Source organism: Wolffia australiana, chromosome 6, assembly GCF_029677425.1.
Source record: "Wolffia australiana isolate 7733 chromosome 6, ASM2967742v1".
NCBI lineage: Eukaryota > Viridiplantae > Streptophyta > Magnoliopsida > Alismatales > Araceae > Wolffia > Wolffia australiana.
This window is the reverse complement of record NC_135840.1, coordinates 3,660,715-3,732,803: the sequence shown is the minus strand read 5'-3', so window position 1 is coordinate 3,732,803 and position 72,089 is coordinate 3,660,715. Positions and strand designations below refer to the sequence as shown.

At 38.1% G+C, this 72,089-nt stretch overlaps 4 protein-coding genes and 1 long non-coding RNA gene across 7 annotated transcripts; 2 read left to right on the top strand and 3 right to left on the bottom strand.

Moving 5' to 3' along the window:
• Positions 1–3,125: 3,125 nt before the first annotated feature.
• On the bottom strand, positions 3,126–4,243 carry LOC144704479 (uncharacterized). Its single transcript, XM_078576921.1, has 2 exons — positions 3,537–4,243; positions 3,126–3,429 (listed from the first exon to the last, which is right to left on the bottom strand). Exons 1-2 carry the CDS (start codon positions 4,006–4,008, stop codon positions 3,251–3,253), a joined length of 651 nt encoding a protein of 216 aa, XP_078433047.1. The 5' UTR covers positions 4,009–4,243; the 3' UTR covers positions 3,126–3,250.
• A 30,377-nt stretch (positions 4,244–34,620) lies between these two features.
• LOC144704862 (putative methyltransferase At1g78140, chloroplastic) lies at positions 34,621–38,452 on the bottom strand. Its single transcript, XM_078577426.1, has 8 exons — positions 38,248–38,452; positions 37,879–37,961; positions 37,638–37,778; positions 36,955–37,036; positions 36,424–36,464; positions 36,210–36,321; positions 35,851–35,958; positions 34,621–34,827 (listed from the first exon to the last, which is right to left on the bottom strand). The coding sequence occupies exons 1-8, from the start codon at positions 38,404–38,406 to the stop codon at positions 34,687–34,689; spliced, it is 867 nt and encodes a 288-aa protein (XP_078433552.1). The 5' UTR covers positions 38,407–38,452; the 3' UTR covers positions 34,621–34,686.
• A 2,079-nt stretch (positions 38,453–40,531) lies between these two features.
• Positions 40,532–53,235, top strand: EMB2730 (Ribonuclease II/R family protein). The gene is made up of 15 exons (XM_078576695.1): positions 40,532–40,941; positions 41,058–41,214; positions 41,290–41,403; positions 41,470–41,547; positions 41,878–42,009; positions 47,802–48,023; positions 48,474–48,656; positions 48,722–48,784; positions 49,865–49,971; positions 50,044–50,193; positions 50,292–50,451; positions 50,800–51,195; positions 52,073–52,297; positions 52,374–52,528; positions 52,906–53,235. The coding sequence occupies exons 1-14, from the start codon at positions 40,673–40,675 to the stop codon at positions 52,500–52,502; spliced, it is 2,385 nt and encodes a 794-aa protein (XP_078432821.1). The 5' UTR covers positions 40,532–40,672; the 3' UTR covers positions 52,503–52,528; positions 52,906–53,235.
• Positions 53,236–58,683: 5,448 nt separating this feature from the next.
• Positions 58,684–62,241, bottom strand: LOC144704760 (protein SOSEKI 2-like). The gene is made up of 5 exons (XM_078577285.1): positions 61,901–62,241; positions 61,272–61,341; positions 61,069–61,184; positions 59,708–60,263; positions 58,684–59,035 (listed from the first exon to the last, which is right to left on the bottom strand). Exons 1-5 carry the CDS (start codon positions 62,109–62,111, stop codon positions 58,903–58,905), a joined length of 1,086 nt encoding a protein of 361 aa, XP_078433411.1. The 5' UTR covers positions 62,112–62,241; the 3' UTR covers positions 58,684–58,902.
• Positions 62,242–64,673: 2,432 nt separating this feature from the next.
• Positions 64,674–71,244, top strand: LOC144704560 (uncharacterized). Of its 3 annotated transcripts, none has more exons than XR_013581846.1 (5): positions 64,691–64,931; positions 65,018–65,202; positions 65,764–65,881; positions 67,503–68,231; positions 68,301–70,476. It is a non-coding gene; the product is annotated as an uncharacterized LOC144704560 (long non-coding RNA). The 3 variants fall into 3 exon arrangements; XR_013581845.1 differs by adding an exon at positions 70,993–71,244 and having other exon boundaries at positions 64,708–64,931; positions 67,503–70,340; XR_013581844.1 differs by having other exon boundaries at positions 64,674–64,931; positions 67,503–70,476.
• The last annotated feature ends 845 nt before the right edge of the window (positions 71,245–72,089 follow it).

Genomic DNA, 72,089 nt, shown 5'->3' with positions numbered 1-72,089 from the left:
CTCTCTCCCTCTCTCTCTCACACACGCTCTATCTCTCTCCCTCTCTCTCACACACACATTCTCACTCTCTATCACACTCTCACTATCTCTCACACATACACTCTCACTCACTATCTCTCTCTCACACACACACACATACACTCTCACACTCTTTCTCTCCCTCTCTCTCACACACTCTCACTCTCTCGCCCAAACTCTTCTTTCCATCACACCATTACAAAGGTATCTCACTTCAACACTTACGCCGCTCATTAAAACGCACGCTCTTTCTGAAAGACTGAAACATAACACAAACGCCTGTACCGCGCTCTCGTACGAGATTTACTCTACCAACCGCTGTTCTAACTTGTCTCTCTCTCTCTCACTCTCACTCACGCACTATTCTCTCCATCCTTTCCAGTGTGTCTATCCTCCCGGTATCTTTCTCTCTTCCTTACTCTGAGCAAAGACAATCACACTCTAGTCTGTCTTCCCTCCAATTCCTTCCTATATTCATCCGTCTTCTATCTCTCCCTCTCTCTCTCTCTCTCAAGCATACACGGTCCAACTCTATCTCTCTTTCCATCTCTCAATGTTACTCTCTCTCTCTCTCTCTCTCTCTCTCTCTCTCTCTCTCTCTCTCTCTCTCTCTCTCTCTCTCTCTCTCTCCACACTCCCTGTTACTCTGCGTTACTTTCCATGTGTGTTACTCTTTCTCCCTCTCTCTCCGTTACTCTCTATCGTCCCCTCTCATTAAACTATCCTCTAGCCCGTATCTGGCGTCTTACCTCACTCCATCTCTCCCATCGACCTTTGCCATGATGAACACGGCAACGTCGCGCGCACATTCCAAGAGAATTCATTCACTGCCCCCGTAGGCAGGTCTTCCGCCGGGACCGTCAGATGCATGCAGCATCTGGCTTCATACGGCCGGCCCACGGCCAATATCCCTTCTTCCCCTCCCTCGCGCGTGCCTTCGCCCTCCACAGTGCCGCCGTCCTCTCGCCCATATCAACTTCCTCCAGAATGTCTCAGACAGCAACAGTGAAGCCCACGGCCGTCGAGAAGATAAAGGTTGGCACGATGAACAATGACAGTTCTCTTCCTGCCCTCTGGCCAGTCAATGCCTCTTTAATTCCATCAACTCTGGCCGTTGCACCTCATTTATGACAGAATCCTAAGTGTTCTCTCGTTATATTTATCCTGTCGCGTTTGGGGGAGCGTGCGAGAAATCCTAATTTCGTTCATTGGGGAAAAGATTGGAGAGAAATCCCGGTCAAATGCTGTAGACGAATGGCTATGATTCCCATGACTCGTTGAAAAGAGAGATGGACAGATGTATGATTGAAAGAAATCTTCCTGCAATATTTTGGGCACTGGGTCGGGTTTTAAAAAAGTCTTATCATGTTATTTAGAGAAAGATTGATGGGTCAGATTTGTAAGAGGACTAGGTTATGAGGGTAAAGAGGGGGAGAGATGATTGAAACAGTAGGATTTAAAGATGGCAGAGAAGATTTAGTAGCCTTCTCAATTCTCATGATATTTTGAGTTAGATTAATGAGCCTGATTGTCAGGGGTGCTAGGTTATGACAAAGAAATATTGCTTTTGGGGTTTCCCATAATCGTAGAGCCTGAAAGACAAAGAGCAGTGCAATTCTTTGACATTTTGAGATTATCTATGTCGGGCTACGCCTGGACCAGTCTCTGAGTTCGAAGTACTGACATCGAAGTTCTGGCCTAGGGACAAGCATGTTTGCTCTCTATTAAAGGGTACTGATGTGATGCATACCCTTAAAAACTTATTATAATGCGCGCGTATCCTATGCTGGGCCGACTCAAAGCACGACGATGAAGTCGGCAATTGATCAATCGAGCAAAAACATATTAAATAGCGCTTTGAACGAACAAGAAATAAAATCGTAATTTTATCACGCTGTCGGAAAACCCGAAAACGAACGACAGCAAGGCTCCAAATTTCGAAGTTTCATAGTAGAGTAAGAATATTTTGATGTTTTGCTTTTTAAATTTGACATCGTGACCTGCTCCGATAAAGATTATGAACTTTGAATTGTTACACGGGGAGTAAATAAATGGAAATTGAAGATATCGACAATCTACCTTCTGTTTCCCAACTAAAAATAAAGAAATAAACGTATTGATCCATCTTTGTTTACTGCGAATCTATCAAACGACCTCTTGAATATCATCTTTAATCCTTTTAATGCATCAGTGAAATAGCTCAAGATTTCTATTTATGTTAGACAAACCTATCTGGGGCATCTACTCTTTCTACTTATCCGACGTTCTAGGCCATCCGAAAAGGAAAAAAAATACAAACGGATTAAGAAACGGCTGAAAATCGGATAGTGGAATCCAAGATGGGACCGCCAAACTATTTTATCTATTATTATTCCTTTGTCGTAAAAACTACTTGATTCGGTCAAAACATACGGCGGTTCTCAGTCGGCCATCCCCAGGAATGATACCTATACCGACGCTTCCTTCAACAGAAACTTGAACGCAGTACGCCATAAGCTTCGAATAATCTTTTTGTCTGAAAAGCAGACACCCAGGATTCTCTCGTGACTATTTTCTCGTTCGTAGTTTATACACCGGAAATGAATCATTTAATTAGAGATTTAACATTTTCTCCATATATTCTCGAGCAGAAATCGAACCGGAAAAAATTAGAGAAATCTCCAACTTCAAACTTGGATTCTTTTCATAGAGGAAATACGACCCAACTGCTGGTCCTCTCAATTCCATTAAATTTGCGAGGACCCTTGTGCCATCATGGTTTTCGTGGAATAGTTGGAACTTTGAAAATGTTTTTGGAGAATTCGCGTTCTGTGCGACTGAACATGAATAGAAGAATATCATAAGTTCTAAGCAATGGGACGTGATCGTCATTAAAAATAGCACCTTACACTATCGCCGCGTTTGCTTTCAACTGCTGAATAATTGCCGAGAAGGAAACTTCACTCGGCCTGTGCACAAAGTTGTGACATACTATTGGGTTTTCAATGTCAACCGCCGTGAGAATTGTGTAGAGATGATAACATATTAACTAGGGAAGAGTGTTTGAATATTAGCTTATTCGCACAAACAACCGATCTAGCGTTGGGTTTTAAGTGTCAATACACCAGTTAAAAGCGAGAGCAGCCTTATGAACAGAACCAAAAAAACGATAACTGGTGGTTTTTTCCTGTCCAAGAAGAACATTTAACGTCACAAAACTGCATGTAAAACATTTCCCACAGGAACATGACGGTCACTGAAACATCATGGCGTTGGAGAAGATAAACTTCGATGGGTTATTCTCTATTCCAGAGATTATCCCCTCCCCGCTCGGCATGAGAAGAGTTGACAGCGCCGGAAAGCGCGTATCAAAGTCTTCAGAGAACCATGAAGACGAGCCCAGAACGTCATGAAATACACCTAGCTGAGAACCTGGTTATCAAAAATATCAAAAATTAACATACATAAAAACGTAGTTATCGGTTAAAACTTGGGCTTATCGTATTCATTTGGGTTAAAAAAAAATCATTCTTTAATACCAGGTAATGGGGGGGCTGCGAAGTGAGTTGAAGGCACGCCGGTGAATTCTTGCACCATGGCTCTGAAGTTGCACCGATTGGTGACCAGTACCGTCGTCGGTGCGCGCTGCGATGATCTCGCCCGTTTTCTACCACCGCGTTTCCTGGAAGAGGAGTTTGCAGCGGGGCCGCCTGCGAAGGCCTGAGAACACGGCGGAGAGAGAGAATGAAGTTTAGGGTTGCTTGGGACGGGAGAGGAAGACGTAGGCAGCGCCATGAGAGGTCCTTGCATGGATTCAGGAAGAAAGGAACAAGCGGGAAGAGGATTAGGGTTAGGGTTTGGGTTAGAGCTTGGGTTTGGGTACAGGATGAAAGGGAGGTCAAGGAAACCGAAGACGTCGTGGGGTGCGGCCATGGAAGAGGATGGAGAAGAAGGAATGGTCTGAGATGATGGCAGAGAAGGGTTAACGTTGGGATGAAACAGGCTCTCCATTTCTAACTGTGAAAACTGCAGAGAACATTCGAAAGAAGAGAGTGCGAGATCTGCTACAAGAGTTGTGAGTTGCGAAGGATTTATAGGACAATTGTTAGAGAGAGAGAGAGAGAGTGCGTACTGTGCTATTGTTCTACACACGATGTCTATCTGTCTCCCTATATGTTTCTCTCTCTTTCGCGCTTCAATGTTCTATCATTAGTCGCGCATTCTCCCCTAGTCCGTACCTCTCTCTCTGTCTCTGCTCTGTCTGTCTGTCTATCTATAATTCTATATATCCATATATCTATAAATCTATCTATCTTTCTATCGGTCTATATATCTGTATATCTATCTCGTTTAGGTTTGTATCTCTCTCTCCCTCTTTACGCTCTCTCTGCCAGTCTATTCCCCTCAGTCGCAGTCTTTGCCGCTTTCTTGAAACATCTCTCTCTCTCTCGCTCTCTTTCTCACGTTCTCTCTCTTCCTCTTATTCTCTCTCTCTCTCTTCTGTCTATTCCTCTCATTTGCTCTCTCTTCTTCTCTCTATTCCTCTCATTTCTCTCTCTCTCTCTCTCTCTCTGTTTCTCTCATTTCTCTTTCTCTCTTTCTCACATTCTCGCTCTTCCTCTTATTCTCTCTCTTCTTCTCTCTATTCCTCTCATTTGCTCTCTTCTTCTCTCTATTCCTCTCATTTCTCTCTCTCTTTCTCTCTCTCTCGCTCTCTTTCTCGCTCTCTTTCTCTCATTCTTTCTCTCTCTCGCTCTCTTCCTCTCCTCTCTCTCTTTCTCTCATTTTCTCTTTCCTTCTCATTCTTTCTCTCTCTTTCTCTCTCTCTCCCCTTCTCATTCTTTCTCTCTCTCCCCCCTTCTCATTCTTTCTCTCTCTCTCTCTCCCCCCTTCTCATTCTTTCTCTCTCTCTCTCCCCTTCTCCTTCTTTCTCTCTCTCTCTCTCCCCCCTTCTCATTCTTTCTCTCTCTCTCTCTCCCCTTCTCATTCTTTCTCTCTCTCTCTCTCCCCCCTTCTCATTCTTTCTCTCTCTCTCTCCCCTTCTCCTTCTTTCTCTCTCCCCTTCTCATTTTTTCTCTCTCTTTCTCTCTCTCCCTTCTCATTCTTTCTCTCTCTTTCTCTCTCCTCCCTTCTCATTCTTTCTCTCTCTTTCTCTCTCCTCCCTTCTCATTCTTTCTCTCTCTTTCTCTCTTTCTCCCCTTCTCATTCTTTCTCTCTCTTTCTCTCTCTCTCCCCTTCTCATTCATTCTCTCTCTTTCTCTCTCTCTCCCCTTCTCATTCTTTCTCTCTCTTTCTCATTCTTTATCTCTCTTTCTCTCTCTCTCCTCATTCTCTCTCTCTTTCTCGCATTCTCTCCCTCTCATTCTTTCTCTCTCTCCGCTGTCTCTCCCTCTCTTTCTATCTCTCCCTTCTCTTTCTCGATCTCTTTCTCGCGTTCTCTCTCCCTTTAATTCTTTCTCTCTCTCTATTTCACTCCTTTCGCTCTCCCTCTCTTTTTATCTCTCTTCTCTTTCTCGCATTCTTCTCTCCCTCTCATTTTTTCTCTCTCTCCCTCTACTTCTCTCTATCTCTCATCCTCTCTCTATTTTACTTTCTTTCTCTTCTCTCTTTCTCTACTTCTCTCTCTTAGTCTCTTTCTATCTCCTTTCTCTCTCTTTCAAAGCTTAGTTTCGCTATCCCTATCTATTCTAAAAGAGTCAAAAGGATAACTCATTAAATGGGTCAATGGTCTTGGCCTTGGACTAACGGCATTTAATAATTCAACGATTTATTGTCTGAGCAGCATGAGCTTAGAAGGGCTTGCAACCTCTCAATCAACAATAAAATGAGATTTAGTGGGTCAACGGTCAAAGTCTAGGCAAAGCCGCGTGTTGAAAATACACTTTTGTGACCTGAGAGTCAACATTGGGTGACGTGGTTAAAAGTTGATCAAGAATACCGAATCGCGTGATGTTGATCACCAGGATATCGATGAGAAATATTTCAATTTTCAAGTGGCTAACCTTTCAAAATAAAACCAAAGACTGTTTAAGTGTAATAATATCAACCCTCAGGGTTTTATTATAAAATATTTGGAACATTACATTTATTTCAGTCAACAACTGGGCCTACATAAAACTTTAAATTTTCTTGGGTCGCCTAGAGTAGGATATGACTGTATACTTTTACATTCAGCCTTTCATTGTTTTAGGCTATTCCCCTGAACTACTGATAAGTAGAGGTAAATATGGATAGAGACAGAGTGCTGAGACAATCATAAAGATGAAATGAGAAGAAAAATAATGGAGGGCAGGAAGGAGATGCGAGAATAATAAAGTGACCCGAAGGTAAAGAGATAGGATCTAGATATGATGTGTATGTGTGTGTGAGAGAGAGGTCAGAGGTCAGATCATATTATCATTAGTAATCATATTATCATTCGCATGTATAATGTCCTCATTGAGAATGAGGTCTTATAATCGTGTTTATGATATTAAAGTATATTGATACATTAAGCTGTAATAAAACTGAAATAATAATCAACCATGTAATGTTTTGCCTTCTTAAATTCTGAAATTCCAAACACATTCAGACAGACATCATGCCTTTTTGCTTTTCTGATCCATTTCTGTTTCATAAATGGGATACCATACCAAGGATCAAATTTCTGGAGATTTAAATATATAGTGATGTCAGGGATAATCCCTTTCCGGGAAATTTTAGGATCCATTAATCATTCTTAGACGATGTACTAGAAATGCATCTTCGATGTAGTCATCAATTTTCCCGATCACCCACAATTAATATGAGCAAATTATACTGGGGAACGCTTGGCTATGCTTCTATTGAACTTGTTCTGCTATTGTGTCCAAGCCTGGATGATGAAGAGTGATGTAAACATAATTAAACTGATTTGAACCGTTCATTATATTTCAATTCACGATAAAAAAGTAAGACCATCTTATTTCAACAAAGGACGCATACACAAGTTCCATATCTTTACCGCCATTCTCATGATCATTTAATAGAGATACTTATTTACATGTTTACAAGTTCATTGAATTTAGCAAAGCTTTAAGATGAAAAGTCTAAATGAATATATTCTCTTTGATGAGCTGTGCTAATAATTTTCTTGAATATCACTCAACACCATAAAAGGAAAAGTTTAAAGAATATATCATGGGATACATACCCGTTCATTTAATATCATTTATTACATTACTTTTTACTTTCTTATTTTTTTATAAATATTCCTCATTGATGTGAAATGACGGGTTGGGAATCGAGCGTCGTATCGGCATCAATTAGGTGAGTGAATGCACTGGGATGCAAAATGTGAAATCCAATGAGAGAAGACAATGAGACGCACAATCCTATCATCGACAAACGCCAACGACCACCAACTCACGGTAAATGGGACTTGGGAATGCCACGAGGCTCCCAACTACCCTTAGGGCGTGCGCCCTCAACTTGTTCAACCAGAGACGTGCCGACAGAAATCCTATCCCTCAGAATGATAATCCTATCTATCCTATCCTATTCGCGGAGGTGGAGACGCGCTCGAAAGGTACTGAAAACAAAGGAATGTGTGATGAGGGAGAAGTGAACTGGATGTCCGGAGTGCAGGCGTCGACGGTGCGTGCAGAATGAGAGGCGCGTAGGCAAACACGCACAACAATGAAGACTGCACAACTAGCATGCGCGACAAATCAAGCAACTTCGGCGTTCTCAGCCCAGACTGGTGCGGGACAGCACAACGCGTGGGGAGGGCCAGCATGTAGGCATCGCGGTGGTGCGGATTGGCGATTGTGTGGGGTGGAGCTGGAAGGACATGGGGGCGTGAAGTGGGAGGGCAGGTTGGGATGGCTACCCATGGCGTCACAAGACAACGGCGCTGTGAACGATGACCCATGGTATCATGTGATGACTATGTTTAGGTAGACGTCTAGCGGCGAGGGGGACGGCAGCCTTGTGAGTGTCAGCGTTGATGATGTGGGGCCGACTGGCGTTCAGGACAACGACGTTGGTGGCAGTATGGGCAGGCACGCGGTAGCAACGTTGACATTAGTGATGGCAGCATCATCACCTAAAGGCAACAGAGGCGGCAGTAGCTAAAGGTGGTAGCAGCGGCAACGGTGGCAGGTAGGGTTTCACAAGAACTACCCAATTCACCGTGGCATTTTTTTAAAATATGTCAAACCAAAAATAATATAAAACATTATTTTTTCCTTCTTTTTCTTTTCTTTTTTTTCACAACAAGGGGCACCCCCCCCCCTTTCATAGGGGTCGAATATGGGCCTATCCCATAGAAATAAAAGGGAAAGGCCCACATGTAGGGTCCTATGGGCTCATTTAGAAAGGAGAGGCCCACACATAGGCCCACACACACACAAAAACACATGGGGTCAGACACAAAGGCCCAAACATACAAACACGTAGGCCCACATACAGCCTTCAAAACAAAAAATAAGCCATAAAAGCACAAACGACAATAATTTCAACCTCTGACGCTCATTGACTAGGCCGAATACTTGAAGGCCAGTTCGTTCATGTCTGCCCATGCTCCTGACCTGGCTGAGACCGGTATTCTGTGCTAGATGATTTTACCTTAATCTTACGCTTCTCTCTCTCTCATGATTTTACCTTAATCTTAGGCATTCCACAATATTTTATCTCTAATAGCAAATACTAAGGAAAATGCTTTATCACAGATTTTCCTTCAATTCATTATTTAAGCATGACATATGAACCCCAAATTATTAACTTTTCATAACACTATTATGACGCTCATCTATCTAATCTTGATTGTCGTCATAATAAAGTTTTTCCCGCATGTCACTTATACAAATGATGAAATTAATACATATAATTAAAAAATAAAAACAACATGATTTATTATTTGCAAAATTTATCCTCTAATTATTTATGTAATAATATAATTTTTGCCAAGTGCATATTTTGGAAAAAAAAATTGTATATATTGAGTGCATTTAATGTAATTTTCAATTCATGTAATTAAACTCAATTGAATTAAACATATTTTTATTGTGGAATATTTACACCATGACTCATGGGTATTTGGTATACTATTAAATAAAACATCTTTATCTCACTGTATTTTATGGTCACTTGTTTCTCATCATCCTTCATAATATTTTTTTATGTTTAAAAATTTTGTTATCTCTAAGCACGATTCATTGCATAAAACCATATGTAATAAAAATTTATCAATATTTAATAAGGAACTTAGATTTTCAATAAATTCATACTTTAATTTAAATTTCATGCACTCTTATTTTTACAAGTATTAATCATATGGCACTTCAAAAAAGTTATAAATTTAAAACTTTTGTATCATTACTGTTTATTCATTTTCTAATTTTTAAATTTATAAATGATGTCTATTTTCATCACCCAAAATTATTTCCCAGATTTATAAAAACTATATTGATACGTTGTGTATAATAATTTACTTGTATAAGATATCCTGGGTTTTATATCTAGGAAAGACCCAAGTGGGCATCATATTTTGAAGATCAATGGATCCTAAGTGGATCATAAGTGAAGAAATATATGGATCTACAGACTATGAGATATGATATAGAAAATGCATTAAATTTTGCTGTGAATGCTCTTATCTTGGATAAACACAACTTTTACCTTTACAGAATACAATTCTCATCAATGGGCACTATTGTCTCACAAAACAAAAAGGGTATCTAAGTATCACGTAAAATCATAGTTACTAGATAAAATGGAATCATATTTATCATCCAACATGAATACTAATTCATGCTCCAATTTACTGTATTCATTATCCTCATTCTCAAATTCCCTATGTCAGTCTTAAGTAGTCCTCAAAATTGAACCGAAATTCAAATAATTCTTATTTTAACTACAAGTACTTCATACAAGTGTAAAGATTTTAATTTCATCTATAATGATGATACAATTATAACTCAAACACATTTCAATATGGAAAAATAAAGTTATTTTCAATTCAAGTTATCTTCAGCCCGAGTGTACCAATTCAAACTCAAATTGAAATAAACAATACAAATGTGAATCATTTTTAATGATTCAATGTATTACATTTTTCATAATTTCAATTATGATTCATTTTATAAAAATTAAATCATTAACAATTTCATTTGTTGATTTCAAGTTCAATCCAAATTTCATTTCAATCCGCATTATTTTTATACTATATTTATCCTAAAATATTAAATATCTAAAAATAAATTCTGACTCTTAGTTCTAAGTTGTTTATCTCGATGATGTAATCTTTTCATCCAATATTATTCAAAATCAAAAATCTATTTCCAGTATATTCAGAGATCACCAAAAATAATCTACAATGATGTTTATCAATTTTCTGAAAAACGAGTTTTTCTTTTAAAATTATAAATCTAATATTTTAAATTTTTATATCTTGATGGAATTTCAGCTATTGGGGTCATCCCTGAAAAATAAAGTAAAAGGCAAAGTGAGAAAATTGTTTTTTTATCTTCATTCCATGATTTCCTCATCGATTGTTTGGTTGGATTTTCTGAAAGGTAAATTCATGTGGAATGTGATATCGATAGATATTTGTATTGGATGTTATCATTTTAAGAAAATTAATTTTGATTGATAGAGATCTGAGATCTGAATTTAAATAATATAAAGAAGAATTTTCTATTGATAAAGACATGGGGATTGGGATAGATACAAATAGAAACACAATTGAAGAGAGATAAAATATAAAGATCTATTCAATAACAATATTCTTATTCTTGAAGGAAAATTAATTTACTAAATATATTTAAATTGTAATTTTGATTATCAAAAGATCAATGCAATACTAATATGATTTGGCTTTGTGCTTAATTTCATCATGTATATTCCATTATGCTGATTATAAGTCACCACTTATGGATAGTTTATTACACTTTTGAATTAATTTGAAAGCCCCATTTTGAATCTTTATTGATTTATGGGACTAAACCCACTTGAGTACTCTGAGTCAGAGGGAATAATTTTCCCATTTTCTTGAGGTCATTAGAAATATAGGAACTAACTATATATTTTGACTTAAGAAGGCACTTTCCTATTGGAAGATGGATGAGAACATGCATTGAGGCTAAATTCAAGACATCTTGGCCCTCGAACTCAGATTACATCCAAGTGCTTGAAACATTAGTGGTTTTCTATTTAAGCTTATGTTTTCCATCCTTATGTGTGATCCTTGAATACAGTCCAGATCTCTGTCAGAGGCCTGATTTCATCATTTTTATGTGTTCCCTTCTTTTTGGGGTAAATCTATTAAGAGAAAACCATTTATCTGGAGAAAAAAGAGAGAAACAACTGAGGTTAGCATGTTTTATAAAATTCTCATTATTTTCTCTCATATTCATGGATATATTATGCTTTAAAAACTAACTAGGAGCCACAACTTTCCAACGCTACCACACCATGACCAGAAATTTCTCATGCACAAAATGTTATAATGTTTTTATCCACCGCATTCCAACACCTGGTAAAATAGAAATTGAGGTTAATTTATGTTATTTAAGCCTTCTTAGTTATGATGAAATATGTATGATTTTCCTTGCGACAACCGACAATCAAATTCATGAGTAGCAAATAATGAATAAGTGAATAAATGAATAAATTTATTTTATTTTTATAGATTTTTGTATACATGTGTAAGAATTAAATCTAATAATAAAATCCAACCAGTGAATAAATTCAAAATCTTTTGAAACAATGAAAAATTATTTTCCAGTGCCTAATTTATTCAAGAATTATAAATTATTCTGGGAATTTTACTGGGATTTATAGTTATAAAATCTAGTTAATCCTAATTAAATATCTTAGTCGATGCTTTGATAGAGTGAGGTGATAGTTGATGGTGGTCATGTGGATGGAGTGAACGAATTATCAAAATACAACCGCTGACTGCAACATGCATGGTAGAGGATACATGCCGATGAGAGATACAATGGGCTAATGATATGGATTACCATCTCTAGTGGTGACCGAGATGGAGGGAGATACATGCCAGTGAGTGGCGGAGACAGTTGTGCCGCGCATGATGGTGAAAACCTAGGCTATCCTTGAAACCTATTAAAGGATGACGATGTGAGTATAAAAATATTAAAATCACATAACATTTTTGTCACATGCCCAATGAACTAAGTTGCCCTTTTCTTCATGAGTGTTGATCAGAATGTTTCTCCTTCAATCGTTTGCTCTCCAGACTCGAGAACATGCACAAACAAAATTTTGAATGAGAAAATCACTATACTAATCATAATTAGACAAGTGTGTCTTCTTGTACATAGATCGGGGTATAGGGGAGAGAGATGACACCACCCTCTAACTTGCAGCCTGAACTCCTCTATTGCGATTAGGCAGTGACATGCCCCAGACATGCGTTCGGGGTTGACGGGATGGAAGACAGTTGTGACAAATGAAACTGACATATATCTCATCATGTCTCTTGTCCTCGGACACGTCCCTAGGTTTTGACAAAATTCATCACGCCTGTGTCATATGTCATGGGCCCTCATATCCCATCACACATGATGTACGGTTGTATGAAAAAAATAAATTTACAGGTATTTCTTGGTCTCTCTCTCTTGCTCTCCCTTGGTCTGTCTCTTTCTCTCCTCTCTCTTGGTCTCTCTTTATCTCCTCTCTCTCCCTCTTCTCTATCTCTCTCTGTCTCTTTCTCCCTTTCAGTCTATCTCCCCCGTCTCTCAAAATTTCAATGTCTGTGGCGCAAAAATTAATTTGAATAGTAATTTAATACTATTCCCTAGTTTTCTTTCATTTGATTTGTATTAAATTTTTGGAAAAATTGGTATTAACTTCTATATATACTATATAGAAGATTATATTTTTCACAATATTTACTCATTTGATACCTGCTCCTCTATGTAGCGAGCAAAAATATATTAGAATTATTCTGAAATAAAATAATATCCCTGAGGGAACTATTTTAATCATCATTTTTATTTATCATATTATAAGTGATTTAATTAATTTTTATAATATCATATTGCAATTTTAATGCTAATGTTTTTTAGGACATTAAGATTCAAAAACAATTAGGAAGCTAATCTGTTAGATTAAAGGACCTCAATGATAAATTGGGATTTTAGTTTTCATAATTATTCATTTATCAATATCATTCATTATAAAACAGTATAAAAAAAATTTCATCTATATAAATTTAGAAGTTAGGGAATTTTCATCATACGCATAAATAAATCTTAAAACATGTATCTTAATGCATATGAATGAATGGATTTATTTGATGATAATTTTATTGAATTTCTTGATAAAAAATTTAAGAGTCAGTTAAATATTTTGCTGTGTTCCCTCAAGATATACATATATTTAAGATGCCACATGGATGCATTATCATTTTATTAAATTATATTTCAATTTTTGTAATTTTCTTGACAACTGAATAAAAAAGGTTCATCTCTTGAGGCTATCCAAGATGTCAAGCATACTACATCAATAACCAGATCTACAGCCATCATGCTGAGTATGCGATGGAGTTGGAGGATGGCAGGCCTAGCAAGCTTGATATCTCTTAGAGGAGGGGTCCCTAAGCAATGGCAAACAGTTTAAACCCAAGGACGCAGGGAGCGTAGACCATTTAAGAGTCTTCTGTGGCCACAAGACTCAAACCTAATGAGTTTTTCTCATATTATATGGCCTCTTAGTCACAGACCAATTGTCCTAAACGTTTCTCACAGTTTTTACGGACTACATCTATGTTGTACATCCCTCTCTGAATTCCATTTTCTAAAAAAACTACATCATTTATTAAATACTTGTGATGAACCAGATTTTAGGTCTACGGATGTCTCTGATTTCTGGTGTAATCAAAAAAAATATAAGTTTCCTCACCTCATGGATGGAATGGGTCAAATCCCCAGGGAGTAGTGGTATTAAAATAATAAAATAATATGCAAGAAATAAATATATTTTGAGGATTAAGACATGCTTTTTAACTTTTTACATATATTCCTAATTTATTTTGTGAAAAACTCAAAAGTAGAGGTGAAAACATATTTTTATGGATTTTTTATATTTGACTTAATCCAAATCAGGGGTACAAACTTTGACCTATGCTTGACCATGCTGGGCAAGACATTGGTAGTGCTTACTAGCAGTCTGGTGTATGATGTGTGATGACAAAATCAATAGTGACAGTCGTAGAAGTATCTGGTGTGTGGTCAACAATTGTGTATAATTTGTGGTGCAGTCCTTGTGATATGGTTGTTGTGGAGGCAACATGCAAACAGTTAAATGTTGTACATTATTTTCATGAAGATGTTGAGGGATTTGGCTCTTGCTTTTGCTATGTATGTGATTATAGTTGTGGCTGCTGGATATGGCTCTAGATGAAAATGGTGAGGATGGTAAGTGGCATAGAACATGTGATTGACTAACTATAGTTTCAGAAGGCAAAATTTTAGTATGTGATTCAAATTTAAACTAAGTCCTTGAATTAAAATTAAATAAATAAAATAAGATAATATAACTTGAGCTTTAAGGAATTTAAGCGGGTAATCTAAAAATCATAATACATAAAAATATCCATTTTAGGACTCAGCTTGTACTTCAGGACGTCCAAGACATGCTTCAAAAGAAGCTCGTGTGGCGTATGTGTACCACGCACTCCCTATTGAGGAGTTTCATCTCAGCCAAGTATGTCGAGTGGGCTCGTAGAGAGATGGATATCCGGGGCCATTGTAGACGGAGGACTTGGCAGCGACATTGCCTAGAGATAGCTCAGGTCACACGTTGGCATCTCGGCCGAGGTGCAGTTAGCACCTGGTATGACACATGGCTTGCAGACAAGCCCTTAGCCCATCATCCCCACTTTGTACCACATCACCTACGACTGACCGTGGCGCAGTTGCTCATAGGCAACACGTGCCACCTTTGGGAGCAGCATGGCCTCCCAATAGACATGTTATCCCAGGCTCAGCGTACTCCCATTGGTACCACTCACGACCGTGCTATTTGGACGCTTACCCTCGATGGGTCCTACTCTTGTAGATCTTCTTGGGAGCATTTCTGTGACAAATCCCCCATCCAACCCTGGGGTCACCGCATCTGGCATCCGGCGATCATTACTCGCGTCTCCTTCTTTCTATGGAGACTCCTGCATCATGGCCTCCCAACTAATGATCGAGTGAACCGTATCGGTCATTCCCTCAGTTCGCGTTGTCATTTTTTTCCCACATCTCCCCAGGTTGAGACTACGGAGCAAATTTTCTTCCATAGTGAAACAACCCTATTGTTGGTGCCAAATCACACACCATTGGCGTCCACTCCTCGGTACATCCTCTACTTTGACACCATTAGAGTGTTTTGGCAAGATGTATCTCTCGCCAACACGCTCTAAACAGAGCCCCTTCTTCCACATCATCATAGCTTACTTTGGGAGATATGGAAAGGGCAAATTTCTTCTTGTTTTGCAGGAACTCCCATGTGCGCCTTGGATATCATGCAACGAGTCAAGCAATGGATACGGCGCACCCAACATCTTCTACCACTTTGTGCCCACACCTCAGCCCTCGCATGCAACCTCTTTTGCTGTTGGGGCATTTTGGTGACCCTCGCCTCCATTCACATTTGGCTATATGTTGTTCATTGGCATCCACCGCTAATCAACACCCTCAAACTGAATGTGGATGGTGCTGCCAAAGGGAACCGGGGGCCAGCCGGGGGAGGTTGTATCCTCCATGACCATGTAGGGAGTATTATCTTTGTGTTTTATTTTTTTATGGCATTCAGACTAATACAATAGCTAAGGATATGGCGATACATGATGGTTTACTCCTCTGCGATGAACGAAACCTTCACAATGTCATCGTAGAATCATACTCACATGTATTAGTTAACATGCTTCGTGCAGGCAAATGCTCCTAGTGGCGGCTTAAGCACGTATGGCAGGACATCATGCGGTACCGTCCTCTCACAACTAGTGTTCATCACCAGCTATGCGAGGGAAATCAGACGACAGATGCCCTTGTCAATCACGCGATACACATACAACCCCTACCTCCTTTTTCCTTTCTTGGTAGTAACTCCCTCCGATAGCTCGTGGATGCTATCGCGTTGAACACCTTGGCTTGCCGACTCTTCGCACACGTCACATACTGTCAAAGGAGGGGCCGAGGGGTGGCGGATTGCATGGAGTGCTAGAGGCCGGAGAGCTATTCCTCTCGCCTGATAGTCCAACTTGCCGCGCATCTCAATGCTGATCATCAGTGGACGGCGGGTTGGACTGTGCACACTCCAAGCATCGCATCTGCTACGCCGACTCCACACACTCATGCTGGCATGAATGATCATCTCTCGAGGATTGGCCCCCACAATTGGCGTATTGCATGAAGCACGGGAGGAGAGAGTGCTTGCTCTCTCGCCTGACTGATGTCCTTGTCACGCACCTCATCGATGCCACTTGTCGATGGCGGGGAGGTCTCCGCACACTCTATGCATCATCACCGCTGCGTGGGGATCTGGAGAGACGTCGACAAGAGCGACCTTCTTTGAGCACCTATCAGGTATCACTTATGTATCTTCTCTTTTTCTTGCAGATGGGCGTGGGCGAGTGGGATCCGAGTGTAATTGGGATATTTATGCTCCCTCACGCCTATAAACACTGATAAATAATCTACTTATCTATAAAATCCCCCTGGGTGGCATCCAGGGCACGGCTGGATCGATCTAGGGGCACAACCGCAAGGTTGGACGTACCCGGCACCATGTTTTTTGCCAATAAAATAAAACAAAATAAAAAAGGACACAGGTTGTAAATCATATTAAAATTATTTTTCTCAAATAATTCTTGAAAATGTAGGTTCATTATAATTTCACGAATAGAGACGCTAAGTGTGGACTAATGCATATTATGATTTGTGATTACCAGCTCGAAATGATATCCAATGTGCCAATTATCATGCTTCATAAATGGACAAGGATAGAGACAATGATATGATTTAATCACGGGCTTTTCCTTTAATAAGTTATATCCTTTCCCTGAGATTGGAATTTCACTTTGTTTTTTGAATCATTCAGGATATGCACCACCATGTACCTTATGACATGGATCACTTTCATGTACACTTTCAATAAACATTGTGTTTTTCAACACTACTACCGTGTGCACTACCACATATCTCTTTCTTGGCTATTGATTGATATTGCCCATATCGCCTACGTTGCATAATGTTGCATAATTGCATGTCAACATTCCAAATCCCATTAAGAATTTAATAATATAATTCAGATTTATTATTGTTCATGTGAAACACTTATGATTAACTCCATAAGCAATGATGAATGAATTATGATGAAATCATGATATGATTTACTTATCTTTAAACATATATCCTAATCATTACTATATGTAGGATGTTTATGAAAAATCTAATATTTAATGAGAGTGATGGCATCGACTCGTATGAAGAGAATGGTTGACCCCCAAACCATTTGAGTGGAAAACCTATAGGGAGATAGTAGGTGATATTTATTAAAAGAGCACTGAAATTTATCCATAGAAATATGTAGATGATATTATGAATATGTACCATAATCATTCAAGCCATAGTTGTCCATGCAATATTTAGACTAGACACACCAAGGACATTTTTTAGATGGAGAGTTGTATTTTGATTATGACCTAAGATCCACAAGTGATTACATTGTATCTAAATAAGGGCCACAAATGTGATTTTGTATTCAAGTTGAGATTGTCAGCCCCTAGTATTAATAACATTATGCGGCCTATAAGACGTTCACACTCCTATGTCCAATTTAAATTCACGGAAAAAATACGATTATTATTACTTCACGTGTCATGTAATGATTGTAAGACAGTCACATCGATAGTTATAATAATTTACAATGATATATCAACTCAATAGTGTAAACTTAAGATATCATAATGAAATTATCACTTATCTTTAAACTTATATCCTAAACATTTCAATTAATATGATTAAAAAGAGGACATTTAACTATCTAGATAGAATAAAACTATGCAATGAGGTCATGCGATGAATATGTTGATCACATAACAGTAAAGGATCTCCATTGATGGAAATATATGTGGCAGGCAAGCCAATCACACATTCCACATCTCGTTCCATGTTCATTAATAGAACATATTCATTATAGTGCATGTGTGATGCGTATAATGAAGTCCATGAATACATGATCAGACTTAGTGAATTATGATGAGATCGTAATACGGAGATCACTAGTCTTTAAGCATGTGTTCCAAATATTCCTATTCGAACGATACGCAAGATGGACATCGAAGTATTCGGATAGAATAACACTATCTAGCCTCACTCATATGATGAGTATGGCCGTTCCCGTAGCCATTAGTGTGGAGACTAAGGATAGATAGTGGGTGTTATTTAGTGGAAAGAGTTCACTGAATTGATCCGTAAAAATCATTGAATTGTATTATACCAAACTGTCAATCAGGTTGATTCATGTCACGATTGTGTAACTGCTCCTTAGACCTGAGACACCAAAGACATCTTGTGGACGGACGGTTGTACTTTAGCTATCGCCAACGAGTCTCTAATCATGGGATTCTAAACAGTCTTAGTTTGGGTACATCAAGAAGTTCACGAAGATGATTGAGTGGTCAAGATGGGATCATCCACCCTCGGTATAAGAGGTGACATCTCAAGGAAGATGATGTGATGAAGTCCTTGGCCAAGGTAGTGAAATATCGCACAAGAGTTCTCCGATGATTTTTGAATGCATCAGTACTAACTCGGATGATCGATTAGGGTTTGACAGTTGACCATACCCTAAGTCATCCAAGGAGTGTCAAGTGGATGAGGGATTATACATACGCGATAACCGATGACAAACAGGTTTTATGAGTGAGTTGATACACACTCCTTTGTATCTTCTAGGACAGGAGGTGTAGCTTGGCACCCCACGTGTCGGAGTCTCGATCTATCGATTGAGTTAAATCGATCCGACATTAATTAATCTATATGATGATACAGTTAATTAATTTGGAATGCCAATAAAGGTTATTGGGCCGCTGGATTTGTTAACTAGACTGATACATGGGCCTAGAGGGTCACACGCAAGTGGTCTTTTGGACGTCAAAAGATATACTTAAGTTTCGAGGGTTTTATGAAAAATGCTCACTTAGTATAAATAGGGGAAGGCCCTGAACAAAATTCACCCAGGCCAGAATTGTTCAAGGGCCTTTCCCCTTCTTCTTCCATCTCCCAATACCCCCTCTCCCTCCCCGATATGATCAGAACCGCGTAACGACGTCGATAGAGAAAGAACAGGGCTCGTCAACTAGAAGGAGGAGATCCAATGTGCCGAGGACAGTGTGGATACGTCTAGAGGCTGCACACGTGAGCAGCTCGACTAAGCTCACTCCGGGATCCAAGAAATTACGGATGCGATCTGTGGAAAGATACTTCGTTTAATGTTTTTGATGACGTCGTTGGATTCGTTCAAGTCTTCCACTGCAAATCTTTTTCATTTATTCATCCATGTAAAGGCCTCTAGAACCCAACATCCATTTGAGTAGAGAAGATATGGATAGATAGTTGATACTTATTAGAGAATGAATTCAATTAATTTGTATGAATCTCTAGATCATTTTATAGCTAACTGTGAATGATGTTGATTTGTATCATCATTATAGCGATGGTCATTGAACCATATAAAACAATAAAGTCTTGTGAGTAGAGGATCATCTTTCCATAGTGACTAACAAATCCCTGCTTTTGGGATTCCATACACTCAGCCCAGATGCATCAAGTCCATGAGGATGATCATGACCAATGTGGGAATGTCAGCCCTTGGTATAATAAGATATAGGTTGTAAGAAGATGATGCAATGAACCTTGGTTGAAGTAGTGTAAATATCATATGAGTTCTTCAATGATTTTCTAATGCATTATTTCAAAAAAAAAATCTGATTAGGTTTTAATAATTGTATATACCATAGGTTGTTCTAAGAGTCTCACGTAGATAAATAATTATAAGAACTTGGTAACTAATGACAGTTGGTTCCATCAAAGTGTTAGGATAAAAATCAGTTGTAGCATCAAGAACACATGATGTAAGTTGGCACCCCATATGCTGAAAACTCAACCAATCAATTGGATTAAATTGACCCAATATTTTATATGGTGGATATAGTTAATTGATTTAGTTAGCCAACAAATAGTTACTAGTCTTACAATATACATTAACATGATCAGGAGATACAACATTCAAAGGCAAGATTATTGTGCGGACTGCATAGATTCATGTAGAGGCTTGATGACTATGTTGCTTGAAGAGTCTCATTCAAGGAATCATTTGAGTGTAGCTTTGACTATGTACAAGGTGATTTAATCATCAACATTTTTTTTTTTACAAGGCATATTGTTATTCCATTAAATTTATTTTTCATAACCCAAAAATTAAGGTTTAAAATTTCATTTAAAGGTTTTTAATTATAAATCATATTTTATAATAATTTACTTACTCATCTAATTAAATCCATTGAGAGGCCATACAAAAAGCAATTCACATAACATATTTACAAATCAATACAATGCAAAAGGTTTTTTCTCAATATGTGATATAATTGAAAAAATGTGGATTTCAAGCCAACATAATATAGATATCCCACATCTCATTCAATATTCATTATAATGCATATCGTATACTTATACATGAATTCCATGAGCACATGCAATGACTAACGGAAATTATCATGAGATTATAACACAATTATTACTTTTGTTCAAAAATTTTCTTGATAAACATCAGAATATTCAAAAATAATAATAGCGTATTCTCCCACCTATTATGAGTATGACATATCATGTAATCATTTGTGTTGAGACATTAAGAAAAGATAGTGTGTGCTCTTTGGGGAAAGATGTCATTGATTTTTTGTATGAACCCTTGAATAGCATTATACCAAATTTTTATTCAGGTTGATTTATGTCACGGTTGTGTAAGTGGTCATTTGACCTTAGACACAAAAGAAGTCTTATGGATGGAAAATTTTGCTTTGACTATCACCTACTAGTTCCTAATCATGGCAGTCTAAACAGTCTTAGTTCATGTGCAGGAAGAAGTTTGTAAAGATTATTGAGTGTTCAATATGGAACACCCCACCCTAATTATAAATGAGGACAACTCAAGGAATTGTATGAAAGGAGTCATTGGCCGAGGTAGTGGGATATCAAAGAAGTGTTCCCTAAGGATTTTCAAATGCATCAATACTAACTCGGATGAGAGATTAGGGTTTTACAGTTGCCCATACCCTAAATCATCTTAGTAAGGACTATACATACATGGTAACTGATGAGATTGATGTTCCATGAGTGAGTAGATACACTGTTTTTTATCTTCTCGAGCACAAGGTACAACTTGACACCCCTCATATTGGAAAATCGACCTATTGATTTGGTTAAATTGATACGTGATTAATTACTCTACATTATAATATAGTTAATTAATTTTGAAGGCCAAAAAAATTTTTAGGCTTCTTGAGTTGTTAACTAGACAGATACATGGCCTTAGAGGTTCACATAGAAATGGTATTTTGGACGTTGGAAGATATACTTAAAGTTTAAGGGTTTTTATGAAAAATTCCCATAATATAAAAGTTACCTGAAAGAAATTCACTAATTCCATAATTATTCAAGGCCCTACCCTTCTTCCCTTTGCTCATTTTCATTCATGATGCAATTAGAATGACATAACAATGATACTGGAATAGAAAATAGGGATCATCAAAGTGAAATAGGAGATTCAATGTCGCAGGGTTTACATGTATACATCTATAGGTTGGACACACAAACAACTCAATATGCTTTCCTGTAGGAATAAAGAAATATTGTATTCAATCAATGCACAAATGATTTGATCACCATTTTTTAAATGAAATTATGATTATGTTCATAGTCTAACACAGCATGAACCACTTTAGTTTCATCTCAATCAAAGTCATAGACCCAAACAAAAAATACATCTATTGATGTATCAAATTTATTCACAATTAGTAAACCTATAAAAATGTTCTGGGGTCATCAGAGTTAGGTGATAGACTGACACATGGACATGGAGGGTAACACACACAAGCTTTTTGATGTTGGCGAAATACTAAAATTCTATGGAGTTTTGTGAAAAATTACAATAATGTAAAAATTGGGGAAGGCACTCATTTTTAGGTGGGTATGCAAGCAATAACTAGGAGCTCTTTTTTTCTTATCATTATCTCTCAAACGCTTGTCTTCTAGTAGGAATGGATGGTTAGAATATTCTCTAACATTTAAAGCAGTTCTGGTTGATAGAAAGATTATATGATCCCAAAATTTAAACACTACATGTATATGTCTAGAGGCAGGGCACGTGAATAGTTCAGAGAGACTCATCCAAGGAATCCAATGGCAGTGGAATCTGTTTTGCGCAAGGTAATAAGGACATCTACTGACTTGGTTTGAATTTATTTGATTCATTTCATTTCTTATGCATGAAGACATCGAATGTGATTATCAAATAAAATTCAACTTTTATTTAATTTTTTATGATAACAACATCTCCATAATGCCTCAATTCACTAATCACAAAGATATTTCCAATAATAATCAATAATCAATACCTTAGTACAATTGGTGAGTGATAACATCCAAACATCAAGTTACGACAAAAGGTGCTTCTATATTTGAATTTTGCCGCTTACTAATTAATGTTAACATGAAAAAGTCTAATATATTTTATTAAATTATGTGCTTTTTATTTTATTGATTTGTGAGACTAGTCCCCCTCGAATTAGAGTTTCATGGAATCTTCTCACATCTTCATGGAGTTTTATTTGAAATAATGGATTTTGGTAACTAAATTAGCGCATTTTGGATGCAAATGGGAGAAAATAAGAAGCCCAAACCACATCTCAGAGCAGAACAATAAAGCAACCCCATGAGCCAGATCATAAAAGAGGCCCAACGCAATAAAAGTTCATTTTTGGAGCCTATTTAAGGTCTATCAAGAACTACGTCAAATTAAGACAAGAAGTATGGAACTAGCCCACAGGTTAGGGTTTTTAAGGAATGTTTTTGAATTTTAATCATCATGTACATGGATCAAGGATGGAGAAAAAGATGCTTTGAACCTTGGGATTGAATCGAAGAACTTGGACAGTTAGGATGCATGTATCTTAATGCTTTCCCCATCTCTTTGTATCCCATCTTGGATTTCTGATCTCAATTTTTCTTTTGTGGCATTGTGCACCATATTTCTTTGATACAGTCTTAGTACACAAGATCTTGGTAGAGAGGGTTCAGGTTTGATCAATATTGTTTAAGAAACAAGAAGCACTTTCCCATTGGGGGAGGTGAAAATGAGCTTTGTCTGATCTCCTAAAATTTTCATTAGACTTTTCGTTGCAATTTATCTAGGAAATAATTACAGAGGCTAACCCTAAAGTTCAAGCTTTCCAATGCCACAAACCGTGTCCCAAAAATCAATTATTAGCCCAAGTTGCAAACATTTTAAGGTACCACACATCACCACAGCCACCCACCACCAACTATTGCCCACATCTGACCTAATCATAGGCCAAACTGACCCAAATGATTTTAATGTAAAACTGAATTTTTCATTTTTATTTGTTTTTACGTGTATAAAACTCTTAAACATGCCCAAAATATCCTAAAAACATATGAAATTTGGAATATATATAAAAAGTAAAATATAATTTGATTTATTTCTAAAAATAATTTAACGATTTTGGTCTTAGTTTTTTTACTGAAATTAATACTATAAAATTCTTTAAAAACCAAAAAATATGAAACACATAAAATGTAAAAAAATGCATCCAAAAAAACTGAATTTTCAATACCTTATCCTTGTGGATTTTGACCCTTTCTTACCTTGTAATAGAAAGAAAATGTTTGTTTATAGTGCCGTATAAACTAGAGCCCTAAATGGCACATTTTAATTTTCAATCCTGGCTTTTCATAAAATCCTGGCACATTTTATTCTTAACCAATGTAATATCCCAAATGATAATCTCAAAATATGATAAATCATCTAAAATCCATTTCTATCTCTACTCACAGAATCCATATCATGAACTCTAATGTCCTTCAGATTTATCAAAGTAATCAGTTAAATGAGGAATTTTCTAAATTTTATTTTTCAGTTGTCAAAAAATTATTCCAATCTATAATAATAGAAACCAAATATGACAGGGGAACATAAATGTTCTCAATTATTGATATTTGATGCTTCAATTATAAATTAAGAATAAATTGAAATAAGAACAAATCAGTTAACTAATCAAATTATACTCTGACCAAATCATTTTATCATTTTATAGCACATAATATATCCAAGATTTAACACCAGTGATGATATCACATGTTTGGTTTATTTTAACTACATTAAAATTAAGGATACATATCATTACTAGCTCAATCAAATATGATGTGAAAATATTCTTAAACTATGCCTCTCATAAAACTTCTGATGAAGCAGGTATAATACATTTACATTTCTGCACTTTTTCTGCTAAATCAATTTCAGATAATTCAAAATTTGATTTAAAATAATTTTAAAAGATCAATTTTTTAAAATATTTTTTTATAAAATAATCTAATTAAAATAGTTCTGAAAAAACCTCAAATTAAATTTTGAATTGATGTTTCAGAAAAAATAGAAAATTTATATCTCACCAAAACAACCAATGGAGAAATTTCAGAGTTTGATAATAGCTCTACTTGCACATAGTAAGGCTCCAAAATATTAATATTTTCTATGTATTTAAAATCCTTTAATTATAAGTGTATTTATAAACTATCATGAGAATATTCATTTTAAATTAAAATATACTTCAAATTAAAGTTTAATGTTAATTTAATAATATAAATTTCATTTTAGGAATTGAATGCATATTTCGATGAGTTATAGGTGATACAATTCTATTAATAGTATTATTTAAAAGGATAAAAATTAGATTCTAGAAATGAACTTATATCAGAAAATAAATTTAAATTTTCTGATAATCATTTGATGAAGCTTCTGAAAAATTAAGAAAAGGAAAAAACGCATTATCTGAACATGATATTTCTGGGAAATATTTAAAATTATAATAATATTTTTGAAGATTGCGATGCCTTTTCAAAATCTTTGAAATCAGAAAGTAATTACCAATTCAGGAATGTATGATTGATCACTTTCAGAAACATGAGATATACCCATTTTCTGAAAATATTATGGACAAAAAATAGTGAAGAACATTTTGACTCAATTTAATTAAGGCTATAAGAAAGATCTTGATCTGAGGTTATTTGTGTCGGAATTCTTATTAATTTCTTTATGATTATAAGATCAAAATACAGAAATTATTTTTTTTACTGATAGAGATAGAGTGTGTGAATATTCGATAACAGAATTGGCCAAGCATGATGTTATTTTTATCCAATCTCAGTTTGAAATAAAAAAACACTTTTTATATCAATATAATAGCACAAGAAAAATGGTTGAAGATTCTACTCTTTGAGATATAGTAAAACGACCCAAAATCCCAGGAGCTAATCAAAAATCACCTTCTCGATTGACAGGCATAGCTTTTGTAGCTGCTTTATCTGCCTGAAGTCATGTCAACTAGAAATCAATTAACAAATATGGCATCTGCCGTACACATGAGTGAGATTCTTGCATAACCTTCAGAGCCTGTTTTTTCTGTTCGAACATACAATTCCCACAGAAGATCAAGTTGTTGAGCTGTGTGATGGGAAACCTTCCCTCACAATTTGGAGAGCACTGAAGACGAATGAGAATGAATATTTTTTTATCAAGCTAAGAACTACTGATTTATAATAATGGTCATAAAATCAAGAGAGAAGAAAATTGGTTTACTGAATAGAGCAATCCTAAAGAAAAAAAATATTGGAGATAGAAGTATTCAAATTGGTTTCTTGTTTCCAAATGATGGTCAAATGGTGCTGATATTGAAATCTTCAGAGGTAAGGTATATTTGAAGACCGACCTAAGATTCTTGAATCAAGATTGTAGAAGAAAGACTGTCATCTGTGGATATTTATTTTTGTTAACAGAGAAAGAGAGCGAATTTCCCCCATGTGGTCTTATAAAAAAGGTTATTTCTACTCTTTATAATTGATATCAAACAGGGTCTTTCAATCCTACAATTACCATTTGAATCGAGAATTGTTAAACTCACCCAACGCGTATCTCATACAAAAGAGGATATCTCATTTGGAAAACACAATAAATTCAATCTCTGTAAATGAATAAAATATAAAATCAATAAATGTAAATTATTAAGTCATTTTCCATTCACTAATTTTTTAATTAATGATAAAATAAAAATTATGGAGCAATTCAATGTAATTTTCTCTCATAAAAATAACCTATTTTGTAACATGATGCAAATAATCCTCTAATCAAGTGTGTTTAAAAAGTCAATGCATTTTCTATTTTAGAACCCGATGGCCCACCACAAGACATGGTGCGTTTATACATTCTTAACAAAGACAATGACACAAGTCCTTGATAAGCCTACATTTGGGTTAAAAAAATTCAGTCAATACTGTCGTTTAGAATTAGGCTTATCCAAAAAAATTTTTACTATTTTCCCCTAATCACAATTATGAAGTATAGGATGAGAAAGGGGTCGGACCACAGGGAGTCACTTCTCAAGAATTTTTATCCTATTTTTTATGAATTAACTCAAGAATGAATTAATTTTGTACTTAATGAGCCCTAGTTATGTTTAATTTTGCCTTGTAATTACTAAAAAGTATTTAGAATCTTTATATTGATGTTTATTTTTTTTTCAGAACACTTTAGAGATGAATATTTTTATTCCTATGTCAAAATAAATCAAAACACTAAAATGCAAGGCAATGTGATTTATCAACAGAATTTTTATGTATTTAAATTGGGAATTGATAAGCAAAGCAATTGATTTAGAAATTGGACTTGAAGATGGATGATTTTTTAGTGAAACTTTGGATTTAGGTATCGTAGATATTGAATTTAATTTTCCAACAATCAATTTAGAGATCTAGAGAGAGAAAGTAGGCGAGATAACCTAGAGAGAGAAAGTGGGAAAATTGGGGGGAAATCAGTTGTAGGTGAAATTCAACTCTGATCTATGGATTTAAGCAGCAAAATGAGTGGAGAAACAGTTTAGAACTGAGAATTTTGAGTTCATATCTTGAAGAAAAACCAAAATACAATGCTAAACACCATTCAATTCACCTCCAAGGGCATGTAACTTTTGTGTATGCATTGGCGTTTTGAAATCATTCAAGTAGATGTCCAAATAATGAAGAATAGACTTACAATTTTCATCCTTGAAGCAAATCATGTGACCTTCCTGGCCAACCTAGTTGGGGGAGAGCTTCCTCGGTAGTTTTCCCTTTTTCCCGACCTCTATTTAATAATCCAACTGTATGGATCATAGTGAAAAGACAAACCTACCCTCAAATTTGGGCGCAATCCGACAGTTAGATCTCAAGATATTGTTATTTCACTAGCGATTAATCCTAGCCCTTAGATCATTTTATCTCTCCTCCACGCAGGTGAAAAAATCTCATTTTCTGATTTGCCAGGTCGCTTTCCTTGTTTTCTCCGCCCTCAAATCACGTGCTCCCATGTTTTTGCACGCTGACAAATGATGCAATCATTGCCGTTAAGAGAGAGAGAGAGAGAGAGAGAGAGAGAGAGAAAATGTACCTTTTGGATGGCTAGGAGAGCGCCACGTCGCCCCGCGTCACCTACCGCTATTCTTTTTTAATAAAAAAATATATTACTGTAATTTCAATAAATGCACGCAGTTTCCAATTCATCGCGTGCATTTATAGCATAAAAACAAGTGCTAGAGAGAGAGAGAGAGAGATGACTTTTTCTCCTAGAGCCACCGCGCTAGGTAAGAGTCACAAAGGGGGCGATGATTGGCTAACTATGGCATTGCGAATTGTGATGCCATAATTAACCTATGGTGAATGATTGGCGTAGCCAATCATTTGCCCAAATTTTTGGGCGGAATGACGTGGAAGCCACATAAATTTGCTAAAAAAGTTGTTATTAAATGCCAAATAAATCATAAAAGGCATTCTTTTAACTCTAAAATCATTTCTTGGCTCAATACTGGTCAGAAATTGTAAAAAAAAATATAGGAAATTCCAGAAAAATTAGTTAAGGCCAAGTATTCTCTGCCCTGCAAAATATAAAGCTTCAGTGCACTAAGGTCAAAATGTCATGTAAAAATGTTCAAAATTAAAAACAATCATGAAACTATAGTGCAAGCTATTTATGTCCACTTAATTATGATAACATGCAAATATGGCCAATAGAACGCATATATGTATGTAATATTCATCAATTTTATATTATAAATTGCAAGTTATCAGTCCCTCACCAGCGCCACCTCATTACTACCTCAATTGGAGTGCCACAACTTAGACCTTGCCACTACTGAAGCATCATAACATGGGATGTGATACTACCTTCTCTCCATTAATGGGGACATTCCACCATCACCTGAACCACATTAGTGAATGATAGAGGGATTTTTAGTAATAAAATTATACACATTTTAGAGTCATTATATGCATATTTTATGTATATTATCTCTATTTTATTATAAGTTTGCTATGTATGCATTATTTCATCAAAAATTTCAACATGGTCACTTTTATTATTAAAATCCTTTTTCGTGCAAGGAAGACATTTTTTTGTATCTCATTTGAAAAATGGTTATGACCTTCAAAATAAAAAAAGAGGATTGGAGTGCTAGACAAAGGGACTAGCCGGCGGCGCTCAAGCCAGCCGCCACCCAGCAAGCGCACAATGCTTAAGCCCACCAGCAACCAGTGAGGACCACTGCTCAAGGAGCCCCAACAACCACCAAGGAGCCCACCAAAGGCCCTGTAGGAGAGCCCAACAAGCAGGCCCACAGAAGTCCAAGAGAGTTTGGCCCCTCAAGGAGGATAGTAGTTATTTGATTTCAATGCATTCATGTCTGATAATTTTTATACACTAATTTTTCTGATATTTTTCAATATGGGATCTATACCCCAAGGTCTATGTCAGTTCCGCATCGAGTCGTGCCGATGCTCAACAAAGTGATCGCAGCCCGATGAGGGGACTGCAGGCCGGTCCAATGGCCCTTGGGGGGTCGTTGGTGATAAGAGGAGTTTTACTCGACTCTGTCACGTAAGATCGTCATTCGGATGCCACATCAGCAAAGCAGGACCTGGAAGAGCAGAGTCAGCAACACATGGACCAATAGGGACTTTAATAAAAGATTAGTTAGTAAAAACTGAACACGTACCCCATATACTCGTTAGAGAAATAGATGTAGGATTCAATATAAGTTTAAACATAGTATAGGATGAAATATAGATAGGGATACATATAGATAGGATTCAATATAGTTAGGTGTAACATTTAAACGTTGAGATCCAATGGCCACTATTTGTTATAAACTAGCTGTTATATCCTATTATAACGGCTACGATTATAACAAACTAATTATAGTTACAACTATACACAATATAAATACTAACCCACATCTATGTAATTAATTTCCAGAATACAACACGATTGCTCAACTGTTCTTGCTCTCGTGTCTCCTTCTTTCTCACTCTCTCTCTCTCTCTCATCAAATCTTCTTCTTCTTCCCAACTGTTCAAGAACATGGATCGTCTCAACAGTTGGATCAAGCATGTCCCTCTAAAGGGTCGAGAGAACCTCTCTCAACCATTTAAAGAGGAATTTTGAGGCTCAATTGAACCCCTTTTCGTCGCAGGAAGAAGGGGGACGGTGAGAAGCTCTTGGCGGTGAACCAGGAGTTTTTTGAAGGTGTCGTGACATGCTTCAGTGGCTTAAAGCACTCTCAAGAACATCACGAAGTATTAGAGCTTCGTCAAATTGCGCCTCGGCGGAGGAGAAGAGCGCGGGAACCCATAAGCTAAAGCTTGGCGGCGGCGACTAGCACTGCCACTCTCGCTTCTTTGAATCAGGATGTTCAGTGAGTTCTGATTGTCGTAGATTAAATTCCCAAATGCATCATCTTTATTATTAGCAAGCAATTATACAGACTTTTGTAGGAATCTACCGTTGTTTCGATCCAATGTCATACATCAATTTACTTTTTGGCATTCCGTCGAACATTTCACGTGTTCAAGGAATACTTGTCAATTCAAATAACTTTCTCATTTATAAAGTTTATAAATTCTAAGTATATTCGTGCATATCATTTACTCTTATCTCGATGTCTTAGAGGCATTCTGTCGCACACCTCTCCAGTAGCAACAGAACTGCCTCTGTTATTCCTTATTTTTTAATCTAAAAACACACAATATATATACCGACTTCTATCGGGCACTCTATCGAACACCTGAAAGGCATTCGCCAGAACTGCCTCCTTTACTCGATTTCCTCCTATGACAAATATATAAAAACATATATAAATCATACAAAGTAGATATATAAACTATATAAAACAAATTAAATTTCTATAACATTTGATAAAATCTACTCTCTTAATCTCTATCTATCTAGCTACTTAGTCATATTATAATTAACTAATCACTCATTCTTTCCATATCTATCTAACCTCTACTTCATTCTTCTTCTTCTCCCTACTCTTATTAAAATAATTACTATTATTAATTAACTCTTTATTTCTCACTTCTTATTAACTAGGATCCTTACTCTTCACTAAACACTTATATCTTAATAATTATTATTACCCCTCTCTACTATCTATTTCTCTTATTAACATATTATTATCTCTATGTAGTAACTACTTTCTTCTTATACTCATTGTCTTTAGTATTATTATTGCATATTGACTAAAAACTCAATTATTAAAAAACATCTCTAAAGGCATGTCCCTGTGGAGACAGCCTTACTCTAAATATACAGTTGAGTGAGTTTTCTATTTTTATGAAATTTATTTCATTTTAGGCAAATTAAAATTTACGACAATTAAAAATTATCACACAATTTGCCTCCATCAGTGATCCATGGCAAAATTACTACCTATTAGGGTTCCCATCCTTGAGGATGACAATGAATTATCATTTTCTTCATCATTTGTATAACAGGGGCAAAAACGATAATGAAAAAGTTGTCGTCATCATTTTCTTATGGATGGATGTGTGGATGCAGAGAAGGAATCTGAATTTTAGGACTTATGGGGTTTTAAAGAATGCAATTCTTTTAGTTTTTGATGAATCATCAGTTTATGTAGAGAACTAAGTGGCTTGATCAACCTGGTTGATGGTAGTGAAGACAGTGAAATAACCCAATCATGATTTATTGATCAAGCCAGTCAGGAGAAAAAAATACGGGAAAAAATGTAAACATAATTTTTCATTCAAAGATTAAAAATTAGAACATTGATTTTGTACCATGATTTTGAAGAAAAAAATTAAATATTACAATCATAGAGAAAACACAAGTACTCTTATTTTTATGAGATTTTATAAGCTAAAAAAATCTGTAAATATGAGATTTCGAAAACAAAAACTTAAACTTTAATTTCAAACTTTCTCTTGAAACAATATCCCAATAAAATGATGTATTGGAATATTTTTCTCATATCAGTATTTATTAAAAAGTTATTTTTCTTCTAACTTTTCACCATCAAAGTTTTGGCTAACATTCTAATAATCATTTTGAGGATTTCTTCATGCCATTTGGGGTTGCCTTTGCCAAGTTGTAGGGGAAAAAATAGCATCTTTAATAAATCATGCCCACATTAACCTGTTTTATTGGATTCTCCTGTGGCTTTTCATGATATTTCTTCAAAAGTAATGAATTGTAGTGATTTATACCATAATTTTTGGATCCATTTCATATGTAGTATTTTATATTTATGATACCAAATAATATAAAAATACGAAACGGTGTTGAAGTCTTTCTCAATGATTGAAACAAAAGACTGAGATCCAAACAAATCCATTAGGTTAAAAATCATCTGAATCGGCTAATAATTGAAACATGAAATTGCTGCCAGAACCAATGTTGTTTGGATTTAAATATGTATGATCAATCTTTTATGAAACCATGTTATTCAGTGGTTTCAGATGGAACTGAGATAACTTTTGACTTTTTATATAGCTAGAAAATATAATATGTTTGTCTATCATTGTCATCATTGCCGTCATGTCAAACTTTCTCCCTTGTAAAGTATTAAAGTCATTTGATCTTAAGTTTGAGTATTTTTCTTATTTAATCATCTTCTGAATTCACTTCAAAATATTCTCACCTAAAACATTCCACAAAATAGGTTAAATTATGTATCAAAACTCCCAGTGGATAACTTTGCTTCATTGTTATTAAAAAAAATCAATGAAACCAGCTTAAGAATTTGATGTAACAAAATTATGGATGTTTTACTCCACTCAGGAAAGGGGTGAAACATGTCCCAAAAAGAGGTCCCAACCCATTGTTTTTCTTTCTGATGCTACCTTTCTGGTTTTTTTTTCCTTTTCTTTGCCCACATATGTGATATTCTTTCTCATTTTAGGTCTTACAGGCCTATGGCAATATGAGGATATGGTAATGACACACTAAGCAGATCTGGAGGAGGAAATGGATCCAAAAATGCCATCGAGGCCATGGGATGTCATGGTCTTTATTTTTCCTAACTCTTCCCTCCCTCACTTTCTCTCTTAGCTAGGACCGACGTCACTTTGATTTCAGAGGGAACTATCATCTTCTGTAACCTCTAAGCTCATATATATTGTCTCATCACTTCCTGCCAAACCCCAGGGCATAAATGAGAGGATTAGGGGCTGAAGAAGGATTTTTTCATGATTCATGGCATTGTTTGATTTGCTCCCGTTCTTACAACTAATATTGGGCTCACATTTTCTCACTTATGTCTTTCCCATTTCGTATATGAACTGATTCATTTTTTCTGTTTAAAGTTTGATATCAAATGCATTCATTTGAATATAATTTATCAGATTCTAACTATATTTTATCATTCAAAATTGATGTCAAAATTGGGTTAGGGTTTACTTGGTGCCTCCTCATTTTCACTTTTTCTCTCATATTATGTCTTGGGTGATTCTCAAACGATACAATTTAGGCTGAACAGCCTTGGTATTATCAAACTTTTGGAGGCACATCAAAGTTATAATTATAGCTTACATGGGTTTCCTGCGTCGTCAACAATAAAGGAGGTTGAATGGATCCCTGTCAAATTATCTTAAGAAAGCAGGAGAGAAAAGTCTGTTTGTGTGTCAAATCTCTAAACCTGTCAAACTTTTCTCAAACTTAAATTAGCCTTATTTGCTAAATTTAACCCATACATCAAATTTTAGATGGATATTTACATGGGTGAATAATGTATCTGTACATTCAAATGCATTCTATTTTGTAATTTGTGATATTACCCAAAATTGTTGATATATATTTTTAGATAAATGTATAGAAGGATTTAGTAGATACTGAGGTATATAGATGAAAAGGAGTATATACATGCATACATATATATTATACCAAAATGGATATATGGATGGTTAGGGAGATATGTTGATAGGCAGATAAATGGATATATTAATGAAAAGAGGATAAACTAGAAAATAGACGAAAAAATGGATACTGATAGACAGACGAAGAGTAGGGAACTCCATGATGGACAGGGCTCCCCTTTCTGGGTATAAGGCGGTTTCAACAGAAAAAGCAGGTGGACCACACATTCAAAGCCGATAAAATAATGGTTAAACCTGGTAACAAGGTGGTCAAGTGCACAGAATCAACACCAAACGAACCTATAAAGAACGACGATAATCTACTCAAAGATCAAGGCAGACCAACCTAGGAACTAGACATACTGCCTAGGAGGAGACCGCGAATCATGATGTTGTTAAGATCTGAGTTCAAAAATGAAATTAAAAAGCTAGATGAATGGAAAGAGATAGATAAATATATAGATATAGTGCAGGGACTAGGAGGGGTCGATTTTTTCGTCCCAGAACCAAAAAATCGTCCCGTTCAAGGATACAGACAAATTTTGGGATGAAAATTCGTCCCCGGGACCACCGGACGTGATGGTTTTCGTCCCATGTGATGAAAAAACCATCCGTCCGGAGGTCTCGGATAACGGACGGACGAATCTGGACGGAAAACCGCCGGATTCACATCCGACGGTTGAGATGTTGCCACGTGGCCTCACAATGACAATTTGCATCAAAGTCCCTGTATTTTTACGTGTGTGCAAATGGACGCCACTGAGAAATAATTGTACATATGTCCCTTTGCGTTCTACCTCCTTAGTAATTCCCTAAAAATCTTTAAAAAATCCATATTAATATATCAAAAATATAAAACGGGTTTTTTTTCGTCTGGGACAAATTTCGGGACGAAAATTTGTCTTGGGAGGACTGGACGGGACGAAAAACCGTCCCAGTATGACTGGACAGGACGGTTTTTTATCGTTCAACAAAAAACCGCCCCGTCCTTCGTCCCTGAACTTACTCTGGATGTCAGATGGGACGAAATTCGTCCCTTCCCGTCCATCTTCCACGTCCGGGACGATCCAGAACTATATATATAGATAGATGGAACGAGGATAGATAGATGTATAAAATGCAAGAGGGATAGATAGATAGATAAATGGGAAGATGGTTGATAGAAAGGAGAGAGGCATCAGTGTGGCTTAATCGCAGAAAGCATCACAAAAGATGCATTCCTCACACAGGTGAAGTTGACTAGGCCACATAGTCTGCACAGGTCTTCTAGTTCCGTTTCTGAGAAGTAAAGGTGTTGACCCGTGAAGCTGCCATAAAACTGCAAGACGTGTACGGAGTGGAATTAAATAGCTGCCTCAAATCCAACAAATCAGTTGTTTCTGACCATCATTTTCACCATAATCATTTTTTTGAGTAGTGCGTTGCACAGAGAAACAAGCAGTAAAGAAATGAAATGAAGAAAATCTAACAAAGAAAAAGCTTTTGGATGGCTTATCCTTTATTCGATCATGATTTATTTTACAATGTGCATAACTTTGAGATACCATGAACCAAATGAAGCTGAGTAATAAGATACCACAGATAGGACAATGATTTATTTTGAAGTGTTGGCTTACTTTGATTGTGATTTCTCACATCATATTATTTATTTTATGAGAGCATAGGTCGCAGAAACCATAAAATTCAGAATTCTAAGGAAGGTTCAAATAGCAATAGAGATGTAATTCTTTTCATACGACTTGGCAGTGATGCACAAAAGACATGTAAGGAGGGGGGTTGGAGAGAGAGAGAGAGAGAGAGAGAGAGAGAGAGATAAAGAGAAAGAAAGAGAGAGAAAGAGAAAGAAAGAGAGAGAAAGAGAGAGAAAGAGAGAGAAGGAGAGAGAGAGAGAGAGAGAGAGAGAGAGAGAGAGAGAGAGAGATAGCCCCATTGTCCTAGGATATGGGGAAATGGATTAAGATAAAATGAGACCTTTACATAGGAATAGGAACTTTAAGAACGAGAAATCACAATAATACCAGGATTCTAACACTATCCACTGAAATCAAGCTGAAATGACAACCATGAGAATAAAACGTAGAGTGACAGTGAGGGAGAGGGGTAAACTTGTTAATCAGTTGATTAGCTGATTATTGGCACACCAATGGGTTATTAGTTGATTATAATTTCCACTGAATACTAGAAGGTGACATTTCCACTCAAAATGAACTAAGACACCACTGAAAGCATTCAAAATTGACCACAGAAAGAGCCCTGAAATCAGCGCATAACAAGGAATATTTAGGACAGTCCGATAAATTTTCTTCAAACATAGCCCAACTTGGTGGAAGCTGGAACGCACCTGACGGGCAACTGTTGGTAGCCGAAGAAAGGATATGATTCCGTCAAGAATGAATGTAGTTGCCACAAAAACGCCTCCAGGCCGCAAAATCCTACTTATTTCTGATACCTGCACAAAATTTTAATTAAATGTCTAGTCTAACATTAAGGTTATGGATAAAAATATCTGGAGTGATATCAAAACTGGCCACCATTTAGATATTAATGAATATATCAACTTGAATTCAATCAGGAAAAAAACCATAATTTTTAGTCCAACAGGATGGATTCATAATGTCCAGACTGTTATCAAAATTAGTCACTGGAAAAGCTTCTAAATGATGTATTAACACTAGATTATCATAATAATTCAGTTTTTACCGCAGCAGATGGAGAAGGCCAGCAGTGTAGAGCAGCACCAGCATGAACAGCATCAATCGAACCAGAGACAAAGGGCATTCTGGCAATATCAGCCCTCACTAAGAATAGATCCCTGCAATCCTCCAGAATAACACAAAACAAATCAAGATTTTACGGAAGATTTGTGCATTAGCAAAGAAAAAGTAATTATGAGAGAGGAATATAAAAGACCTACTCTTTGGAGAGGCCTTCTTCAGTAGCAAAATCATTGCATTGCTGCAGCATATTTTCAGAAAAGTCCAAAGCCACAACAAGAGAATATATTTTACTCTTAGCAAACAACCGTGAGAACAATCCACTACCACAGCTAGCATCAATGATTGTCCCTCCAAATGTAGGCTTAAGGTATTCTTTGGCCATTTCAAACTGCATAGATCATACTTTGATTTGCGCATTAATCATAAACTGAAAACAAATCCAATCTTGTATTGCACAATGAAATGAAAATTTCCCCACGTTTATGGAATATTTTTCCTGCTGAACTCCATTCAGGGTTGAAGTAGAGAGAGATGAATAAGAAAGTTTAGAAGAGAAGATTAAACCAAATTCAGTAATCATCATGGTTCCTCAGTTCTTCTTAAATAGAGATAGGAGCCATCAGGGGAAAACTACAAGAAATATCCTATTTCATACATATCTAATTTGAAAAGCGTGGCAGTGAATGTACAATGGGATATTAGAAAATCATAAAGTGGGATAATTTCACCTCTTTTTCCGGACCTGGAAATCCACCAAGTACAAAGTTCTGCCGCCATCCTCTCTCATAAAGAAACGACACCACAGGAGACCTGCTCACCAAGCCCACTGACCTAACTTCAGATTTTTAAACAAAGTTTATAGAGACTGTTTCATTTATCTAAATCGAACTAGAAAAAATAAACAAAGAAACAGGCACAATCCATCGACAATATTCATTTAACAAATCACAAATTAGTAAAAAAAATTGAGTTTCACACTTTGGAGCATCGAAAAGCGTCAAAAATTTTTTACCTCAATCAAAGAAGAAAAGTGGCACAATCGATGGGAAAAAACCATTCATCCAAACACATCGGTAATAATCGAGTCTTGCCCCTTGACAGTTCAAAATGCGTTATATTTATCAGAATAATGCAAGAAAAAGAGTCAAACGAGGAACAGGCACAATCCATGGAAAATATTCATTAAGAAAAACACAAATCTGTAAAAATCATCGACTTCGCATCCTGTCGTCTCCAAACTTGTTGCATGTATCTCAAATCAAAAACGAAAAATAGCAGGTACCAAACTGAAAAAGACAAGATCCGACAAAAACATTGCATTTAACAGAACACAAATAGGAAATTACAATCGAGTTCAAAAAAAAATGGAGAACCTGGGGGGTACTCCTAGACTTGGGGCAGAATAGGTTACCTGAAAAGCTCTGCGGAAGGCGGCTGGAATTCTTCGTATCCTTTGGAGTTAGTGGCAACCGTCAGATCAAGATAAGTTTCATTTGGATTGTACGACTTGCGGCAGGTGTTACAAACGAAGCAGCTATCCTGAGCAGCAACTCTAGAAAAAATGAACAATTTTCACGCACTATCATCACACAATGAACAACATAAACCCAAATATGGCAAACCACTCCGAGAGTATAACCAAAAGAACTCACTCTTCAGTCTCTTTCGGACTCGGAAGGGATATCAGAGGAGCGTAGCAGACTGGGCAGGCCAAAGTATTCCTTACGAGGCTAGCCTTCCATCGCACACAAAACATAGACTAATTATTTTAAAAAACTACCTTCATAATGCGGGATAACATCAAACAGACTAACTCTCAAATTCCGCCTTTCCTCGGGCGAGATGAGATTGACTAAAATTTTAATTCCGTCTAAAATTGCGAGTATCTCAATATAGAGAACTATCACCGATTTTATCGAACTAATTTTTCGAAGAATCAATGGCTTTATGTTCCTATACTCCAGACGACAAAAAATTATAGAAGAGAAGCATCAGAGGCGATTCAAAGACAGATTTTGTACTAGTTTTTGTGGTTTTGGGGTCGTCGATGGTGAAGAAGCGTGAATTCGGAAGGCGAAATTGGGCGTCGCGATATGATTTCTGCGAGGAAGTTGAGATCGGCGGCCTCCTTCGACAGTCCAAGCAAGCGGATTGGCGCGTACAATCGCTACGAACGCCATACGAGCAGAGACGATCTTAACCGCGAAAACGGGAAACTGAGACTGATCTCTATATTTATAGTGTTCGCTCGTCGTTGACGCTATAAGCACGTTCGGATGACGATGACGTATGGCGTTGACGATGCCGTTGATGACACGATCAGTTCAAAATTTTCGTCATCGTTAGTCGTCAACTAGGGAAGGTGACCTTGATGTGGATGACGTTGACTAGGTTTTTAATGGAATTTATGTGGACGTTGACGGATGGCCTATCATAGACGACGACCCCAGTGATATCAGCATCCACCGTCCATCAGATTTATAACTATCCTCTGTCCGTTTCGTCATCCATTCCATCCCACCCTATGATAGAAACAAAACTGAAGTGCAATTGACAGTCGTCCTTCGTCTTTTGCCTGTCGTCTGTCGTCTTCAGTCAGCCTGTATGAGGTCGACGGAGGACGTTGATGGCTTCCTCAATGACGGTGACACTATTGTCATGGTAGTTATAATGTGTATTTATTTGTTGATTTTTTTTTTAAATGCCGTGTTTTTATTCACAATAACATGGAAATTGGAGAAAATATTCGAACCGTAGTGGGTGGCATCAAGAGGATGGTGATGGTTGCCGGTTTCAAGGCGACAGCGGCGTGAAATAGGATCATTTAATACTGGTTCTCAGTCGCATTGCCCGCCTGGCAGAGAGATTTTTTCATTCTAAGTAGATGTCGACATTGATGTTGACAATAATGTTGATGTCAACGTGAACGAGGGCCAATTTTAGGGAGTTTGCGGACGGATGAACATCGATGTGATTTCATCGTCCTCTACTTGTGGACGTCACACATCATTGTCGGCCACATATGCTGACCCCTGTTCCGATACGGATGACTAATCGAAATGTTGTTCTGTTTGTTGCCTGTCTATGGAGCTCAGGAATGGCAATCATCACCCATCATGTTATTCATCATGGTGACTAAGGCGTGACGGATGACATGAAGGCGATAGATGACACTTTAGGAAGTTGTAACCAGGACAATTTTAGGGACTCTCCAGACGGGCGAAGTCAACGCCACTTGAAGACAAATCCGTAGATATGATATCATTGTCCTCTGCCCGTGGATGTCACACATTATTGTCAGACAGATGTGCTGACTCTTGCTCCAAGGCAAATGACTGACCTAAAGGACATTACTTCCATTAGTGGTCATGTCATTCGAGCTAGGGAATGGCAAACGTCATCGGTTTGAACTAGGGAATGACAAATATCATCCGTCATGTCATTCATCACGGTGACTGAGAGGGGGCGGGGCAGATGACATGACAGTGATGGATGATGCTATAGAAGGTCGTGATGGTGACCGATGACATGACAGTGATGGATGATGCTTTACAAGGTCGTGACGGTGAACGATGACATGACAGTGATGGATGATGCTATAGAAGGTCGTGACGGTGACATATAACATGACAGTGATGGATGATGCTATAGAAGGTCGTGATGGTGACCGATGACATGACAGTGATGGATGATGGTTTAGAAGGTTGTGACGGTGACCGATGACATGACAGTGATGGATGATGCTTTAGAAGGTCGTGACGATGACTGATAAAATGACAAAATATTGGCAACGAATGACATGACTGTGACATAGGGTGACAGCTGTCACAAACGACAATGATGACAGGCAGGGTTTAACAGTCCCAGTCCGGTCCATGTTTTTAGGAAAGACCTAAACCTTACCTAAACTTCAATCCGGTTGCAGTCCGCTCTTGTTCGATCCCGGTCTGGTCAGGTTGACTAATCAATATCAAAGTCAAAGTAGAAAATTTATGTTTATAGTACTGTAAACTATACTCTACATCAAATGTGCGCCCACAGATGGACAAATATATGGCATCTATGCTTAGCTCAATAAAAACCTATGGGTTGAGTTGCATTTGATATTTTTAGAATTTTATAAAAAAATTAAATAAATATTAGATAATATACTTTCAGTTGGGTTTGACCCCTGGACACCTGTTTGACAAACCAGTCAATCCGGTTCTCGTCATCAACTAACCAATGTTGACGTCATCGTCATCGTCATCCTATCGATTCTCCTCTTCTTGCATTATCTGATCTTCCTCTCACCGCCAAGAAAAACATGGTCAGGAGAGAGTAGGGCGGGCCGCAAGATCAAATCTTTCTCACGGGATGAAATCCTCTCCGCAGATTTCACCGGAGCTTTGATCGAGCAGAGGTATAATTTTCCACTTGTTCTTCGAGATGGGAAGGTAGGATTCGATGAAGCTGAAGATGGCCGCGGGGGCGACAAATGGCTACTCTCTCTTGCGCTCCTCCACTTCATTGTCTGCGCCGTTGTCCGCTTACCGATTGAGAAGCTTCCTACGGCAGAGATCTTCCGCCTTGTTCGCCAACAGAGGTTTTCATCGCTTTCCAAGCTATGGCGGCGGCGCTTTATCCAGAAAAATCGCCATTCCCCGATTTGTTGACCTAGTTACTGAAGAACTTGCTGAGCTAAGGTCGAAGAAGCACCTCTGCGCCGCCGGGAAGTGAGTTTATCTTAGAATTTCTGAAAATTGGGTTGAATTTCTTTCTTAAAAATGGGTTGTGCGATTTTGGGGACGTCAATTTTGATTGGGTTTTATCCAATTTGTTTCTTTTGAAGGACTGCGTTGCTCAGCAATGATTTGACGGAGGATAAACTAGACAAGCATGGTCTTCAGAAAGGAATGCTTCTCGAGTTTCAGAAAGACTCTGAGAGAGTTTTGCTGGCAGTCACACAGAAACCGGACGGCAAGAAAAACTGGATGGTTTATGATCAGGTGGTCTATAATTCTTGTTTAATCCGAAATTTCTCCTAAATATATGGTTTTTCTTACGATAATGCTTGAAAACAGAATGGAGTGATGTCCTCTATTAAGCCTCAGCAAATTACGTATATTGTACCAGGTGTGAATGGTTTTGATCACGCAGAACTTCCGGACTTTGTTCAGAGAGCTCATAATATGTTGGTAAGTCTTATATTATCCTCTTATTTTCCTCTGTTTGTGTCTTAATCTGGTGATGATCGAGTGTAGGATCATTCTATTTTGGAGTTCGCATGGTCTGAGATGTTTGAAAAGAACAAATTCGTCTCGACTGAAGAACTGGCAGAGGTAAAATTTAGTCATATCTCTGTACATTGCGTTCTTTTTTATGATCAGTCCTCAGACAAAGGATTTATAATTAAACTGCATGTAAATTTATAAACATATCCAAGTTACTATAATTTTACATTTTTGAGTTAAAGATAAATATGTATTGCATTTTGTTATTTGGTTACTATTATTCATAATTTTTTATTCAATAGAAATAAAATAGTAGTGACATATGCTATTTTGTCATTGATTATGGGTAAAAGACTAAATTGACATTTGCAAAAATGGATTTTAATTTTGATGAGAAGGCCAAAATGTTCATTTAACCAGTCTCCATTACCTTTCTAGATTGTATATGGCTGCAGAGATCCTCTGGAAAGCTATTGTGCGCATCTTTTACTGTCAAGAGATGACATTTATTTCACCGTCAAGGAGAATAAAGGTTTTTATTCCATTTATCAGCCGCGACCTCCCGGGCAAGTAAGTTTCTCTTTAGTTAAATAAATGTGATTTATTCCTCTGGGGGCTTAAAGTAAGTTGGCCTTGATAAAATTTTGCAAATAAAAATATCGGGGAATTCTGATTGCGTCCCCGAAGTAGATGTAAAAAAATTGTTAAACATCTAATTTCATCCTTTTCTATTTTGACACACATGTAAAAAGGTGGGCCATGAGTTATAAATGGCCCACCTATCTCTCTCCTACTTTCTCTTCCTTTTTCCTTTCTCTTTTCCTTTTTTTTTTTCTTTCTTTTTCTATCGCTCCCCAAAGAATGACCTTTTTGCCCCTTAAAATAGCCGTTGGGGCAACGGCTATATGACCGTTGCCCCCAACGGCTATCTTGAGAAAGGACTTAGCCTATAAAGGAAAGTCTTTCCCAACCTGTTTACATGTGAGCTTTTCCCCTTTTCTCTGTATCAAAAATCTCAATAAACTTCTTCTGCATCTTTCTCATTTGTCTCAAAAAGGCCTCATTTGTCCTATCTGTTCCCAAAGGCAGAATTCTCTGCATTCTTCACATGGTATCAGAGCAAGGTTGATTCATTCAACCTTCCCTGACGAAAGGAGCTCCATAGTCTGCAAGTCTGCAAGTCTGCAAGCAAGTTCTATCATCATATGGGAAAAAAGGCTGCTTCCAGGAAAGTTTCCAAGCAGGCCAAAGCTTCTGCATACAGCTCGGAAGAAGAATCCTCTGCAGACGAAGTGCTTCATATATATGATTATACTAAGAACAGACTGGTCATACCAGATCTGGATCTTAAGTATGATGGTACAAACGGATATAGTTGGATGAAATTGACCGAAAGGTCACTGGTCGCCGCCTTCATGGGTGACCATCTTACTGATGATTCACCACCTACCGATAGGCTCAGATTGAAGCTTTGGCGCGCAGAAGAAGCATACATCACCAACTGGATGGTGAGAAATATGGAGGTAGAACAAAGAAATCAGTATTATCTAATGGATGTTGTTGCAGATATATGGAGGGAAATCCGTAAATCCTGTGCAGAAATGCAAAACGATTGGAGGGTGTATGACCTCCTTCTTCAAGTAAAGTTCATCCGGCAGAAGGAATTATCAGTAGCTTCATATGCGTCCCAACTCAAGGCAATATGGAGGGAAATTGATCAGCTATGGCCAGTCTCAATTCAGAATCTCGAGTACTGGCAAAGGGAGATTAAAGTAAGAACACTTACCTTCCTCATGGGCTTAAATTCTGAATATGAAAGTCTCCGATCCCAGCTAATCCATCGGGAGAAATTCCCTACATTGGAAGAAGCGATCTCGGAGGCAACAAGTGCCGATTGTAGAAAGAAGATCAAGCCGCCAGAAGGCCAAAAGCAACAATTATCGACTGAGCCTCTGTCTCAGTAGCACATGCCGCTAAAAAGAAGAGTCAAGAGAAAAATCGTCTAAGCACGTGTCTAAGGAAGCAACCGGCACAGAACCCGTAGTCTGCGCCTACTGCACCAAGCCAGGACATCATATTAAGGAGTGCCGAAGCTGGCATGGAAGGAAGACCTCAAAAGAAAGGATTATGGAACCCAGGAGCAAAGAATAAAGCCTACGTTGCATCCTCCAGCAGTCAAGTGGAAGAAGCACCAAAGAAAAAAGAAGGAGATATTCAAAAGCTCATAGCTGAAGAAGTCGAGAAAGTATTCAAGAAATTCAGCTCCACGTCTCGCCCAATCAGGTGAATATAAAAGTATTGCATTTACTACATATGAAAATCTTCAACCAGAATCGCATGGATGGATAGTAGATTCTGGAGCCACAGATCACATGTCACCTGATAAATCATGCTTTGAGGAATATAAAGTAAGAGATGATAATCAGGTTGTCTTTACTGCCAATGGTGGGATTCTAAAAGTGGCAGGAGTTGGGAAAATAAAGATTAAAGATGTATTACTACAAAGTGCTCTTCATGTAGCAGGACTTAAAGCCAACTTGTTGTCACTACAACGACTGGTGGCGGACACAGGTTGGAGATTTATATTTGACTCATCTAACTGTTTTTGTGTGAAAAGGAAACCGCCAGAAGACTTTATCTGCTAGAAGGCAAGGGTGACTCCTGCTAGTGGACGGACTAGAAGGACAGAGGACTCTGAAGATGGTTCTCAACACTCAGTCAAGAAACAGTATTTTCTTACTGCACAGGAGACTTGGACACCCTTCCTTTCATCTTCTGAAACAAGTGTACCCTGATTTGTTTAAAAACATTGATATCCAAAGATTGGTTTGTGAGTCTTGTCAATTTGCCAAGCATAGAAGATCTCATTTTTCAAGAACTGATCATAGGAAGAAATTTCCATTCGATATGGTTCATAGTGACGTTTGGGGTCCTTGTTCTACTACAGGAAGATCGCAGCACCGATGGTTTATAATCTTTGTGGATGATTACTCAAGATATTCCTGGATCTACCTGCTTAAACACAAATCAGAAGTCCCAACCGTGATCATCAGATTCATCGAGTTGATCAATAACCAGTTTGGGAAAAGGGTTAGAATACTTCGATCTGATAATGCAAGGGAGTATTTCAGTTCTGAAGTAAATCAATACATGAATGATCATGGAATTATCCATGAATCCTCATGTGTGAACACTCCTCAGCAAAATGGACTTGCTGAAAGAAAGATTGGGCACATTATGTCTTCAGCCAGATCTCTATTATTTCAAGGAAACTGCCCCAAGACTTATTGGAGTGATGCTGTGGCTACTGCTGTACATCTTATCAACCGAACGCCATCTAGAACCCTGTCATTACTGTCACCGATTGATCTATTAGCCTCAAGTCACCCAGAATTATCTCTTCATACAAATTTGGTTGCTAAAGTATTTGGGTGTGTAGCATATGTTTATTCCCACTTTGCAGGAAAATTGGACTCCAGAGCTTTCAAGTGCATTTTTGTGGGGTATTCATCTACTCAGAAAGGTTATGTGTTACCATCCTCTTACTAAGAAAACATTTGTTACCGCAGACATGAAGTTTGATGAATACAGCATATTCTACAATGAGGGACATCGATCTGACTGTTATTTGGAATTAAATGAAACAGGAACAGATTTAGATACGGAAAATCTGGGATTTAATCCATCTGAAAATTCCTCTCCAGCTATGGATCGAGCGGAAACGGCTGAGGACAATCCAGAGTTAGATGGAGAACAAGAGTTTACTCAGATGGAGAACGAGGAAGATACTCATGAAGACTTTTCGGCACCAGCTAATCAAGGTTGGTCTATTGCCATCAGCAAGGGTACTCGGGAATGCCGCAGTAAGAAATTATATCCCATATGCAATTATGTGTCTTATGATCGTCTGTCCTCAGGTTACAGAAAGATTGTTCAGGTACTACTGACCACTGTCATTCCAAGAAATGTTCAAGAAGCTATGTCTCAAGCCGAATGGAAAACTGCTATGGATGACGAAATGTTGGCATTAAGGAAGAATGGTACATGGGATATGGGCCCACTCCCAGAAGGAAAGAAATTGGTTGGTAGCAGATGGGTATATACGATTAAACATAATTCAGATGGCTCTATTGCAAGGTATAAAGCTCGACTGGTGGCCAGAGGATATACCCAGTCTTATGGAATAGACTATCATGAGACATTCGCTCCAGTCGCCAAGCTGAATACAGTAAGATTAGTAATTGCACTTGCAGCCATGCATCAGTGGGATCTTTCGCAATTTGATGTTAAAAATGCATTCCTACATGGAGAACTGCAAGAAGAGGTATATATGGCTCCTCCCCCCGGTTATCTATTGCATGAAAACTCATCATATGTGTGTCGCTTAAAGAAATCTCTGTATGGATTAAAGCAATCCCCAAGAGCATGGTTTGAGAAATTTTCATCTACTCTCATATCAGTTGGATACTCACAAAGTGAGGTGATCATACCCTATTCTTCAAACATGGCCAAGACTCCAAACTGGCTATTTTAATCGTCTATGTTGATGATATTATCGTTACTGGCAATGATATCAAGGAAATTGGAAATCTAAAACGTCATCTGACCAGCAACTTTGATATTAAATCTTTAGGTCAACTCACTTATTTTCTTGGTATTGAAGTAGCTTATTCCAGGATCGGCATTGTCCTATCTCAACACAAGTACGTCCTGGATCTACTCAAGGATACAGGTAAATTGGATTGTAAGCCAGTAAGCACTCCAGTGGATACAAATGTCAAACTTCAAGCCAAGCAGAGCGACAAGGACGACCTCATCGATAAGACATCATTTCAGAGATTGATTGGCAGATTACTCTATCTAAACCACACAAGACCAGATATATCCTTTGCTGTGAACTCTTTAAGTCAGTATATGTCAGATCCACGACAGTCTCATCAGACAGCAGCTGACCGTATTCTCTCCTATTTGAAAGGGACAATTGGGAAGGGTCTTCTATTTCAGGCAGGGGGAGACCCTACGGTTAAAATCTTCACCGATTCAGATTATGCAAGCTCTCTGGATGATAGTCGATCTACATCTGGATACTGCAGTTTTTTGGGAAGAAATTTAATCACCTGGCGTAGCAAGAAGCGGCGGGAAGTCTCAATATCGAGTGCTGAAGCAGAACTCAGGGCTTTAAAGAAAGGTGTTTGCGAAGGAATGTGGCTTAACGATATTCTAACTGATTTAAAACTCATTCCTCCAAAGCCAATCATCTTATATTCTGACAGTCAATCAGCTATTGCTATGGCCAAGAACCCCGTGCATCATGATCGTACGAAGCATGCAAGAATTGACAGACACTACATCAAAGAGAAGATTAATTCTGGACTCATCAGTCCAGAATACATACCATCACCGCAACAGGTGGCTGACATTCTGACCAAAGGACTACCAGGAAGACAGTTTCAAGATTTGGCGTCCAAGTTGGGCATGATTAACATCTATGCCCAACTTGAGGGGGAGTGTTAAACATCTAATTTCATCCTTTTCTATTTTGACACACATGTAAAAAGGTGGGCCATGAGTTATAAATGGCCCACCTATCTCTCTCCTACTTTCTCTTCCTTTTTCCTTTCTCTTTTCCTTTTTTTTTTTCTTTCTTTTTCTATCGCTCCCCAAAGAATGACCTTTTTGCCCCTTAAAATAGCCGTTGGGGCAACGGCTATATGACCGTTGCCCCCAACGGCTATCTTGAGAAAGGACTTAGCCTATAAAGGAAAATCTTTCCCAACCTGTTTACATGTGAGCTTTTCCCCTTTTCTCTGTATCAAAAATCTCAATAAACTTCTTCTGCATCTTTCTCATTTGTCTCAAAAAGGCCTCATTTGTCCTATCTGTTCCCAAAGGCAGAATTCTCTGCATTCTTCACAAAAATCAAGAGAATTTGGGGGAGATAAAAATAAAATGTAAGTAGGAGAAGAGAGATGGATAGATACATATAGATAGATCAAGAACTACTGGATAGAAAACCTCACTATAAAATTCATCAATGATTCTCTATTAATTTGGGGTAGTTGAACCCCAATTTAGATCAAGATATCCTGGTTATGACTTCAGTATGTTTCTGTCACGATCACTAGTTTAGATTAAAGTACGATGTAACCTGAATATCGGTGAACCTGGTAATGGAAAACTTTCTGGGCAGCATTCTTTTCCCAAAAAAAGGTAAAATTTAGCACGGTAGAGTCGAAAATGTTTTTTCTGTTTCATATTTATCTCTTACTTGGTATTTTACACTATTATTCATTTAAAGTAATATTCATCCATTTTCTTCAAAAAAAATATTCATCCATCTCCTCTGCTGTCTCAACTTTTAGGTTGAAGAACTAATGAATCGGAAACTGGCTAAGGAGGCATCCGATAAGGAGCTTGAAGACTTTATCCAGCTTCTGAGGTCAGCTAGGGCATCAGCTGTTAGTGATAAGCCCCATAAAAGCTCATGGAAGGTAGACGAGAAGGTATGGAGCAAGATTGAATCGCTTGAGGCTTATGCAGTTGACTTGTGCAAATCTGATGAACAGAAGAAAATTGCAGGAAAGGTAATCGTCATTAATCCTTCAACCATGCATTATTTTCCTTGGCTTTTGATTGTTCTATGGAACCATCGTGTTCGGACTCCAGGCTACTTTTATGTATTTGTTTGATTCATCTGTGATTTTTTGGGCTCATTTATTCTATTTTTCCCAGTCATTACTCACAAATATTCTCTAACAGAACCGTTGAAACGTTATAACATGTTAGAGCTTTATCGTGGTTGTCTGCTAATCTTTGAGATCAATAGGATCTAATGACCATTTCACTTTGTGTTATTTTTCTGTGAAAAATTAAGGTGCTGTCTTAAGGGATGATTAAGTATATAGTTGTACTTATTCTCATGCTGAGGCCTTTTATGCTTATGGCATCTTGCTCAAGGTTGCCTGTAATTGGTTTAAATCCGTATGCATTTTGTCCCTAAGACCACGTGATAACTTTTATTCTCGGCTTTTCAGATTCTTCGTTCAATGGGATTGCCAAAAATGTCATCGGCTGCAGTCCAGCTCCTCATTGATATTGGATATTTCCCCGTTCACATTAATCTTGATCTCTTGAAATATAATATCCGCACTGAGTTTTCTGAGGAAGTCCTCCTGGAGGCTGAAGATCTTTTGTTGGCTTCCTCAGATGCAGATGAGGTCTGCGTTTATCTTCCCTCATTGAAATATTCTGCATTTCTTATTTTTTTCTTTATTCTCATCAGTCAAATCGAAAGGATCTTACGTCCTTGAAGGTCTATGCCATTGATGTTGACGAAGCTGATGAGGTAAATTGGAAAAAACTGCATGTATCATTTTAAGTACCACTTTGATAAATATACTTTGATAAATCTTTTTTGCTTTAGTGTTGTTCACTTTTAAATACCTTTAGCCCTCCACAAAAATCTTGCATCATTTTAAGCACCATTGGGATAGTTATATGTTAGGATCCTGGTACATCTACTCTGTGACCAGATCTTATAGGATCTGGATTTGGGGAAAAACTTCCTATGCAGACAATATGATTCTTGAAAAGATATCGAGAAGAGTTGCCAATTAGAGTGTAAAATAGCAAACGTAGAAGAGAATAGAATAGTAATGAGATCTCCATGAGACCTTCCTTCCGGCTGCTGCTGCTCCAGCTACTCCAGTCTTTTTCTTCGGATCGACTCCGTCACTTCTTGAAAAGGATCCCCGTTCTTCTCCCACTCTGACTTTATTTATATGAATATCCCACACATCTGAGTATATCTACAGGTGTGACTGATAAGCAGTCTTCCTTTTGAACATACTGCAACATATCTGCACGTATGAAATCCCAAAACGGTAATGTTTTGGTGCTAATGTTGTTCACTTAAAATACCCTTAGCTGTCCACAAATCATTTGTATCATGCTAAGCACCATTTCTTCAAAAAAAAATCATGATAAGCACCATGGAGATAATTATCTATTAGGACCCCCAACACTTTCTGAGGTACTTTTATCTTAAGACATTAATGTTGTCCCTTTAAATACTTGTAGCCCTTCACGAATTACTTATCATTCTAAGCACCATTGAGATAATAATGTTTTAGGACTCCCTGCCAGGTCAGAGGTATTTTAGTCTTTTGGTATTAATGTTGTTCCCTTTAAATACTTGTAGCCCTACCCTAATCACTTGTATAATTCTTAGTATCACTGAATTAATTACATATTAGGATCCCCAACCACAGTACAATTATGTGTTTTAGCTTCGTTTCTTTTATTGTGCTGTCTCTCTGTTTTTTTCTGACCCTTCCAAAATCAGTTCGGATGAAGACCAACCATTATCATCGTTATTATTTTTCACTATCATGTTATTTATGTTCAATCTGTGTCCGAATAACAGCTTGATGATGCGCTCAGTGCCATGAGGCTTCAGGACAGAAGGATCAAATTATGGATACATGTGGCAGATCCTACGTCTTATGTGCAACCACATAGCAGCATTGATAGGTGCTGTGATTAACCGAGATGCGAATAACATTTTTATTTTGATGTTTCTAAATCATTTAATTTCACGAACAGAGAAGCAAGGCGCAGAGGGACATCTGTTTTCTTGCCCACTGCTACTTTCCCAATGTTTCCTCTAGAACTAGCCATGAAAAAAATGAGTTTGCAGCAAGGGATAATTTGTCGAGCTGTGAGCGTTTCTGTCATTCTTCATCCCGATGGCAGGTGATTGATGGGGATAATGTCATATCGATATCATAGTTTTTATTTTATTTTCCTATTTTTTATTTTTTGAACATATTTCACTCTCTCTCTGTTTTTAGTATTTCAGAGTACGCCATAGAAAACTCGGTTATTAGGCCCACATATATGCTGACGTATGAGAGCGCAACAGAATTGCTTCATATGAATCTCGAAGAGGAGGCTGACTTGAAACTTCTCTCCGAAGCTGCCGCCTTGCGGTTACAGTGGCGCTGTCAACAGGTCTTAAATATCTCTTTATTTTTAGAAATGGAGGAGTTTACTTTTATTGAGAATTTAATATTAGCTTCCCATTTTCTATGTCCAAAAAAAAATCTCTGGGCGTTTATTTTTGGTATGCTATTTGCATATCAGTTAATCATCAGACTTGGAATGCAAGATTTTCATGTTATTAATGTTCCATCTCATCTCCTGTAAGATTCATCAGCTGTCTATTTCGAACCATAGATGGCCAATTTTCGGTTGAACATTACCATCATAGATGCCAGAGGATTAAAGTTGAACCATATCAGAAATGGGCTTGAATTTTGAACCTTAAACGAATTTGAAACCCTATATTTTTCATTTCAGGGCGCCGTTGATACTGCAACAATAGAACCAAGGGTAAAAGTGTCCAATGGTGATGATCCAGAGCCAGGCATCAATGTATATATTGAGGATCAGGCAGGGCCAGCCATGAGACTGGTCTCAGAGATGATGATTCTTTGTGGAGAAGTCGTTGCCACATTTGGCTGTGATAACAACATCTCTCTACCTTACAGAGGGCAGCCCCAGACAAATATTCCTGCCTCTACTTTCTCTCACCTCCCTGAAGGGCCTGTCAGGAGCTCTGCCCTTGTCAAGATCATGCGTGCTGCAGAAATGGATTTCAGGATGCCAATTCGCCATGGAGTACTTGGGATCCCTGGATATGTGCAGTTTTCCTCTCCCATCCGTAGATATGTTGATCTTCTCGCTCATTACCAGGTTCTCTCTCCACCTCTCTCACTCCCTCTCCTCTCTCTCTCTCCCTCTATCTCTTCCCTTCTCTCTTTCCCGTCATCTCTCTCTCTCTCCCTCTATCCCTTCCCTTCTCTCTTTCCCGCTCTCTCTCTCTCTCTCTCTCTCCCGTTCCCTTCAGCTCTCTCTTGATTTCTCCCTCTCTCTTTCCCTTCATCTCTCTCTCTCTTGCTCCCCCTCCTCTCTCCCTCTCTCACCCCCTTCTCTCCCTTCATCTCTCTCTCTCTCTCTTTGTCTCTCTCTCTCTCCCCCTCTTTTGCTTCATATCTCTCTCTCTTTCTTGAGCTCTCCCTTCTCCTTGTCTCTCTCTCTCTCACCCCCCTCTCCCTTCATCTCTCTCTCTCCTGCTCCCCTATCCCTCCCTCTCTCTCAACCCTTTCTCTCCCTTCATCTCTCTCTCTCTCTTGCTCCGTCTCTCCCCACCTCTCTGCTCCTCTCTCTGTCTGTCTGTCTGTCTCTCTCTCTCTCTCTCTCTCTCTTTCTTTCTGACGTCCTTTCTCCCTCCTCTCTCTCTCCTTTCTCTTCGTCACTTTCTCTCTCCTCTCCTTGTTTCCTCTCTCTCATTACCAGGCGCCTGCAAGCCCTTAGAGAGGATCTCCCCGACAACATTCTTTCCCTTCCTTACAATTTGTCATATTACCCTGTATAGGCACCCTAGGCCTAATGACCATCATGCTTTTATTGAGCCTGCCCAATGATAGTCCCACTTAGCGCCACATCAGTGGCCTCACCCTCTGTTGATTCATTTCTTTTTGTATTCTGCCTCAAATGATGCTTCCCCTCCATTTATTATCATATTTACGACAGGATTATGATGTGTAATTTATGATGTTTTCCTGTCCAGGTGAAGGCTTTCCTCAGAGGGGAGGCACTTCCCTTCTCATCTGGGCAGTTAGAGGGCATCGTGGCTGCTGTGAATAGTCAGGGCAAGATTGCAAGAAAACTGAGCAACATCAGCCTAAGGTATTGGCTGTTGGAATTCTTAAGAAGGCAAACTAGAGAGCGAAAGTTCCGTGCCCTCGTGCTCCGGTTCATAAAAGATAGATCTGCCTCCGTATTGCTTTTGGAGGTATGCCAAGGCACTGCTTATTGTCCCACCTTTTCTTTTGATTATGTCACTGCTTCTTACTCATGGTTTTTATTAGGTGGGAGTCCAAGCTTCTGTCTTAGTTTCGCTTGGAATTCAGGTTGGAGATGATGTTTTTGTCACTGTTATTGAAGCCCATCCAAGGGATGATATTCTCCTGCTTAAAGAAGTGGGTGTGGCTCAGTGAAATGTGGTTGGCCATTCATTGGCCAGGTAAACCCCTCTCTCTCTCTCTCTCTCTCTCTCCTCTTTCATCTCTCCCTTTTCCTTTCTCTTTCTGATTCTGAGACTCTCTCTCGCTCACTTTCTTTCTCGCTCTCACCTTCTCCCTCTTTACTGTCTCCCTCTCACTCAATCTATTTATCATTCTCATCTCCTGTATCTCAATTTCTCTCCCTTTCCTGATTGCACCCTCTTTCTTTTTCTCTTTATGCTTTTCTCCCTCTCTCCTCTCTCTCTCTCTCTATTTCTCTCCCCTTCTCTCTCTATTTTCTCTCACTCGACTCGCACTCATACTTTAATCCCCCTTTCTACATTATCTATTTTCCAAGACCCAATGCTCGTTCTCTAAGATATAACTTGTTCATCAGTTAATGGATTGGCGCTCACATTGGAGATGCCTGTCCTTGGATTTTGATTGTCCTTTCAAGGACACAGCCATCGACTCAAGATTTATGAAGGATGCAAGTTTTATTGGTGGATTTCTCTGTAAGTATTTATCTGCATATAATCCACATTTCCTTGATTCAATTTAGTATGGCCGTATTTATACTTGAAGGGAGCTCCAATTGTTGACTTCTTCCTGAGGGAGGCAAGCAACAAGTCTGTCCCTGTTCACTGCATTTAACACACCCATACAGGTGATGGTGTAGATTTCGATGAACTGTTTTACATGATGCATTTATATTTCTCAGGGTTCATATTATTCTCCTGGGAGACAATAACGTGATGCCCTTGATTGACCCTAAAATTTCATTCAATTACAAGGGAGATAACAGAATACTGACTTCCAGTAGAGTCTCCATTAATGCCTGGAAAACTGATGGAAATCACTTGAGAACCTCAAATGGCTATAAATGAATTCAAGGAATAACATGTCACACTTTGGCCAGATTCATTTTATGCCGTGATAATCATCTTCCATAGATGATTTATTTGTCATGGTGTTCTTTGTCGAGCCACAAGCTCATTATGAAACTCCCATCAGAGGATGCAATGACTTAAACTTTAGATTGACCACATAAGAGGGAAGATTGGATGCGGATCATCTTCATCCAATATTTATTTGTCAAATCTTATTTATGAGTCCAATGATTTTGTGTGAGCAGATAACCATGCTTATGTTGGTGCAGTTCACTAATTAACGGCGTTCATTAAAAAGAGGGATCATAAGTCAGGTATTCAATATGTCCAATGGATTTATTTCTCTAAATTTGATGTATTAGGATGTTGCATTGTTCTCATGAATCTAACAAATATAATAAAAATTTGTCGTGTGTAAGATTCTTTCCCTCCAAATATTACAAATGTATTGAGGTCCCAGGTATGTGCTTAAGGATCTTTTTAATCTAACGGAATCTCTTTATGAATATGTTTCAATAACTGCTATCAAGCACAAAACACGCAGTAATGTTACAAAAGCTCCAATTCAGTGATTAGCATCATTATCAAATCAAACCTGTCTACATGAACTTATTTGGTGAGATTTGGGTTGCTGTTGGCGATAACTCTTTTATAAAATTTAATTTCAGAAGATATAAGCATATTCACAAAATACATGGTTCTAGGGAACCCTGGAGTGCTTTCACGTTTATAGATACCTAGAACTTTTTTATTTTGATATTATCCAAAAAATACCAAGACATTGGCAAAAAAGTGTATCTATGTGAACTTATTTGGCCTATATAATAACATGGGTAAAGCCCTTATGTATGGACGAGTCCATATTGAGAGTTTTACTAAGTTATGTTACATACTAAACAAAATTAAAACACTTCTTTTTTTAAAAAAATGAAACTGGATTCAATTATCCGTAAGTTACTTATGCGACTATTTCCAGCGTATTCTCATATACCGAAGTTTATACCTCATAATTACAAGGTTACCCGACCGCTATACTTGTGAATTACATAAATTCTAACTCATGAAGCTGATAAATACAGCCACCAATTTATTGTTGGAGTTTGGATTTTAAGAAGTCACAATTTTAAGCAGAAGAATGCATAAATCAATTCATAATAGATCCATGAATCCTTAGATGACCTCATTACCTTGTGTGGAAATGCTTCCACACCTAGTTTTCTCCAAGTAAGAAGTTCTGTAAACCTTGAATTTGTCTGGTCTCTAGGCGTATCCATGTGTCTGATGAGACGATGGATCTCCTTGTAAACTTCTTCAGTCCTTGAAAACATTTTTTTAATAAGAAGTTGAAATCAATTCAAAATCAATATCTAAAACATCGTAAACTGTGTACTTTATGAGGAACTATTTTTCACCCTTCACTTTCTCCCTAGGCGAGTGTCTTGAAGGTGTTTACATGACTGGCCTCAGAAAGTATCGACACAATTAGGGGATTGTTAGATCTCCTCTGCTTCTTCTCCAACTCGTCTTGAAGACCTTGTTGATCTCCTCTCCATCAAGACGTAGATGGCATGGGCACCTCAAATGTGTGCATTCCCCCTTCCCTCCTATTTTTTCTTATTTGGAACTTTCCATAAAAGTTCTCATTAATAAAGTATATTCTCTAACATCTTTAAATCCCATGTGTGTGACCCTCTAGGCCCATATATAAATCTAGTTAACAAATTTAAAGGCCCTATAACATTTATTGGCCAATTTATTATGATAAACATATAGATTAACCAATCAATAGGTTGAGTTCCAACCTATGGGGCAGCAAGCTGCACCTTGTGCTCGAGATGATATGAAGTATAATCCTTCATCCACGTGAGACTCTCAAATGACTTAAAGTATGGTTATCAAATCATTATCCGTCATTAAGTTGGTACTAGCGCATAAAGGGAATCATTGGAGAATACCTTCATTAATATCTGGCATACCATGGCCGGGGATTTGATGCATCTTCTTCCTCGAGTCAATCTCCTCTTATACCATGGATGAACGATCCCATCTTCACCACTCAATTACCTATATGTATTTGTTAATATGTCCAAGATATAACATTTTTGAATCCCATGGCTAGAGGCTCATATATGTAATTCAAAACATGGCCTTCCATACACAAGATGTCTTTTGTGTCTCATGTCAGCGGACCACTTATGAATTGACCTCATTAATGCTTACCTATAATACTATTAAGGAATTCATACATATCACTTCAATGAACTCTTTCTCTTAATAACTTCCACCACTTATCATTAGTTTCTCCACACTAATGGCCATATGATTAGCCATACTTATCATATAAGTAGGACTATATAATGATATTCTATCCGAATAATTTGATACTCATCTAAAGTAGCCAAAGAATAAGAATTTTTAGAATACAATGCTTGAAGCCTAGAGATCATTTTTTGTGATATCATCATAATTCACTATGTCATTACATGTATTCAAGGAATTCATTATAAACATCACTCTAGAATAATAATAATAAATCATGGAATGTGATTATCTTGATGGACACTTTATATCCATCTGTATAAATAAAGGGACCATCCTTGTTTGATAACCATGAGAGTTATTATTGAGTACCCCTTCTTTCTTCTCCTTGTCTTTCTTCGTGAATGCTGGATGGTGAGAAATTTCTCCTACATTTTTCTGGCTTATTTTGAGGGGACAAAGAGAAGATCCAACACTTTGAAGATTTCATGGATACATCTAGAGGTCGACTATCTGAACAACTGGAAGAAATATATTAAAATAAAAAAATGATTATGTAAGTTATGATATGATCATTTTATTTCTTTGGTTTTCAAATCCATTTTTTAAAAAGTATGTGAAATCAATTTTAGATTGTCGATCATAGCCATGAAACCCAAAAATACTATGTATTTATGTTTGTACACTTTAAATTATTGTTTTATGAAATTATTGGAATTACTGATTGTATTATTATTAATCCCATTTGGTTTCCTAAAAGCCAAGTGGCTTACTTCCAATGATATTTAAAGTTTATGGTTGTTCATGGTTTAGGTATATTATTGTTTAGAAATGAATGATGTGAAAAATGAATAGTGACCTTATTGGCTGATATTGGAGCTAGCCTATGGGCCTAAGGGGTCTAATGGGCCTAGGGGGAGCATCCGGGACTGGAAAAAATGAAGACCCAAACAACTTAATAAATAGTGACAAAGGACCCATGAATCAGATCTAGCTGGCACACATAAAAAAATTTAGAGGAGAAAAGGCAAGGTAAATTTTGAACATGGAGAGCACAAATATGGCCTATTGGATAAAGCAAATTTAATGTGACATCACCCCAATGGCTTTGTAAATAACTTAGATCGTGAGAGGGGTATTTTAAGCATAGAAAATACTAGATATAAAAGATTTTAACATCTCTCTCCTTCTTTAGTTTTGGAGCTTACCCCCATCAACCTTAATGAAACGGCTTTTTCTCTGGCCCAAGGTGTTGAGTTTTCAATCTGGTGGTTTTCCTTATTGTTATTTTTTATAGTTACATGTTAAATGCAAAATTCCTGGCTTGCATGGAATATATATTCTTTAGTAGAATTATCAATTATCATTGTGTATATTCTCTCACAAAGCAAAAATATAAAAAATATATACTATTAATTGAATTTGTTATCTATAACTTGATACATCTATATTTTCATCCTTATATCCATCATTGTACATCTATTGTCCCTATTTCAGGAAGCAGAAGGCAAGTGGCTTTGCTTCCTTCCTGTGACACACTTAAGAAATGGTTAGCTTGTTTATCACTTACTTGAGGGTATTAAAAGGCTAATTCAAATAGGCATTTCCAATATCCTCATGATGAGGCTAGCATGAGTTGAAAGCTAGGACTTGCATGACTCTTAGACCTTGAATTAAGCTTTATCACCATGCACCTCAATTTCCTTGAGGGTTTTATTAGTTTGTTCTTTCTTCACATGTGGTTCTATTATCCCTTCTTATGTAAATCACACTTGGAACATTCACACGATGTTGTAGGGATGAGGATGTTGTCTTCTGATGTATGTAAGGAATACTCAAGGGGTAGAATCTGTATTACTCTATCATATGGGGAAGATGCAGGGTAAGCATTGCCATTGGTTTAAAGTACTTTGAAGCAGAGAACTTGAACAGAAAGAATAGGCTAGATTACTCTGTCATGCGACCCCCAAGAAAACCCTTAAAATGTATTAGTACGTATGTGAAATTACCAAAAATTTACCAGAATTATTATTGCAAATAATTCATTCTAGATTTTTTTTTCTGTAATTTTCATCGTAGACGTCCACTAATTCACTACACTTCCTCTGCCAGATAGTCAATAGATGTACTTATGTACCTTATTCAAAAATGTATATACCAATTCGATACCAGAAATATACATCACCCTCACTCCACAATGGAACATCACTTCATAATTTATGGAACAATAATGGACAGATAGTATTCATATACATTTGAATGGAATGAAGTTGGTAGGAAATTTTATTTTTTAAGAAGACTGGGCTACACATGGATAATTATGTTTCAATAAATTTAGAGTTGGTCGATGTATTTAACCTTCTAGTTGTGCAGCTTACGAAAGCATGGGTATAGAATTTGGAGCTCTATCTCAGATAGGGTGGTATTTTTTGTGGGGTCTTCCACCAACGTTTTATGTGAATGAGTGACAACAAATGTGGTATAGAAACTAATATCGGAAAGATTTTGGCCTAGAATTAAATAAACCACCAAAGTTTTAATTTAGATATCATTAAGTGTGCCCATTGGTCTCCCACCCATGGTATGATAAAGGCATATCAAGTTTTACAAGTCATAGCTGGATTCCCGATCAAGCCTCTTCCACCAATCAGACATGAACACAATCCACAACAGCTTATCTGACATGACATTATCCCACACTAAGAATGTAAAAACACATCCTATTTGCTCTATGTCACAGTTAGGGGTCAAGATCAGACAGCAGTTAGGCTCAAATCTAGTGGTCAGGATTAGACATAAACTAGGCCCACTCATCTAGGACTAAGCATAGTATAGAAAACATTCAACCGTCATACACTACACTATACATATTGTAAAATGTAACTAATTCTTCACCAAACTTTCAAGATTTCTCTCTCTCCCTCTCCCTCTTCTTTGTTAACCTCTTGTTCTTTAATTCTTTACAGTTATAACGATATTAATTGTCAGCAGTGGATCCCAGGAAAGCCGGAGAGCATACTCAGACCGGTTTAAAATAAACCCATGGTCAACATAGAATGTAGTACTACTTCATGGGTTTGTCATTATCAAGAGCATACAGACAAGGAATCCACTGGGATTCAGTTCGGGTCAAAGCAGAACTCCAAATCACAGCATTAGGACGAAGGGAGGAGAGCTTGACTTGACGACACATCGCTAAGTGTTATCACATCATGGGAGTCCCTTCAGACTTTCAGAGCTTGGCATCACCGTCTAATCTCGCCGCTACCGACTGCCCTCTTCCTTCCGCCGTTGGTTGCGCACTTTGCGCCGGCCCCCCTCTCACCCTTCCTTTCCCCCGCCAACTCGTAGACATCCCCCAGACCGTCTTTCGCACTCCTGTAAAAACCCATAAAGAAGAACATCACGAACATGCAAACAACAATGCAGAGAACATGCAATCTGACTGTGCTCTTATCTTCATTACTACATCTCTCTCTATCTCTCTCTCTCTCTCACTCTCTATCTATCTATCTATCTGTCTATCTATCCATCTACCTACCTATCTATCTATCTGTATGTCTTTCTCTCTATATCTATCTATGTCTCTATATATATCTGTCTGTCTTTCTCTCTGTATCTATCTATCTATCTCTCTCGATCTATATATCTATCCATCTCTCAAACTCTCTCTAAATCTATCTGTCTCTCTATCTAACTGTCCCTATATCAATCTATATATCTCTACCTATCTGTTTCTCTGTCTTTCAATCTCTCTAGATATCTCTCTCTATCTGTTTCTACATCTATCCATCTCTATCTCTCTACCTATCTGTTTCTCTATCTTTCAGTCTCTCTATCTCTCTCTATATATCTATCTGTCTCTCGATCTAACTGTCCTGATATCAATCTATATATCTCTACCTATCTGTTTCTCTATCTATCTTTCAGTCTCTCTAGATATCTCTCTCTACCTGTTGATATTTCTGTCTATCCCCGGCTCTCTAAACACCAGAAGGTTATTCCGAGAAGAAGCGTTGCATAAATAAACAGAAACGCTAAGCGGGTTACCTCTCTTCGTTGTAGGACGAGGACTTCTTCAGGCAAGGACCGGCGACGACGCGGCTCATCTCGGTGAAGGAGTCGACGATGCTGCCGCTGAAGTACTCCTTCTCCTCCCGCCGAGGGTTAGGGTTGAGCGGCATGGAGCTGAAGTCCTCAACGTACTCGTCCTCCGCCGCTGCCGCAGCCCGCCGTAGAACGTCCTTGTGCAGCGTAGCACCGCTCTTTCTTCCCGAGTTGCACCCGTTTCTCGCTGCCGCGGCCTTGGCGGAGCCGCCGGCGCGGCCCTTGCCCGCTGCGGAGGCGCCGCAGGCGATAAGCTGGAGAAGAACGGAGCTTCGCGGCAGCTGCACCTGCTCGTCCGCCGAGTCGCCGGGCTCGGGGGCGGCGCGGCGGCGGGGCGCGGCGGGCGCCGGCGGGTGCGTCTTCTCCGACGATGAGGAGGAGGGCGGAGAGATGTCGCCGTCGTCGAGCACGAGCTCGCTTGCGCGGCTCCGCGACAGCCTCCGGCCCACCGTCTCCTCCTCCTCCGCCTCTTCCCCGCCGTGAAGCCGCCTAAACCCTTCTGTAAAGACCCATAAATAATTCATTATTTTATCAGTTTTGAAGAAGAAGAAGAAGAAGAAGAAGAAGAAGAAGAAGGAGAAGGAGGAGGAGGAGGAGGAGGAGGAGAAGAAGAAGAAGAAGAAGAAGAAGAAGGAGGAGGAGAAGAAGGAGGGAAGAGGAAGGAGAAGAAGAAGGAGAAGAAGGTGTCTCTCTAATAAGAAAAAGTAGAGGAAGGTCTCTTTAATCAGAAGAAGTTTAAGAAGGTGTCTCTCTAATCAGAAGAAGTTTAAGAAGGTGTCTATCTAATCAGAAGAAGTAGACGGTGTCTCTCTAATCAAAAGGAGAAGAAGAAGGTATCTCTCTAATCAGAAGAAGTAGAGGAAGGTCCTCTCTTATTAGAAGAAGTTTAAGAAGGTGGCTCTCTAATCAGAATAAGTAGAAGGTGTCTATCTAATCAGAAGTAGACGGTGTCTCTCTAATCAGAAGGAGAAGAAGACGATGTCTCTCTAATCAGAAGAAGAAGGAGGTGTCTCTCTAATCAGAAGAAGAAGGAGGTCTCTCTAATCAGAAGAAGAAGTTGTCTCTCTTAGCAGAAGAAGAAGAAAAAGGTGTCTCTCTGATCCCCTCCCTAATCAGAAGTATGATGTCCCTCTAATAATCAGAAGTAGGTGTATCTCTAATCAGACGAAGTAGAAGAAGGTGTCTCTCTAATCATCATCATCATCATCAGAAGAAGAAGAAGAAGAAGGCGTCCCCCTAATCAGAAGGAGAATAAGAAGAAGAAGGTCTCTCTTTATAAGTTGAAGGACGAAGAAGAGACGAACCAGAGCAGGATTCGATCATCTCGGAGCCTTTGAGGATGTACTCGCTGGCGCCGTCGGCGGGATGGATAATGTCATTTTCGGAGAGATCGTTCCACACGTACCCGTTCTTATAGCTCCTGTGAGGAGGAAACGAGAGGAGGAATTCTGGGTCAGAAAACGTATCCTAGCGCGTTCTGAAAAGCGCAGGGGAAAGGAAGGTTCACCTCTTGCAGGACCAGGAGAAGAGCCACGGCATCCCCTTCCCCCTGAGAGACACCATCTTCTCCAGCACGTCTGTAGAGCGTCACCCATACCTATCCATGTTAGCTTCCCAAAAAATAGAATAAATAAACTATACGAAGACGAAGAACAACAACAACAAAAAAAACTATGAGTTCGAAGAAGAAGAAGAACTAAAAAAGCTACACCCCAGAAGAACACACAAAAAAACTAGAAGCGAGAAGTAGGAAAAAATAAGAAGAAGAGAAGAACTGATGAGGCTAGGCGAAATAGAAGAAGAAAGAGCAAGAAATTAAGCAACAAATAGAGGAAAAAAATAACGAACTAGAGAATGCGGGAAGAGAAAGGAGGAATTAGAAGCCATAAGAAGAAGAACTAAAGAAGCTAGGCGTAATAGAAGAAGAAAGAAAAAGAAACAAACCTACAAAAACAAGAAGAAACAAAGGAACCAGAGAATGCGAGAAGAGAAAGGCGTAGGAGGAATTAGAAGAACCCATTAGAAGAAGAAGACGAAGAAACACAAGAAAAAGAAGAAAAGGAGGAGAAGGAGAAGATGACGATGAAGAAGGAATTAGAAGAAGAAGAAGAAGGAGGAGGAGGAGGAGGAAGGGACCTTTGAGGCGGAGCTGGTGATTGTAATGGAGGATGATCTCCATGAAGTGGGGGTGCTCGAGCTGGCCATTCCGGCAGAGATAGTAGACGATCTGGGCCTTACGCAGAGCCCTGGGCTTGGCAGGAAGAGGGCCGCGGGCCCGGTCAGGGCTCGTCTCCAGGCTCCGTCGCAACCGCGCCGCCGCCGCGCCGCCACTGACCGCCGGGTCCATCGGACTGCGCCGCCTGGACCTTCTCTCAAAAATAGAAGCAAAAACCCCGCACGTTTCTTTCCTTCTTTCTTCTCTCCTCTTCTCTTCTCTTCTCAGTTGAAAAGGCTGGCCCTGTCTTTAAATCTCCCTCCCAAAGGAGAGAATCCAGTCACCGGCGGTGTATCTACTCTACCCAAGAGAATATAATTGTTAACTCTCGCCTTTCTAGAGAGAGAAGTATCGCTGAACGGCTACTTGCCTCCTCTTCCTTCACATGGCCCGGACCCTGCTCTCGCTGTCTCTTTTCTCTGCTCCTTTCTCTCTCTAGCAGTCGCTTACGCCAGCCACTGGAGTAGTACAGTGGTCCGCCTGGAGCGGCCCAGACGGACAGGGATACAGAGAATGAGAAAGAGAGACGGAACGGTAGAGAGAGGAAGTTGCTATATAAGGCGTTAAGAGAGAGAGAAATGCCTGGGGAGACGATAGAACAAGGGGGAGAAGATCGTACCGGGGGTTTGAGATGGGAGAACATGAGAGCGGAAATGGGTAGCAATCTAGAGAGAGAGAGAAGCCCAGAAAGAGTGATAGAGAATTTCAACAGGTAGATAAGGGTGATGACTTCTGGAGAAAATGTAATGAACAATGAGGGAGAAAGAGAGAGGCAAACGACACTGAGAAGAGAAAAAAAAGGAGAGAATTTCAACGGGTAGATAAGGGTGACTTCTGGAGACAGCGTGATGAACAATGAGGGGAGAGAAAGAGAGAGGCAATCAGAATTAAGAAGAGAAAAAAGGAGAGGGAAAGACAGTCAATGAGAGAGAAAGGGAGTGAGATAGAGAGAGAAGCAGACAAACAAATAGATAGATAGATAGAGAGAGAGAGAGAGAGATAGAGTCAAACGGGACACACGGGTACACTGAAGTGAATAAGTCTAGAGAGAGAGATAGAGAGAGGTCAACATCATTGTCCAGTTCTCAGCATGCAGAGGCTCCAGAATGTCTGTGTTGCCCGGCTAACCTGGCGCCGATCTATTGCTTTGTATGATGGCTGCGGTGCACGCTTCCAATGGCGATATAGACTTGGTAAAGATGGATATACTGCCACAAAGATAGAAAAGGAGAGAGAGATAGCACTTCCCATATGTCTGATTGTCTATGTTTCCTCTTGTGTAGCCTTCTATCGCTTCTCCTAATCGTCGATGAGAGTTAAACTATAGACCCACGAGGCCACGACATTAATATGGGTAGCATGTCAATGTTTTTTTAAAGAAAAATTTAGTAAAGATGGATATATTGCCACAAAGATAGAAAAGGAGAGAGAGATAGCACTTCCCATATGTCTGATTGTCTATATTTCATCTTCTGTAGCCTTCTATCTCTTCTCCTAATCGTCGATGAGAGTTAAACTATAGACCCACGACAGTAATATCGGTAACATGTCAAAGCTTTTTTTTAAAAGGAAAATTTTGGACTAGAGATAGGAATAGAGAGCACAGACAAGGAATCGATGATCGTTGACTGCACGCGTTGACAAAAGCGAGAGTAGTCCTTCCTTTTTCCTGCATCGAATTTACTCGTCTCTGTAAAGAGCTATTTGTCAGAATTTCCCCATTTACTCCATCCCACTGGTCAGCGCTGCCCTCCATTGGATCCCGCGCTCTCTTTCTTTCTTTAATTCTAACTCTCTTTCTCTTCATCGCTCCCTCACTTTCTATAGCACTTTCTCGCTCTCTTTCTCTTTCTTTCTCCCTCTCTTCTTTCTCTTTCACTTTCCGTGTCTCTTTCTCACTTTCTTTCTTTCTCTTTCTCTCTCCCACTCTTTCTCTCTCCCACTCTTTCTCTCGCACTTTCTCACTCTCTTTCTCTTTCTCACTCCCTATCTTCTTTCTCTTTCACTTTCCAGCTCTCTTTCTCACTTTCTTTCTTTCTCTTTCTGACTCTTTCTATCTCTCTCGACTCTTACTTCCTCTTTCTCTCTCTTTCTCTCCTTTCTCCCTCTTTCTCGCTCTTCCTCTCTCTCTTTCTCTCCTTTCTCCTTCTCTATCTGTTTCTCTTTCTCATCCTCTCTCTCTCACTCTCTTTCTCTCTCTCTCTCTCTGCTTCTGTTTCTCACCCTCTCTCTCCCTTCCTCTTTCATTCTCTCTCTCGTTCTTTCTCTTTCTCTACCCTCTTTCATTCTCTCTTTCTCCATCCTCTTTCTTTCTCTCCCCTCTTTCATTCTCTCTCTCTCCTTCATCTTTCTTTCTCTCGTTCTCTCTCTTTCTCTCCCCTCTTTCATTCTCTCTCTCTCCTTCCTCTTCCTTTCTCTCACTGTCTTTCTCTCACTGTCTTTCTCACACTCTCTCTTTCTCTCTCTTTCTCCATTGTCCTATCGCTTGACACGACAAGATGTGACCCGGTCACCCGGAAGAGAAAGACTTTGAAAGATGGCGAGGAGTAAATGCTAACAGTTACTCCCGCGCAGTAAATCTCGTAGAACGGAGAGAAGAGATGAAGAGAGAGAGAGAGAGAGAGAACTGGTGGGGAGAAAGAGAAAGGAAGAGAGATGTTTAGCGGGCTTCCCACTCAACAGTGAGTAACACAGTGGAGAGCATCTACCTGGTCGCCACCTCTGGAAGAAGACGAGGGTTCATACGTGTTTATTGCAAGAGAATTCTGTTCCAAGTCTGTCGTCTTCCACGCAGATGATTACTGTTTCGGAGATGGAGATAGAGAGCGGGTTAGAGAGAGAGAGAGAGACAGAGGGCATGAGAAGCAGTCAATTGCACTGCTGTTTCTCGGAGAAGGTACAAGCGAGGATCGCGGCGGGGAATGAGAATTGATGAGGCTTTCACGAATCAGGGTAAGTTATTTGGGCAGAGCTTCGCTCTGTAGTTGCTAACTTGCTAAGTTTGGAGATAGTGAGAGGCTGATGATTTAATTTTGCAGCAAAGTTTCCCTGAGAAGGTCTTAAAGAAGGATGGGCTAGGAAACGAGAATTGATGTGGTTTTTGCGCAAAGGGGAATGTGCATTGGTGGTTTCTTCACTCTGTACAACAGCAGCGGAAGTGAAGAGAGAGAACCGTTATTTCAACGCAGTGATCCGTCTTGCACCCCGGCCTACCGTTCATAATGTAAGCTGAACAAATTCAGATCTTGCTCGTCTGTACACCAGAGCGATATGCGTTATAAATGCTCTCTGTCAACTGGTGACTGGAATTGGGTATGGGGACAGATGCTCAACCAGATGGGTAGTGGGATATCTGTCTTGATATCCGATATCCAATGTATATTTACCAGTATTGGATATTTGACAAGATGTAAAATCAGGCATCGAGACTTATATTGTATCTAGACTCCAATATCCGGATCTCGGATCTAGATTATTGGAATTTTTTATAATAGACCCATATGGAAAAAATTAAAGAAAACACGTTCTATATGTTCTTTAATTAAATTATGCCACTCATGATAAATCTTTAGGTGTAATTATACTCCATCTAGGGATGGTCTGTTTGTGCGACCGGACGGGCGTGCGGGGCGAAATTTGCACATCGCACTGCACACCATTCACGGGTCTGTGCGGTGCGCTTGTGTGCGATTGTGCGAAAAATTTGGGAACCCCTGCGGGCCCCGCCCCCCCCCCCCCCCGGCCGTCTCTCGTCTGAAGGCAGTCCACCCTCTCTTGTTTGAAGGTTTCCGCCCGCCCTTCCACATGCCGCCCTCTGTCGTCTGAAGAAGACACTGCCTTCGCCTTCAGAAGAACTGAAGAAGAAGCCCTCTCTCGCCCCGTGTGACTGTGTGAAGGCGAAGGTACCTTCTTCATTTTCTTCCTTTCGTATAAACTTTTCCCTTCTTCCCTTTTGTTACCTTCTTTTTCATTTTAAATTCGTATTTCAATCCAAATGATAGTTCTGGATCACTATAATGGGGAATATTTTTATTTTGCTTCTAATCTGTGATGAATTCTAAATTCATAGCTTCCAGCTTGTATAATGTCCAATTCAGAAATTATTTTCTTCTCCTCTGTTTCTTCATCTTATTCTTCTTCGGCAACTTCTTTTTTTTACTTTTCTTCTCCATCTGTTTCCTTTTCTTCTTCTTTTTCTTTTCTTATTCCTTTTTCTTTTCTTACTCCTTTGTCTTCTCTTCTACAAGTTGCCTTCTAATTATCCTCTTTATTCTTCTTCTTCTCATATTTTCCTTTTTTTCTTCTCCTGCTTTGTTTTTCATCTTCTTCTTGTTCGGCTACTTCTTCTTCTTTCTTTTCTTCGTCTTCTTGTCTCTTTTCTTGTGCCTTTTTATTTTCTTCTTCTACCTTTTTCTTCTCTTCTCTCCTTTTTTATGTTCTTCTTTTTTCTTGTTCAGCTACTTATTCTTCAGTTCTTCTTTCTTTTCTTCCTCTTCTTTTTTCTTTTCTTCTGCCCTTTTATTTTCTTCTTCTGCTTTTTTCTTTTTTCCTTCTTTTTTCTTTTCTTCTTCCTTTTCTCTTTTCTTACTCCTTTGTCTTCTCTTCAACGACTTGCCTTCTAATCTCCTCTTCATTCTTCTTCTCATTTTCTTATCATTCTTTGTTTTTTCATCTTCTTCTTGTTCGGCTACTTCTTCTTTCTTTTCTTGTTCTTCTTTTTGTCTCCTTTCTTCTGCCTTTTTATTGTCTTCTTCTACCTTTTCTTCTCTCCGTCCTTTTTTCTGTTCTTCTTCTTTTTTTCTTGTTCGGCTACTTCTTCTTCAGTTCTTCTTTCTTTTCTTCCTCTTCTTTTTTTTTCTTCTGCCCTTTTATTTTCTTCTTCTGCCTTTTTATTTTCTCCTTCCTTCTTTTTTTATTTTCTTCTGCCTTTTTTTCTTTTCTTGCTCCTTTGTCTTCACTTCTACGACTTGCCTTCTAAGTTGTCTCTTATTCTCTTATTCTTTTTTCTGTGCACTTAAGTAATATGTTACCACTTTTAATTTGTCACTGGTTTTTACTAGTACAACATTGGATTGAAATTTCCTTTCAAAATAAAACGACAAGTACTAATTTGCATATGTTAATGTAATAGGCTTGATATCTGATTTGGTTGCTCTGGATTGATGCTTTACTATTTTTATCTGCTAGGTTAGTAATTTGGGGATCCAATGCTTTTTTGTGATTGATGAGTTTAAATGCATGTACGTTTGTTGCATTGCATACCATATGATGCATTTTTTGCCTTGTATACACATTAACACTTAGGAAAACATAAGATTGATATTTGCATCAGTTCATAAATTAGGTTTGATATTTGATTTGACATGACTATTAATGTAACATACCTATTACTTTAATGCAATTTGGTTGTCATTACTGTCTATAAGAATTCTGTGATTATTTTTTTCTATCAAATCATGCGATCAAATCCGCATGAAATGGCTATTATTGAGTCTCGTTCACATTAAGAAATTGCGAATGTAGGATGGATGTCGGTACGCCCTCGCATCAACCGAACACTGCAGAAATGTCTACAGAAGAAGAAACTCACAATAGCCCAAACATGAGAAAGGAAAACCCTCGCCTTAATGCATGTGACGCAGTAAGGTACTTCATAGACATAGGTGAAAAAAAAATTAAATACAACTTATGTAGTCTCACTGTAGACCGCAACAAGTACCAGAGCAGTACGCCTCTAAGGAGGCACTTGGAAAGGTTCCATCGCAAATTATTTTAGTCTTTGAAAGCAAAGACAAGTCAAGTCGTACAGGAGTGATCAGTACTAGATATGTTTGCTGGCGGAGATACGAAGAAACAATACTACACTGGACGTACTGCGGAGAAGACCCAAGAAGAACTGGTGTGGTTCATATGTCTGTCTGACTCGCTATGGGCCATTGTTTGGAAGAAATACTTCATATGACTTCTTTGTTATAATGTGTAAGATGAAATACCAGTTCCGTTAGTGAAGGCTATCAAGGCAAAAGCCTTCTCACTCTACAAAGATATGAAGAAATTTGTTCGAAAAAAATTGGCATCCGTTGCTCAAGTGTCGTTGACACTTGACGCGTAGGCGTCGGAAAATAACTTTTCTTTCCTCGGTGTGACAGTGCATTGCGTGGACTCTGAGTGGACATTGTGAGAGTGTGTTCTAGGAATACGCCAACTGACTAGGTCCTTGAACTGTTGAAGGAGTTTGACCTGAAGAAGGAGGTATGGGTTACGACATAAAAATTTTGAATTTCACCGTTCCATTTTATTGATGAATCCAAAAACACGCAGGATCAAACAACAAAAAGATGATGACTATTCTAGAGGAGCATCTGAAGTTATAGAACCCTCAATTTAGTGCAAGTCAACACGTGCGTTGCGTAGCGCACATGCTCAACCTTGTGGTCCAGGCTGAGATGAACACACTACGTGTGATAGAGGCACCATCAGAGTCATTGATTATAAACAAGGACGATATGGCCAGCATGAACGATGTAGAGCAAGGCAGCATACTTTCTGCGTTCTCTACATCAAATATGGGTGATGTCATACTCTGGCTTCGCGAGATAGTCATAGGTACGCAATTCAACCCCGCGTGAAAAATGCTATGTAGCATTATGCAAGCAATTTGGGCTACGTGACCATACAAAATTCTATTGGACTGTTCAACAAGATGGAATTTTATGTACATTATGTTAGTGGCCGCTGTCGAGAAAAGGAATGTTGGAGATATCATTGCATTGAACATCTTACAGAAACAAGTCTTATGTGATGATGAATGGGCAATGATCAAGGAGTTTGAGAGTATATTACAACCCCTTCAGTTGGCTGTTACAGTAGCATGACGTTCAAAAGCACCCACATCAAATGAGGCAATTGTTATCATCAGAGAAGTGATGAGACACTTGAATGGTCTAATGGCTGGTATTAGAGAGGGAAAGATGTTGTGAGTCAATAGTGTTATGTCCACCGAGTAATAAACATCAGTGTATAAGGCTTGTGGAGGCGATGAAGAGTAAGATGAACAGATATGCATCAGTCCTTATTTGCAACCTGGCCTTCACCGTTGCTGCTCTCATTGATCCCTCCATGAAGTTACGGTTTTTGAAGTGCGACCAACTGGACGAAACAGTCGCGTATGTGCAACGGTTATTACAGTCCCCTAATATCACTAATGACGACAACGTCGTTCATTCAGACTCTTCTGCATGCTTTTGACTAGAGTGGATGCCTACATTCTTCAGTGAAGCACTCGACAAGTTGTTACCAAACAGTGAGCAGGCGCCAACCTTTACTCTAGGACATGAGCTAGATGTGTACATGAGCTCACCTCCTCTCAAGGGGACTAAACCATTGCACTGGTGGAAAATAACATGAGAACATTCATATCCAAGGTTGGCAATGGTTGCGAAGGAATTCCTATCGATCGGTACGATGAGTGCTCCATCAAAAACATTCTTCTCTACCGGTCGTGCAATCATCAACTACAAATGTTCAAGATTGACGGCACAGAGCATTAAATTACGTATGACACTAAAGTGCTGGTGGCAAGCAGAAGAGGGTGACGACACTGATATGAAGCAATCAGAAGAAGATAGCGACGAAGATCATATTGTTCATTAAGCTTGTTTCCTCCCCTTTAATTTTTTGAAGCACACAAAGGTATGCTTTATTATTTGATATTTTATTTTTTGATATCTACGAGTAAAAAGTGATTTGTGTAAAGTTTCCTGTTGTGAATTTTATAAATTTTTGTTCTGTTCGGGTTAGAAATGATTTGTGAAATTAATTAAGAATTTTCTAGAATTTTAGCTTCTTCTATCGATTATCTTTTAAATTTAACGATTAATGTCTTATTTTTTTGCTCAGATATGTAACTTAATTTTTAGGAAAAGTTGAAAAGATTAGTTGAAGATTTGACACATTTAGTGAGATCTTTTCTAGGGGTGTTAGACCATTTGAAAAAAAAAGACATTTATGAAAAATGTTATCTCCTTATCTTTATTTAGCTGGCTAACCAAAAATTTTAGCTCACTTTAAAATTCAGAAAATAGACATTCTTCTCCCTCTGTTACCCTTGAAGAACTAACCACCTCCCCCTTTTTCTGAACTCGGAATTTTTTTTCACCATCTGAGTTCTGAACAACAAGACTTTGTTTCTCATTGATGATCGTGATTCCTGCTCTTTTTCACGATTTTAGTTGGCATTGGTCTAACTCTTATGATGACATGTTGCTTCTACCACAGTGTTGATCTCTTCCTCTAAGTCTGAAAAGAGAACAAAATCTGAAGGAAATAATATGATTCTTCCTCTGCGAGTTCTCAGAAAAGGTTGCAGGTTCTTCCCCCTATAACGATGATTCGTCAAAAAAATCCTTTGTATTGCCATCATTGTGCTTACTATCTCTATGTTTTTTTATGCATCTGTTTTCTCATGTTCTTCTTTCTATTGTTTTTTAAGAACTTAGTGATATATGTTTTGTTGGTGTTTTTCATTTTCTAATATATGCATTAGTCATTTGCTCTAAAGTCAAAATTCTATCCCTTCAACATTTTGATTCCAAATATCATCTACAGCAAAAAAAACTTAAATCTGAAATTTATACATCTGTAACTTCACGCCAAAATTCTCTGAAAGTTCTATTGATGTACTTCTGACGTATCTCTCTCCAACGTTTATCAACAATACAAAATCGTAAATCTTAAACTTCTCTAAACCTTCTAGAGCTATCCGTCCTTGATAACTCTGAAACTACCACAATTAAAAAAATATTGATTCCATTTTTCTACACCTATCCTTCTGCATTTTTCACTGCAATAAATTTGTCATTTGTTAAGCTTCATGAAACATTGAACTCTAAATATGTTGGTGCAATTATACTAAAATTGACCTACCATGTGTTGAAAGATATTTTTTAAAATAAATGTTTAGAGATGAAGGCTCATCTGAGACCTGTTAACATCTTGACAAATAACATGATAGTTAAATGTGCTTTCGGAGAAGAATCAGAGGAAAGAGATGAGGGTCGCTCACTAGAAGGATGCCACTGCGTTTGGCTTGCGGACTCAAACAGAGTGCTAGTTCATAAGGGATTTCAAAAGAAATGGAGGAGCATGCCACTCAAAAGTTTGAGTCAAATGGAAGCTCCTTAGTTTGATTACTATTCTCCATATTGGATTTTTTATTTGATACATAGACAATATATTATCCATGTTGATCTCCATAGTCTCCTTACTTTTCCTTGTTATTTTATGTACTACTTAGTGATCATTAGATCTAGTGGAAATGGCTCCATACATTGGGACACATCATCAACTCATAGTATAATGTACTCATCCCCCCCAAGAATTGGAAATTGTCCCATCGACAAAGATAATTTACTTAAGAATTTTCTATAATTTTAACGACTTCTATTGATTATTTTTTAATTTAACACTTAATTTTATATTTTTCTCACATTAAAAATGGTTTTAAAAAATTAATTAAGAAATTTCTTGAATTTTAATGAATATTATCGACTATCTTTTGAATTTAACAGTCAATGTTTTATTGTTTTAAGCATTACAAATTATTTTTAAATTTATTTAAGAATTTACTACAATTTTAACAAATTTTATTGATTAGATTATGAATTTAACGGTTAATTTTATGTTATTTTTTGCGTTATAAATGATTTTTAAAATTAATTAAGAATTTTCTAGACTTGTTAACGACTTCTATCGATTATCTTTTTAATTTATTGGATAATAATTTTTTTTTTGCGTTAGAAATTATTATTAAAATTAATTCAGAATTTTTTAGAATTTTAACGACTTCTATCGTTTATATTTTTATTTTAATGGTTAATTTTATATTGTTTTTTCACATTATAAATGATTTTTAGTGACTTTTTTCGATTATCTTTTTATTTTAATGGTTAATTTTATATTGTTTTTTCACGTTATAAATTATTTTTAAAATTAATTTTTTAAAAACAACACATTGCAAAATGTGCAAATTTGTGCGATGTGAGGTGGGGATTTCCACACCAAACCACACCGCACAGCGCACATCGCTTCTGGTGCGTGCTAAAGTTCACA

Excerpts from the sequence above, each read along its gene's own strand:
- LOC144704479 (XM_078576921.1), bottom strand. The coding sequence starts at position 4,008 with ATGGAGAGCCTGTTTCATCCCAACGTTAACCCTTCTCTGCCATCATCT. Across the intron at positions 3,430-3,536 it reads CGCAGCCCCCCCATTACCTG|GTTCTCAGCTAGGTGTATTT; the intron begins GTATTAAAGAAT and ends TTTGATAACCAG.
- LOC144704862 (XM_078577426.1), bottom strand. The coding sequence starts at position 38,406 with ATGGCGTTCGTAGCGATTGTACGCGCCAATCCGCTTGCTTGGACTGTC. Across the intron at positions 37,962-38,247 it reads CCCCAAAACCACAAAAACTA|GCTAGCCTCGTAAGGAATAC; the intron begins GTACAAAATCTG and ends GTGCGATGGAAG. Across the intron at positions 36,322-36,423 it reads GAAGAAGGCCTCTCCAAAGA|GGATCTATTCTTAGTGAGGG; the intron begins GTAGGTCTTTTA and ends GGAGGATTGCAG.
- EMB2730 (XM_078576695.1), top strand. The coding sequence starts at position 40,673 with ATGAAGCTGAAGATGGCCGCGGGGGCGACAAATGGCTACTCTCTCTTG. Across the intron at positions 40,942-41,057 it reads CACCTCTGCGCCGCCGGGAA|GACTGCGTTGCTCAGCAATG; the intron begins GTGAGTTTATCT and ends TTTCTTTTGAAG. Across the intron at positions 50,194-50,291 it reads ATTCTTCATCCCGATGGCAG|TATTTCAGAGTACGCCATAG; the intron begins GTGATTGATGGG and ends CTCTGTTTTTAG.
- LOC144704760 (XM_078577285.1), bottom strand. The coding sequence starts at position 62,111 with ATGGACCCGGCGGTCAGTGGCGGCGCGGCGGCGGCGCGGTTGCGACGG. Across the intron at positions 61,185-61,271 it reads TTCTCCTGGTCCTGCAAGAG|GAGCTATAAGAACGGGTACG; the intron begins GTGAACCTTCCT and ends TCCTCCTCACAG. Across the intron at positions 60,264-61,068 it reads GATGATCGAATCCTGCTCTG|AAGGGTTTAGGCGGCTTCAC; the intron begins GTTCGTCTCTTC and ends GGGTCTTTACAG.